This window comes from Cryptomeria japonica, chromosome 2 (genome assembly GCF_030272615.1).
Source record: "Cryptomeria japonica chromosome 2, Sugi_1.0, whole genome shotgun sequence".
Lineage (NCBI taxonomy): Eukaryota > Viridiplantae > Streptophyta > Pinopsida > Cupressales > Cupressaceae > Cryptomeria > Cryptomeria japonica.
Genome location: NC_081406.1, coordinates 471813420 through 471885508, shown reverse-complemented (window position 1 = coordinate 471885508; position 72089 = coordinate 471813420). Strand labels below are relative to the sequence as shown.

General features: G+C 38.1%; 1 protein-coding gene across 1 annotated transcript; it reads left to right on the top strand.

The window, feature by feature from the left end:
• The first annotated feature begins 20051 nt into the window (after positions 1-20051).
• LOC131051058 (MAR-binding filament-like protein 1-1) lies at positions 20052-68701 on the top strand. Its single transcript, XM_057985446.1, has 6 exons — positions 20052-20604; positions 64815-64915; positions 65066-65206; positions 65502-67154; positions 67701-67790; positions 68244-68701. The coding sequence occupies exons 1-6, from the start codon at positions 20331-20333 to the stop codon at positions 68376-68378; spliced, it is 2394 nt and encodes a 797-aa protein (XP_057841429.1). The 5' UTR covers positions 20052-20330; the 3' UTR covers positions 68379-68701.
• Positions 68702-72089: the final 3388 nt, after the last annotated feature.

Genomic DNA, 72089 nt, shown 5'->3' with positions numbered 1-72089 from the left:
TCTTCAAGCATTCATTGCTCTGACCATGGTTATCCCCACTAACTCTTGCATAGGATTTTGTCCATTGGATAAAGACATTATTCATTGGATAAAAGCTTTATTCATCAACTCAAGCCTAACCTTACCTCCCAAGGTAACCTTCATGTCATCTCAAACATTTAATGCTTCTTCCTTCTCATATGAAGCCATCTCATGTTGACAATTATCATCCTGGGATTGGGTTGAAAGCCCTCACATGGATCATAAACCCATCAATCCTGACCCTTGTTGAGATTACTCAATCTCAACCATCCATTTCTCCATTTTTCCTATAAATAGAGCCCATTCCTTCTTCATCCAAATCCAGAAATCTTGTATGCATCAAACTTATACTAATTTTGAGAGAGCATTTAGAAGCATTTTTCTTTGTTATTTTGGTTAAAATTAACATAGAATAATTAAGACACTCTCATATTAGCTTGTTTGCATTTGCATAATTAGTAGTGCATCATTTTCGTACTCTTGAATCTCCATAAGACATCCATAATAGTGCAAAAAGTTGAGGGCTACACTCATGTGGAACTTGGAGAGGAGAGGAACAAGGGAGGAGAAACTATGAGCATGTTGGAGGGCATCTTGAAGGGTTTCGTTTCTTTCCTTCGTTTTTATATGTTCTTCATTATCTGTTTTATATCTCTCTTGGTATGCATGTTTAGGATTATAGTTTCATTCATCTTTCGTTTTTTATTGTCACTAAAAATACTAACAACTTGTCTTATGTTTCTTGCATCCTTTTCAGCGTGCATCATTTGGTGAACCCGACATGAATCGAACACACAACCTTCTGATCTTTCCAATCTAACTTTTTGTGATTTTCTTATAATTTTCACACACAGGTTGCACTTCAGCGCTTTTGTCTCGCATTTTAGGGCTATCGACAGAAGATTTTTGGCACTTTCGTTTGAGTTTTAGCACTTTTGCTATAGGTTTAATGCTTTAGTCATAGTTTTAGCGCTTTTGCGCATTAATTAGTGCCTTTGTAATGATATAACGCTTTTGTGCTCTTTGTCTGTCAGTTTTAATTCTGTAAAAAAATTTATTATAGCGCTTTTTATTCCAGAGTTGCGCTTTTGTTCCATAGTTATTATGTTTTTGTTCTAAAGTTGCGCTTTTGTTCCAGAGTTGCGCTTTTGTTCCATAATTGTCGAGCTTTTGTTCTAAAGTTGCGCTTTTGTGTCATAGTTGTTGCGTTTTTGTTCTAAAGTTGCGCTTTTGTTCTAGAGTTGCGCTTTTGTTCTAAAGTTGCGCTTTTCTTCTCACAGAGTGACGTTTTTGTTCTAGAGAGCTCAAAATTGTAATCGAAAAATTGAATTTAGGCTTGTGGAATCCCACATATGATTTTGGATTTTTCTAACTTCTTTATTTGCAAGTTTTTAACAATTTTTTGCAGGGTGGAGGAGTTTAATTTAGGATTTTTTATTTCATTTTTCACTTCTTTTCTAAAAAATTGGTTAAAAAAAATTCATATTTCCTCTTTTTTGGTAAAAAGAACCTCACATTTTAGTTTTTGGTGTTTTAAAACAAATAAAAACTTGTCTTTTTGGGTTTAAAAAGAACATCATTTGTAGAGGCTAAAATTCACAACAACCTTAATATTTATTTTTGCAAATTCACACTTCAAATTTGGGCTATAAAAAGAACAAACAACTTGTCCATTTTGTTTACAAAGCGATTTTACTTCAAGCAAAACGTGCTTTCATTTTGTTGACTAGGATTTCACTTTCTTAGTTAGAAAACAAATTGCTTTGTGGAATTAAAAAGAACATCGTGTCTATTGGAGCAACATTTCCAAATAGCAAATGACTCATATTGCAATAAAAGGTTAAAAGGAACAAGTATTTTTTGTGATTGGCACACTTGTGCAAAACTGTAGAGTGGTCACATTTATAACACACATTATCCTCTCCCTTGGCTCTCGTGGTCCTAGGTGCAAGAGAAAAGTGTTAGTAACGCTCTCAATTTTCTATTTTTGAGAGAGGTCTGCCAAGAGACACATCATTCCTTACGTGGTAAATCCTTCGAGCTGCTATAGAAATCAGGTGAGAGCAGAAGTTGTAGCCTTGGGTGTAGTTATTCCTACAGTGTAACTTGTCGAAAGGACATATAGGCCCCACCACAAGTTACAAGGCTCTTAAGTGAGTCATTGCATAATGAACTTACATCCAAAGACATTGAACATTACTAGACACCTCTTATTCTAGAAGCCCACCCATTCTATTGATTGAGCATATTTGTGAAAAGTTTAGTGCAAGAGCATAGATGGTTTTGCTCCCAAGATACTCACCATACATATTTGCTTGAGTAGAAACAGGGATTTTTGAAAGGCTACTTGTAGTTTGATGAAAGTGGTGACTCCCCCATCATAGGGATCATCTATCTATTATGCTCGCGCAAGACTTAGTATATCACATCCTTACCTACCACGGTGAGATTCATAAGGTATGTAGTAGCAAAGTCAAAAAAATATCAAGATGTGGGCTACAAATATCGCAAATGGCCATGACCTTAGGGATAAAGTCTGTTTGAGTTGTCTTCCTCTTGTGTCAGACCAAGAACAATTTGGGCCGACTTCAAGAATTGGGAAACATAAAATACATTTGTAAAAAGGGTCAAAAAGTTCATGATTGGGTTGATTTAGATCCACACCTATTTTTGCCTTTTGTTGAAAAAGGGCAAGGTTATTGTGCTTGTGTGTTTGTTGTGTTTTCTTGTCAAAGAAATTCAAACCAATTTTAAAACCAAGTATTCATCCAACAAATTTACATCTAACATTGATAAACAAAACAACATCAACAAGTGAAACAAGTATCAGTTTGTATGACCATCACTCATATCTTGAGAATAAATAGTCTTCATCAAAAGACCACATTGAAAAAGAGACAATTGGGTTCAAAAACACTTATCAAAAGAAGGAAGTTTTTCTATATCAATAGACAAATTTTTCTCTCGCACAGAGCCTTTTTGTGCCATATGCACTTGTATCTTCAAGGCAAATCCAATGAATTTGACAAAGAGCCTTTGAAAAATAGAGCTTTTACTCAGTATGGAGCCTTGGATTATCACAAAAATAAAGGGGGCAAGATCAATCCTGCTTTCTAAAAATATGTATCACCTAAAATGAAGCGAGGGGAACCACCAACCCCTGAGAGAGAGGAAGAAGTAGAAACCCCCTTTGTGACAGAAAGTTTTTATTGAGGTCCATATTCTACCCACTTTCACTTCCACACATCACAAATCCATTCAACCCTCAAAAACACAAAAAGGTCTTGTCCTAAGTTCTTTTAAAAATTGCTTAAATCAAACCAACAAATCACTTTTAGAGTGTCTCTAAATCTAGGATCAATCATCCTAAGAGGCATTTCTACACAGGTTAAAACAAATTTATGAGTGCATCCTCTCATTACTAGGTAGCTTGGTTTGTAACACATCTCAAACCTTGTTATACCTTATCACATCAAAATTATTGAAAAACACAAGAGCAATTCACAAAAAACTTTGTTAAACATCCAACCTTTAGTGTTAGAGATGCATATTCCAAAAAACATTTCACAAAAACTTGTCTTTCATCAAACATTTTATCACCACCTCATAATCACTTTCACCAACCTCAAACTTTCAAGAACATGGCTCACACAAGATCAATGAGAAACCGACAACCAGATATTGAAGAAGAGGAAGAAAACCTCAACGATTTTCATGAGCTCATTGGAGGAGGCACAAATGATGAAGAACCCAACACTCCAGCTCCTGAGGATATAGAAAGAGAACAACATAATCCCAAATTCAATAGACTCTTTGACGAAATCCTTAGAAACAATGCAGATGCTTATTTTTTGAGACTTGCTCAAGAGGGTGCCAAACTACTCTTTGACTTTGATACCACACAAATACGGCAAACATCTGAACAAAATAGTCGTCACAATGGTGGAAGAGGTAGAGATTACTTCCGCTATGACCTTAATCATCAAGGGAATCCTCCACCTCCTCCTCCTTGAGAAATAGACATGTTGAGACAATAAGTAGAAAATCTCGCTCAACAACTCAATAGTGGTGTGAAGACTACTCGGTTTTTACTTAACGATATTTGTCCCTATCCTTTTGATAGGAACATGCTTATGCCACCATTTTTGCAAGGGTTTGAAACACCCAAATTTGAAAAGTATAGGGGCAAAGGAGACCCTAGAGATCATGTGCAAGAATTTCACTCAGCTTGTTTAGAGGTGGCCTATGAGGACACATATCTAATATGCCTTTTTCCTGAAAGTTTGGGAGGCACAACTACACAATGGTTTTCCTGATTACCAGGTGGCATTAGAACATTTGAATAATTAGTCCAAAAGTTCATCGCTCATCATGCACATAACATAGAATGTGACGTCTCCATGTCATATTTATGCAACACCAAACAAAAACCAAGGGAGTTGTTGTAATGCCCCGCCAGGAAACCCCGAAGGGATTACACAAAAACACCAAAATAGAGTGCAAGTATTTTTTTAAAAAAGTTAAAACAACATAATGATACAATGAGTTAAAATTAAGTTCAAATTACACAACAAAAGACTTAACTAACACCTAAAGGGTTTCCCAACGTGATTACTTGATTCAACACTTAACTCAACTCGTGCTAATTAATCCAATTAAGTTGATTAACTTAATAACATGATTATACTAAAACAATGGTTAAATTTATCCGATAGGTTAAAAATATAGATAACATGATTAAGTTCATCCATTACAATTTAACCATACATTACATCCAATCTTACATTAAAACATAGCCATGCATCTAATTTCCATACATACTTTAATTGCATTAAAAACTAATGAATACTTTCAATTATGCTAATCTACATGTTTCATGATCCATATTATTGCATTTAATAACCTCATGCATACCTTTAAGATCCTAATCCACAATATACATTTTAACCATAATGTCATCCATACATGCAAAATAAAAAGGAAACAGATGAACACAAACACCACATAGCACCAAATTGATATCGGAGTTCACCCCTAATGGGCTACATCTTCGGGTCTACTCAACTGCAAGGCCCCTCTGATAAATAAAAGGGTGAAGAATACATAAGGTTCACATCCATTACAACCTGCCAATAAGGCATATATAAACAAATAATAAATATGACCACACTGGTCAAAAGATACATGAATGATCCCAGAAGAAGGAAAAGGATCCATCTGAAACATGATAAGAAGCAAATACAAAAGAACAACTGGAGCACCCATGAAACTAAGTCCTCGCAACCCATCATAAGCAACCCATGGTCTAATGTGAATATCAGGTACTCTCAAGGGCATAAATGATAGATATGACTCTACAATAGTACTCCTAGCAAAGACAATACAAACTGCACACTAGTGAACATAAGGGACGAGTGTCATCACATAGCTTGGTATGGTTACCTTGACAGGTCTCCATAGGTCTCGGCCCCATCTACTAGGTTACCTTGGAAACCTTTCCTGAACCTCCGGCCCATCCAATTCTAATGTGGACCCAACACATCCTTTCATGAAGACAAGGTTGTTGGTTTGCCATTTCAACCCTGCTCACTACATTTTGAGTCTATACTAGCACTCATCCCATGCATGAGGCATAATTATCTTACTTAGTGTTTTTTTTTTATCTACTAAACTTTCTAATAAACTATTTAGTTATCACTTATTTAGACACACTTTCGATGGGTTACCCTGCTACCACTTTGGGCGCGGCCCCCACTTGAAAGCCACTCTCCCATATGACACTAAACCACAATCAAATGAAACTCCTAAAACCAAGGTATACACAAGGACTAGTTTATGGAGTTCAATACGATGGGGATACCCACTTGACCAAACAAGTCCTCATATGAGGTGTACTAAATGACGATTTTCTAACTAGAGACATGACCAGCTATTGTCAACCACATACCAACATCCAACACTGACATAAAGGACATGACCAGATACAAAACCATCACATGAAAATAGTCAATAATCGAGATCAAGGACATAAGCAGATACCAAAATAACCATATGACAATATCCAACAATCACAATCAAGGACTTGCCATTTCTTAATCAAATGCAATTAAGCATGCATTGACATAAATATGTAATGACAATCATTATTCCATATCGCTTAAAAATACAAATCGATCCAGTTTTCTAATTGATCTAAATCGATTACAATATGTCTACTTTGTTAAGATACATGTCGCCCATGGCTTACTAATTCGGCTATAATACGATTTACATCATAAACTAAAATAAATACCTCACAATGAATTTCAAACCAAAAACCCATTAATATAACTATATTCATATGCTATACATACAAATATATAATTTAATTTCTCTTTATTAACTAAAATTGATATTTATTTTTCCAATAAAATCATCATTTCCATTCTTTTTCGAAACAAATTATCCAATCTCATCATTTCCAAAACCAAGATACAATTTTCAAAATATGGAAATAAACATTTAAAAAGAAACTAAAATAGATAATCATTTTCCCAATAAAATAAAATTTCCTTGCATATAAATGGAAAAACAAACTTAAATATTAATTATCATATATTTATTTATATACATTAATTAATAATTAAATAATAACCAAATACTATTTAATAAACTTTTGAATTAAATAATATTAGAACTTTACTTAAAATATATATATATATATATATTTGTTAAAAAAAAAATAGCAAATATATTAGGGTAGACCCACATGGGCCTCCCTATCCCCAAGGGAAGGTTTGGCGGCAGTTGCTACCATTGGTAGTGCTGCTACCAAGTGGTAGCAGTCTGCTACCCTTCAGCAGCGCTGCTACCCTATGGTAGCAAAAGCTACCATCCCACGTGGTGGGGTTTACCCTGCCATGTCCGGGGGGGGTAAGGTTATTTTATTTTATTTTTTAAATTAGAAAACCCCAATTTACTACAAAGTCTCAGACTGAGACAAAAATACGGAGAATTAAATTTCCAGAAGAACAATGATTTCCATTTTTTTTTTTTTTTTTGAATAACCAGTCCCAGGAAGTTAAAACTGAGAAAATTTATCCAACAAAATTCCATATTTGGGCAAATGGAGTCAAATTACACACATTCATCCAACTAATTTGCCAAACACAAACTAATTCCACAATTTATGAACTAAAATAAGAGGTTTAAATTGAAAATTTCTTAACAAAACCTACTGAGAACAACCACACCCATTTTCAGAATAAAAATCAATTTGGACAAACAAGAATTGATCTGGAAGTTGGAAATGAAAGCAAGGAGGTTTCAAATTCAAGATTTAACTACAACTCTTCCTTATTCCACAAATTTATGAGATTTTCAAACAAGCACACCCAGATTTCTTCTAAATCAAATCAATCTCTTTTAAACAAAAACCAAGGAGATGAACAAGAATCCAACCTCTATCAGCAATCTTGGAAATGATTTGATGAAGAGCCCAACCTGCAAGCTCAATAATTTCTTCTCCCCCAAATGCCCAAAATTTCCATTCCAAAAACAACTCTCCCCAAAATATTTTTCAAAACCTAGGTTAAAAGGAAAATGTTTGACCAAAAATCCATTTTTTTGGTTGAAAATATTTTTAACCCAATAAAATTATTTCCCAACAATTGAATATGCAAAAATTGCTTTTCTTCCAAAATTGATTTTCTCAATTAAATAAAAACTAACATTTTTATTTCAAAATGCTAATGAGGGTAAGATATTTCTATTTTCCAATTTCTAATTAACCTTTCTTTCAAAATACATATACTTAATTTATTCGTCATTTAAAATTAACCATTTAACCAAACTTGCTACAAACATGAATTTAGCAATCTGATTGTTGATTAATCATACAAAGGGGTCCTATTTAATTTAGTCCCTTTAATTTACGAATGCGTAAAAACACAATTAATCTAATTAAATACTTAGAATTTAATAATCATTTTTTACCAAACGCACAACAGGCAACTCAAGAAGCCAAATCAATACACGACCCGCATACCCAATCAAAAGGGGAAACTGACGGACGACTGATGACGCTCACTTGAGCACGACTAGGGTACAATGTAGGGCCTTACGACTACCTAATCCAATTCCTTAGGACCAATGAGGTACACTCAAACCTCCGAAGCCAGGTGGAGGCGAACCTCATACCTATGCGATACTGTACCTACAATCTCTTGCAACAATGAACCACACATGCATACATATATATTGAATGAAAGTGTGAGCTCGAGATTAATAACATGAATCAGAAGAACAATTAATCTTACATAAGAATTGATATGAAATCAACATTTACTGGTACACACATTAAGCATAATACCTAACTACAACATCACAACATGATAAATCAACCATCCAAGAAGGCCACTTAAAAAAGTCAACCAAGGTCAAACTGCATTTAAAAATCTGATTAGGGCAGGGGTACTACAGTTGTTCTCAACTTTCCTACAATGGTGGAGGCAACTATCTAGCAGACGTTCTCTTCATTTACTTGAGAAAGAACTAGTGGAAATATTCATTTCCAATTTGAATGATGAGATGGAATTCTATTTAGACATGAAGGGTACAAAATCCTTTGAAGAGATGATAACTCAAGGACTAAAATGTGAAAGAGCATTTATAAAAAATAGACTTATCAAAATCTACAATGAACCCAAAGATGGCCCTCGTCCATGTTATAATAGTGATAAACCAAATTTTTGGAATGAAAACAAGAACGTTGTCAATGACGGGATAGTGGATGCTCGAACAGTAAAAATTGCACAACCTATGGTCAGGTTTGTAGGATAAAATCCCCCTCCTAAAAACAACACCGTCACTAATCCACAGAATTCCATAAATCTTGTATCCATCAAACTTATAGTAAATTTGAGAGAGCATTTAGAAGCACTTTTATTTGTTATTTTGGCTAAAATTAACATAGGTTAATTAGTTACTTTCTCATATTTAGCTTGTTTGCATTTGCATAATCTTGTATCTTCATTTGCATAATCTTGAATCTCCAAAAGACATCCATAATAGTGCAAAAAGTTGAGGGCTACACTCATGTGGAACTTGGAGAGGAGAGGAACAAGGGAGGAGCAACTATGAGCATATTGGAGGGCATCTTGGAGGGTTTTGTGTCTTTCCTTTGTTTTTGTATGTTCTTCATTATTTGTTGTATATCTCTCTTGGTATGCATGTTTAGGATTATAGTTTCATTCATCTTTCATTTTTAAATGTCACTAACAATACTAATGAATTGTCTTATGTTTCTTGCATCCTTTTCAGCGTGCATCGGAAAGTTTGAATGATGAATTCTCTTATTTCCCGTAAACTTCTTTCTTTTTTTTAGGAAGTGTGTAGTTGTGATAGAGATTGTCATATTTTCTTAAGACCCCACGGATTTCTTAGAAGACCCTCATGATGATACAAATTAGCAACAAACAAGTTATCTTTTCCATTCATTTGATTAATACTTCAAAACATCTTTGTGTGTTTGATGGATCTATAAGTGAAAAATTCATACCACTTGGACCCTTCATATTAGTTAACTTTGATCATGTGGTAATAGTGTGAAAGAGTACATGGAACCTCTCTTTCAATAATGAAATGTGTCATATTTCTCTCCTTCAATCTTGTAACATAGAGATCCTTGTCATGGGAAACTCCATGTTGAAAATTGGAGTTAAAAACCTTTGAACACATGGACAAAAGCTACCCAATTCTCTTCATCCATTTTCTTATAATGTCTTATATGCCTTTTCTATAGCTGTGCAATGTTCCTTTCACTCTGCTATGTGGCCTTGAAATAGTCTTATCATTTTTCATTTCTATACCATGAAGGGTATGTTGTTTGAAAAAGATACCCTACTTCTCCTCTACTACATGGATACATAGCTTAACATTAGAAAAAAGTATAAACATCATCTCCCTTTCTTTGTTTTCCCATCACATGTTGAAAATTGAGTTTGACATTTTATTTTCCTAACCAAAACTATGACACAAATTTATTGAATGAGGCCATGCAAGGCATGAGTAAACCTTTAATTAATATGTATTACCATGTCTTTTGGAATACTCCCTCACATCATATTAGAGCTAATAACCCTATGCAAAAAAAAAAATACAAATAACAAACCCAGATTAGTACAAAATGCAAAAATGGGTATTAGGTACCAGATGTCACATCCAATAGGTCTTTAATGAAATTGAAACATTTAATGACATCTTTTAAAATGACATGATGCGAATGAAATCCTTTAGAAATGAATCCAATGTTGGAAATATCTTTAAAACCCTTATTATGCAATACATTAAAATGCAATGAATCAATGAAAGCAACATGAAGTGAAATAAATCACCATTCAACACATGATTTTGATAAATGTAACTAATGAGCAATGTAATCAAATGTGCAAGTGCAAAACAATCATATTTTATAAAATCCATAATGAAATGAAATCTGAAACTCATTATAAAAAATATGCAAAATGTAAGTAGCATTGTGTTCACCAAAAAAAAAATGAAATGAGTGGGAATATAACTCTTACCTTGGAAATGTAAACTAATAACTTAGGTGATCATTATTCCCACTTTATTTCATTGAGGAGGGATAATCAATAATATCCAACTTCAATCATTCAAGGAGAGATGGATGTTGTAAGTGATTATTCTTCTTTTGTGTTTTGATTGATTGTTTGATGATTATATGTAAGAAATAGGTAAAGTGTTAGGGAATTGACCAAAACTAGCATAAACAAAAAGATACAGAACTAAAATGTAGAAATTAATCTTAAATCTATAAATACGATGTCGAGAGGAACTCATGTCTACAATTTGGGTATGGAATTGCTGACCTAGGGAGTGATATGCCACTAATCAAAGGTGTCTTCATAAACTTTGATGTGTAGATTCTAGATTAGGGTGTTTTGTATATTATTCTCCCCAAAACTAAGTAGAAAAGTGTTTGAAATTGGAGTGAATTAACAATGACTATGGTTTTCCACTTGTTCAAAATTTGGAACTATGTGTTTTAGTTTGCTCTCTACAAATCTACAGTTCTCTATTATTTAATCTATCACATACACACATAAAAGAGGGGAAAATTATTGGGATGTATAGAGGCTTGCCTAAGTCAAACCTTAGGTAGGAATTATCCTCTACTACAATAATGATGATTAGAAAGAGAGCTTACCCTTGATAGAGTAGAGGCTAAATTTGAAGGAAATATTTAATTGAAGTGTTGAAATCTGATTATTATACATGTGATGGGTGATACAATGCTATTTGGATAAGACCCTCAAGTGTTGATGTAATAACATGACAAGCCAAGACAAGAGCAATCATGAAGACACTTGCATGTAGGTTGATACTTCTTGCTTCTCCATAATGTTCAAATACAAAGATTTTTACTCATATTTCTTGCTCAATAATGCTTTATGATGTAGGATGCTCAAGATTGAAAATGAATTAGGAAAGATTTTTTTATATATGGTTCTCAAAATATTTCATAAATTAGGCCAAATTCCAACGGTCATATCAAAATATTGGGATCAAATAACAAATGACAAGAATCAACATACTAACATGTTTGAATTTGGGCCCATTTCTAGGGGGCTATGGTGCTAGGCACCCTAGTCCTCTAGGACTATGAAACTAGTCATCGTAGCCCACCTAGAAAAGGGTGGGATAAAGGTAGATGTAGAGTGCATAGGTCTAGGGCATATGATCTAGTCAACAAATGAACTTATGATGGCATTTTGTTATTAATAAGGCTATAAATAAGCTTGAAATGGACTATGAGAGGGGAAACTAAAGAAAGGGGCCAAAAAAGAGTGTGAAATTGTAAAGGATTAAAATTTATGACTAAAATACTATTTAGTAGATTTGTGTCAACTTCATCATTAGAGTACGCACTGGAAGATAGAGTAGGAACCACTACATTAAATTATTCTTGTCACACATCCAATGGTTTGGTGACTTCAAAGTTATCCAAAATGTCTAGCATGATTCTCTTTGCCATGGTCCCTAATAGCTTCAATTTATCCTTTACCAGCTTATCCAATTTTCCAAGTATGCAATAACTTCACTCAATATAATCAACATATTATTTGATGCAACTAGATCCTTAGGAACACATGGATAATACTTAGTCTACTTATAAATATACTTCACTAATGTAGTTTTGGGCTCCACTTCTCAACTATCTACTTTATGATTTCTTTGTCCTTAATATAATTTTGATAATTAGCCTTGAGATTAGAATATGCCTTCCAAGTATCATCAATCTTTCCCATGATCTTGGTTAGTATATAACCCATTAAGTCTTTAATAATCTTACTAATCTCTTTCATTCTTTTCTCCTTCTCTCCTTATAGTTTCTCCTTCAATTCCTTTATTGTTGCAAATAATGCACCCCTCTCCTATGATGACAATTCTATTGAACTGAGAGGGAAGGAGACAATAGGCATAGTGGCAATTATTGAAGGTGAAGGCAAAAGGGATTTCACTTGGCTCAACTCATCCATAGACTTCATGTATTAGTCTTGCAACTTATCAAAGTATGCTTGAATCCTCTTAGTCACTTCTTCACAAAATAAGGCTATGTTGATTGACAAGATGCATCTTAAGGGGCACTTTGTCATATACCCTTTTGACAATTAGGCTTCTTGTAAACTCTTGAACACTACCAACAATCTTGGGCTTATTTGTGTTGGGGGCCATTGCCCGAATTGCTAGGGTCTCAAAATTTGGATTGAATCTAGACCTAAAGAGAGATATTTTTGCTTGTTCCTATATTACAAATATCTCTATATCTTATTTCCTTATTGTATCCAATGCAATAGCAGAGGATATAGCCCAATTTGGTAATAGAAGCAATCGACTATCCATTACTAATTTCCTTCCCTTTGTTGGATCCGTCTCTACTGCTACCTTATTCAATCTCTTCTAGAATTTATCTTTTCTATTCTAAGAATAAATTCCCTAAATTCTTCAATGTACACAAATGCATCATCAGACAAATTATACACATGCTAGAGCCTTGATATCATTCATGCCATCACTCCTATATTGAAGATTAATTTCCATCCCATCTCTAGGCATATTAATAACTATAACTCTTTGAGATGATGGTGGAGGTTGATTTACCTTAGGATTTTCTCCAATTATATTCTCACGAACATTCTCAGTCTTTGTTACATCTTCATTGACAACCATATATCCAACCAAAGGTGGTTGGTCAAGATTTCTTTTGTTTGCATATTACTCTCCATAGAGATTGAGAGCTTGTGAATATTCAGGAGGAATAAGATGTGGAGAGGACTTCTTTGGTTGTAAATCTTAAATAGTTGAGGGTTCCTTCACCTTTGTAGTAGAGGCTTGTGGTGAAGGAGAAACATAAGGTCCTCTTCTTGTCTAGTAGGTATGTCTTCTTACAGATTCATCTACACATTTGTCTTTAGTAAACACGCTTCATAAAATTGAGATTCATCTTGGATAATATTATTGTCATCTAAGAAGGCATGGAATGAGCTTAATTCTCTCAACAAAAGGTCCGTTTGTTAAAAAATAATTTCTCTGAAGCTTATGATCACATCAAATGTCCCTTCATCCTTGCCATGATTCAAGCTTTGGGATTTGGACTCAGATTTATTCAAATGGTTAATATGCTCTTTATAAATGCCTATTCTTGGATCACCATCAATGGTTTCTAGTGACACATCTTCAATCTCTTTTGCTCCATTCGACAAGGGTTCCCACTTGCACCTTTTTTGTATGTTCTTATTGTTGAAGGGTTTGGGTTTCCGCTAGCCCACTATGTCTCTTATGAGATTATTTAGGAAATTTCCTTGCTTGAGTCATTGAACCAATTGGTCAATAGTCACTTCATTGATGATTTGTTCCTCACTTTCCTTGAGGAGAAAAGTATAAAGGAGGTGCTCAAATTCTTAGATACTTTTTGCCTTGCCTTTGGCTTAACTATCTAGTGGTACAAAATGTTGGAGTAATTTTAGGATAATTATCTAGTTTTATATTAATTAGGTCCTTTAATTTCTCTTTCACTTAAGCTAAACTTAGACACTCTATTTTTTCTAGGTGTTACACTGTTTTAGTCCAAGTTCACTTAGACACACTTCTAGTTAGATGTAATAGCTTGTAGTTGAGCTTAATTTAGCTCCTACTTTGTATTGCTTTAGTTCTTCTAATTTTAGGATTAGGGAATCTCTTGCTTCCTATAAATAAAGTCATTCATTCATTGTAATTGTACCTCCAATATTAAATCTTCAATTATTTTATGCAATAATACATATTTTTTTGGTTGTTATAGAGCATACAATATTTTCTTGATCTCTTTTGTGTGATAGGTATTTTGCTTGCAGATGAATCTTGGCTCCTATGGTTGATCATCAAATTCTACATGGTATGAGAGTGAAATCTTAGCTCCTACACAAAACCTAGTGTTATTGTCGATCCACTCTCCCTATGTTACCTTGGCTTCACAACTTTGGCTAGAAGTGAATTGATCATGGGAAATGTTTTAGATTTTTTGGCATTCTCCTTGCTTTTCAAGCATCTCTAGTGGCACTTTGGAATGTGGTTCTCACCATAATTGAGAAAAAACTTGTGTATTAGATCATTAAGCCTCTCTCTTTGGTAGACAAGTTTCAAGTTTGTTTCAAGATTCTTGTAGGCACTCATGTGTATTATTCTTCATGTTGGAATCCTTCTAAGGAGTCTTGAAGTTTGAGCAGCTTATCCATGACTTTATTTAGGTTTCCTTTATTGACCACAAGGGTTTCCATAAATTTGTTAGGAGTTTTGTTGCCTCCCTTGAGAGTCTGGAAGGTTAGGGTTGTTTTCTACCTAATGGCAAGTTCTAGCTCTTTGTGTCAAATGGGTCATTCATGCTTTTTTTTAGTAATGAAGCATGAAATATTCTCCTACAACATTGCATCTCTTCATGATTTTCAATCATTTGACTTTCCTAGATGGGGATTAGTTGTCAACCCTTCCGTCAAAAGAAGTTGTTCATATTGAGGGCACTTTCATTGCCAAAATCATTTGGCATGCTTGTGAAGTAGTTAAGCTTGTCTATGTTGGGATGGATATGCTTTTAGGGATGATATTTACTTCAACCAATATGATGTCTGGTGGCCCCCTCTTCTGTAGAATCAAGGGCCCCCTTTGGATAAACTACCTTGGGTTAAGGCCTTGCATTTTCATAAAAAAATATTCAAAGCCATCGAGATTTATTTTCGAGAACTTCTATGAGCCTCTAGTCATGGGAAGGGCTGAAAAACTATTTTCACCTCTCTTGAATAGATTGAGAGACTTATGATACTATCATGGAGACCATTTTCGTGGAAATCTTAGAAAAAATGGGCTACATTCTTCCAAACCCTAGTGGAAGGCTTGGTAGTGGAGAACTAATACAAATTTCTTCAATTATAAGCCATGTCTTGGATATTGTTGGCTTTCGCTGCATTTTCTTATGGTGCGTAGTTTAAACTAGAGGTGGCTTTTGTAATCACTTGTCTTGGTTTGGAAATGTATATTTCTTAACATCTAGTTGGATGTTGTTGAGCCTAAGCTTGTCCACTTTTCCAAGTGTATTATTTTCTAAGGTTTATTATTGGGGTCTTGAATTTGACATGTGGGTGTTCAAGATCCTTGTTGCTCATTCTATGGGTATGTGGAATCTCTTAAGCACCTCTTTTGGTTTTGTCATGGAGCTCAACAACTTTGGAATTAGATTCATGACTTCTTCCACCCTTTAGGACAAATCCTTTCTTTTGACACTTGGCTCTTTTGGGGGTTTGGCTTCACATCCTCTTCAAGTATTCCCAAACATGGCATACTTTTAGGGTGGAAAATCTCTTTAGCATATGGAAGCACATAAATTGTTAGAGTAAAGGTATTAGTTTACTTAATTAATTAAATCATATTGATTTAATAATTAAGTCACCTTTTCTCTATTTCACTTACTCTAAATTTAGAAAGCTAAACTTAGGAATATTAATTTATTATTAATTATTAATTGCTTTTAGGGTTTTCCTTTTTAGGTTTGATCTCCTTTTATAAGGATTGATCCCTTTTGTAATTCATTATCTGATTATCATTATTGCATTCTTTTGCTCTAGGTTTTCAAAACAATCTTTGTGTTTTGTGAATCTTCCATTGTTGTGATAGGTTATTTGCATACAGGGATTCACTGGGTTCTGTGAAGTTGTTTCCACACCTATTCTACAACTTTGACATGGTATCAAAGCTTCAGACCTAAGGCTTTCCTGTTCTTCAAATTGGGAGATTCTACCTAAATCAGGTATTTTGTGCAATTTGGGTTGATTTGGACCTCACCATTGAATTTAACACATGTCAAATAGTCAAGATTAACCTTTTTTTTTGTCAATTTTTTATTCACAAGGCCAGATCTGTGAGGGTTTGAAAATTCATCTTTTTTTGTGATCCAGGGGGCAACTATTTTTTGGAGCAATTTGGGCAAAAACAAATGTCACGATTGGCTTCAGGAGGCCGATTCCATGAATTTTCATATATAATTCGATATATTTGGGCATCGTTGACCTTTGAGGCAAAATTTTTCTACCTATACTGCACACACTTCGAGAAAAAAAATAGGATATTTTTTATTTTCCCTTTCTGGTTTTATTTTCTTTTTCCAAAAAAATCCAATGAAATAAACTTTATTTTAAAACTTTTTTGGGGGTGTTCAAAAAGTTTTTAAAAAAAATTGTGAAAAAGGGGGTGGGGGGGCGTACCCCTACTGCAGTCCATATAAACTGTAGTCGTTAGGCCTTCAGTCGTACAACTTGCAGACCACCGACGGTTGTTGCCAACTCCAGAGGCTCCTGCCCCACCCACCACCGACGGTTTCTTATGGCCATCAGCCCACAACACCTCCCGACCACTGACTCCCAACCTCACCACTAATCCACGCCACCTTTTGGCTCCCAACAGCCTTTTTTCGGTCACAACATTTTTCCCGGTCGTTGCCACCTCTTTTCCGGTTGCCGAAATTTGTTTTCGGCGATTTTTCCCGGTAGAATTTTTTTTCCGACAATGAAATATATCTTCGGCGATTTTCCGACAGGGAGGGATTGTTTTTTGCAGGACAAAGAATATTCTCGACATATTTTGTTGATGTCAGCGGTACAGACAACTTGCATGGCCCCTGTGACCCTCTTTGTGCCCTAAAAGAGGGTTTTTATCTTTTCTTTTGGCCATAACTTGGGCATACGATATCATTTTTTGGCAAATAAAATATTGTTGGAAAGCTGGTTTCATCTACTTTCCAGATTTGTGGGTTTCATCACCTGGTTTTGTTGCTAGTACATTCTACAGATATTTGAAGTCATAGGTATTGTTTTCAGTCCCGAGCTCGTATCGTTTCACCCGTTTCTCCATTTTTCGCAATTCCAACGGCGTTGGGATGGTGTTTTATAGATCTTCACATCCATCCATGCACTTTTTCCAGATTTTACTCTAGTTACATTTTATTCATTTTTTTGTGTTTTCACACTCTGGTGAATTACTTGGACATATGAGCTCATGGAAACTTCTAGTGTGCGTGGGATGACTCTTTTTTGGCTGTTCTTCATGTATTTACAATTCTATGTCTTTTTTTTTGACATTTTGAGCTTTCATTGTAAGCACACATGATTTTGTAATCACACTAAGATAAAGTGCCTCTGTATTGCACACGTATTATGGGATCTTGCACACTAATTTTGTGCCTTATTGTACTCACACTATGATATAAAGTGCCATGGGGGTTTGATGTTTTCCTTTGTTTGCCTTCATACCTTTCTCATGTGTGCTTGCCTTGGTTTGCACACCCATTGTATTTGCTTGTACTTTCATGTTTGCACGGTCAGATGTTCTTGGTTCTTCTTCATGCACTACATTATGGCTTTCAAATTCAGTGTACCTGTCATACCTCTCCCTTGTCATCATTACGGGGGGGTTTCTACTTCTGGTGCTAATGCTTCCTTGGTTTCTTATTGGAGTGAGCCATGTATTCAATATTTGTTCCTATTTACTAGGCGGATGTAGTGGCTGGTTATCGTGGTTGGTTATCCATGCATTTCACTGAGATGGAATACTTACCATATGGTCACTCTTGCATTCCTATTTTCTGGGGGCGACCTTCCATTTTTTCATTTGACTAGTTCTTCAGACTATTGGTACTTGTGCCATCTGTATCTTCGGATTCCAGATGTTTTGCCTGTGTTTGCCATCTGATTCAGATTCGAGTAGTGTCATTGAGGGCACTCATGCAGATTCATGTCTTCTTGATCCTGATCATCTTTTGTTTTAGAGGAGGTTCTTATTTCAGCATCATAATAGTCATTCAATGGCAGTGTTTGCAGCTTCTTCATGCTTTAGTGATTCTTCATGCTCGTGTTTTGTTCCTATCTTTTGAAACATCCTTGTTTGGAGGCTTCTTAGTCCTTCACTTGAGCTTTCATCTCTTCTTGGAGAGGAGTTTTGTTCCCACTAGGATTTCTCCTTTTTCTCCACTTTACAAAGATTTCATTGTACTTGGGTACCTCATAAGGCTTTGTTGCCGAGACCCATTTTTTTTGGCTTTCATGCATCTAGTCCTTAGTTGTTTTTTAGCATCTCCCTAACTTCATCTTAAGGGGGGGGGGTGGTGTAAGAGTAAATGTATTAGTTTACTTAATTAATTAAATCATATTGATATAATAATTAAGTCACCTTTTCTCTATTTCACTTAAGCTAAATTTAGGAAGCTAAACTTAGGAATATTAATAATTAATTTATTATTAATTATTAATTTCTTTTAGGGTTTTCCTTTTTAGGTTTGATCGCCTTGTATAAGGATTGATCCCTTTTGTAATTCATTATCTGATTACCATTATTGTATTCTTTTGCTCTAGGTTTTCAAAGCAATCTTTGTGTTTTGCGAATCTTCCATTGTTGTGACAAGTTATTTGCATACAAGGATTCACTGGGTTCTATGAGGTTGTATTCTACAACTATTCTACAACTTTTACATAAATTATGTAATTTTTGTTGTGCTATTGATTAAAATGTTTTGCTTTCTTCTAAAGCTATCATATGTATTTTTATAGATTTAGGCACAAGCTCGTAAGGTGCCCTTGAAGGTTGCTCACCTCTAGAAGATTCTTGACCACTAGGGCAATGCACCATGTACTATTACTAGAGTTCCTTCGAGTTCGTCCTACTCTCAAGATTGTTCTCCTACTCATGGTTGATGCAAAGGCCAAAGCTTCTTAGCTCCTACTTCCTGTCTCCTAGGTCTCAAGCTCCTTGCCGCCATTCTAGTGGACAAAGTGTTTTTTCGTATCTTGTTCGGTGACACTTTTCTTCTCCTTCCCTGAGGGCTTCCACTTCAAGGTGGCCTTTTGGGGGGCAAGGGCATCAACTAGTGGTGCCTTTAGGTGGTTGACTCTTGATTCCTCCAAATAATTTCTATGATTGGCTTTAGCGATCTATCTAGTGCACACAAAAGAACGGAAATAGAACATTGATATGTGATATGATATCCACCCACTTTTTTTTTGAATGTTTATTATATTTTCTAATTAATAGAACATTGATACATTATTTCATTTAAAAAAAAGCACTAAAAACTCTTCAACTTAAAATATAAATAAAATAAATTTTAAATAATTTCGAAATAAAATAAAAGAATTCCAAATCACATTTCTCAAAATTTTGAGATAAGTATATTCAAAGTACTATATTAAGTTATTTAAAGTTTTATATTTAATTTTAATTCTCACTCTAACTTAATTAAACTAAATAATTAGATTTATTTAAGTAAATTATAGGAAGACTTTTTGAAGACATTTTTTTTATATAATTTGTAGCTACGTGTGGTCTTTGTATTATGGAATTAATTAGGAGGCGGTCTGATTCACTTTTAATGGCTTTTGATGATGTCGTTTGCCACGTTTCCATTGCGCTCACTGGCATTGGTCAAGCTCGGATAAAGAGCTCAAAACGGACAATGTACTTCTTTCCAACAATGGGAAGCCCCACTGGTACTCTCTCCATAACTGTCTGTATTACGCAGCTTATGAAGAAAAGAATCACACAAAGCAGCGCTCAAGAAGCAATTTTTAATATTCAAAGCTTCGCACTTTAATCTGTAAAAAAGTATTATCTTTCTACAGATTCTGTAGGTTTGGTCTGGAATGGAAGGAGAGTAGGATTTGTTATTACGTGTGATCAATGAAATTAACAGGGATACATGCAGTTCTGTGAATTTGAATTGAATTGTATAGAAAATGGGTTCTTTAGTGGGATGCTCTCCTCCTCTCCTACATAGCCTGACATTACAGAAGCAGGGGGTTTTCTTTAATCCTGGAAAGCACAGGAATCGCAGAAGGGTGTTAGCATCTCGGTCAGATGAGGCCTCGGCCAGTGGTCGCATAGAGGGAAAACAAAATGAGAGGCCCTCATCTTCCTCTTTCCTCAACAGAAGGTCTACGCTGGCTCTCCTAGCCTTTTCTGCAAGTCCTTTCGTGTTTGGGTCAGGGGCCTTTGGAGAAGTACCTGTCGGTGAGTTCTACTATTGTGGTTTCTTGATTGAGATTTTTTAGTTCAAATTCTGGGCATCCATCAAGATAATTCACCAATTTATTGAAAGCTAAGAGACTGTCGGGACTTTCATGTATTCAATTTCCTCAATCTGCTTATCCTTTTTCTGGTTTATCTCTTTCAATTTCTGCATTGCTGTGTCTTTATTTATTGATTTGGAGTGGATGATGCATCTTTGAGAGTGGGGGTCTGATTCGCAACAGGGATGATATTCATCACACTTGTTCATTAACAACGGATTGAATCTTAGTTTAAATAATGAATTAATTGGGCAGGGAAATGAAGCGAACATAGAGCAAACAACGTTAATGACGACGTATATAGCCTGGAAAAACCTTCTTTGAGTGAAAACTCTAGCTGAAAGGTGAGCACAATCTCACTTAGTACTCTAGTAACGACATTACAAAGAGGTCCCAATCCTTAGACTTGCTGGAGAAAATTCATTCACCTATGTCTAAGCTCTAAAACGACCCCCAAGAACTCTGATATCACTTCCCTTGCTTCTGTTGCTATGACAGTCCCAAGACATAGAGATTTCACAAAAAAAACTCCAACTACAGCTCTCTACAATGCATAAAACCAACATAAGATTGATTATACACGTTTTATAACGTTTTTTCATAACATTTCATCAATCTAGGAAGTTGGTTTTGTTTTGAAACCATGCCAAAAGAGAGAAAAACTGAGAACTGAAATATCATTGAATGTCACAAACTGTTGCGATGAAATTGCTGCTTCTGAGATAAAGGTGATTTTGTTTTTGCCATGGTAGAGGACGCTTTCACTGCCTGGATAAATCAATGATTTCATTACAGTAAGCAAAATACTCAGGTTTTTAGGGTTTTCTGGCATACCAAAGACTGTACAATGTGCACATAGATGTCCCATGCCATAGTAGCAGAAACCAGGAATTGCATGCAGTTAACTGTGAGTAATTACTGCAAGCTAATCTGCTTGTGCCGAGTCTGACCGTCACACTTGGGTAATTGGTAACCCTGTCAATGCCCTATCAAACCTGGGTTGACTTGACGAAAACTTATGGGCGAAGGAAAAATACACATTTTCAACTCATGTTCTTTTGCAGGCTTTTTCATAATAGCGTCAGGTTTTTGGTTAGAAAGTTCTCACATTTTAATTTTGGTATTTTTGGCTTTTGGTCCTTTGGATTATAGATAGACACGTTTACAGACTTACTCAGGCAAATGCAAACGGTAACACCAAACTAGACATTTTGTGATCATCAAACTAAGGCATGTTGGCACACATTTGGCATTCCTCCTTCAAACTCTAGTGTCACATGACAGAGGTAGGGTTTTGCAACATTATTTTTAAAACATTTTAAATTTTTAACTCTAATGCATGTTAAAATGGTGAGCACAAAATCACATTTGCAGATTTACATGATGAACAATACAATGAAATGCAGATATAATGGATTATCAATTCAATTGGATAATCGTTGCATTACATTTCAGTGGCTTAGAAAGCCAATATATTCCTGAATAACCTCCTAGGGGAATAACTTTTCAAAAACTAACATCTAACAATATTTGTTTATTAACATAAAACTAGTTTATTAATTTTATCTAACTATACTTTAATCTAAAATAAAAGATGCAATAACTCAAGATTCCCCCTTATTACATCAAACAAAGGGTGGAATACTGCACGAGTTGATCACAGCAACTCTTTTGGAGACTTTGATGAAGCATTTTCACCAATGCTCCTCGTTCACCCAGGAAACACCAAACTGACTCCATCAGTGGATCTCCTAATGTCATGTCCCCATTAATACAGGAAATTGCAGCCATATAAATAGGGTTGCAGCCATAAACTCAGGTGAGCAGGGCTGACCAAGAAAGAAGATAATAAAATAAAAATAAAATAATTGCAATTCAATAAAGAAGGCCGACCTGGATTAATTCATTTAAGGAGCCGACTTGGGGTTTTGATAAGTCAAGTGCAACAATATAGAAGTTTAAATAATAAAGGGCGATCACTATATAATTAAGGCCGACCATGATAAGGAGAGCAGCAATTAATTTGTATTTATCAATGATAGAAAGGGCAGTGATTAGGTAAACAAAACATCAATTAATATGAAAAGAATCATGGCTGACTTCCTTCTTAATATAAAGCAATTTATATATGTAAACAAAGGTAGCGGTCAGTTGGAAGGGACACGTCACTTGGAAGGGTGGTGATCTTGGCAAAGCGATGTGTCCCTCTACCCCTCTTAAGAGATATATAAAGCAGATCTTTCTTTGAGAGAAGGCAGAGAAAGGATCAGAAGTCATTATATATAATCTGCGCTCATCGAAGGAGGTCAGATCTAATAAGTAATCAGCATTCAGAAAAATAGCAGTCTTATAATTTAGCAAGTGACTGTGGTATGCAATCTGAAAATTTAGTTTAAAATTTAATCTCTATATATTTTGACATAATTAATAATGACATTTGCTAATCTATTTATGCTCTTTAATTATTTATTTAATATACTTATTCTCCTACAGCAATCGTGTAGGGGTTAGAAGCAAACACATTAGGGGTTAGAAGCAGGCCAGTTCCCACAAATTAAGTAGGCCACCCCATGTTGGAGGTATGAGTGTTCCTACCACTTGTGGGCCAAGGGGTGCTATGTCACACTCTTGGGTTTAATTGTGCTGAACAGTCTCCGGGTGCCCTATCATGCTTTCTGCTCTAATCCCTATGATGGTTGGTTGTGGGAAGTGAAACTATAGCCTAAAAGCAATCATATATGGATAAGTAAGGAGACACGATTGGGAGAGGCAGCAGACCATTTCCCATGAATTAAGTAGGCCACCCCATGTTGGATGGACGGGGTTTCCTACCATTTGTGGGCCAAGGGGTGCTATGTCACACTCTTGGGCTTAATTGTGCTGAAGAGTCTTTGAGCGCCCTATCGTGCTTTCCTCTCCAATCTCTACTATGGTTGGTTTGAGGAATCAACTATTGCTTAGGTCCAAAGCAGCAATATTATTTATCATTTCATTTAGTGTTAATTGTTCATTTACTCTTAAGTTCAATAACTATTAGATGAGTTAATTATAGAATTTTATTGGTAAAATGAATTATATTGTTGGAATTGTTACTTTTAGGCAAATCCTGGAATACTCCAACTTGGGGACATTACACCTAATTGTAAAACTTGTAAAATATCTGTACAACATGAGAGAACATGATGTGTCCCCATCCTCCTTACACAAAGAGAGAAGAATTTTCCTCTAACAGTCCATATCTCCTTCGAGTGTGTCAAAATCCCTCCTCTAGTATTGCACATAAGAGAACAATTCTTCTACAAGAGTCCACATCTCCTTTGAGTGTGTTAATATCCCTCCTCTAGTGATGTGGAAACAATCCCTCTTCTACTGTACAAAACAACTACAACTAATGTAGATACATTAACTGCACCCACAAGAAATATCACGAAAGTCCAAGCCCCTCCTTGCTCCATGAAAGGACACAGATAGAAAAAGGCGCTTCTCTTGCAATGAATCATCTTCAAGCAAGAAGTTAGATCAAGATGATAAAAATCCTCCATCCTCCAATGCTTCCAACCTCCAATTTATTTTTCTTTTGGGAGCCTTCAAATCCCTGCCAGATGTAGTGCAGATAATGTAATAAATATGTGTGACCACATAACTACTAAATTGACGAAGTATTTGATTCTACCTACAATGTAAGCACAATCCTTGTAACTTCCAAAAGAAAATCACAACTTTTTCTCTCCTGAAAAATGTATCACTTCAAATGATTGATAAGTTCATAACACAAAAATAGATTCAACACAAAGTTGTTGGCAGTTTTGCAACTGAAATCACCAATATATGTGGTTTCATACAACTGGTAATCTCAACTGCCTTAAAGACTACTCTAGCTGTTCCTTTCCAATGCAATTTGAATTTATATACAACAGTGCTCACTTAAGCAAAAGATGCTAAACATATAAATTTTAAACGAATTTCAATGCTACCATTCTTTCCCATTCCTCCATGCTTCAGCAGATGTAAGTGGTCTAAAATATTGTATTTTCTAGTGTATCTGCCAAACATTTTACACACACATACGGGATGCAATTCTTTTCTGCAAATTCAGTATATTTTGCCACATTTGTCAAATGTCTGCCACTTCAAGAAATTCTAAACTCATTCCTTTCTCACAGCAACCAAATTAATTATAATTTTTTTACTTATATGTAGTGTCAGATTCAAATTGATAATTTATATTCGTACTGGCAGCAATTTTCGTGCCCACCGATTATCTTTTTTCCTTTTCACGCGATCAGTGTAGTCTTCTTTCATGTGCTGGTGTTTTTTTGCTTCCCATCCTTTGCACTACTGCAATATCTCATTCACTAAGATGTTCCTTCGACTGTTACCATCACTTTATCACAAGAGACATTAGAAATTAAAGTGCAACATTCCTTGTCTTCATGGATACACAGATGTAATACTTTCCTCACCCAAATCCTCCGCTTTGATATGGTGCGCACAAAAACACATTTGCAGATTTACATGATGAACAACACAATAAAATGCAGATATAATGGATTATGAATTCAATTGGATGATCTTTGCATTACATTTTAGTGGCTTATAAAGCCAATATATTCCCGTGAATAACCTCCTATGGGAAAAACTTTAAAAAGCTAACAACTAACAATATTTTTTTATTATCATAAAACTAGCATTATTTATTTAATCTAACTATATAGTGTAAACTAATCTATATACTAAATAAAAAATGCAATAACCCAACAATGCATAATATCATAAACCTATACTCTTTTTTAAGGCTAACCCTAATATGTAAACATATTTTAAAGTTTAAGATTAGGGTTAGGGTTAGTTTTTTCTTGTTTTTACAATTTAGTAGATGTAGGAGTAGTTTTTTTCTATATTTTATAGTCATTTGGGGATGTTACGCATTTTTTATTTTTTGACAAAACCTAGAGGCCACTGTTTGTATAACTTTTTAATTAACTCTAATGGGTATGAATGTGTTTGCGTTTTCAGTCCATGTTTCATCATGCCGAGAGATATTTTGCATGGGCTTATTGCACACTGGGTCCCAATTCAAATCGGTTGAAATACAACTTTTGTGAGAAATGAAAGCACTGGGGGAATCAATCATTTCAAATGGCATCGTAAAAAGTTGTTAGGACATGATGTGAAAGCTTTCTTAATGATGCGACCCAACATTTGTCCCTTGATGCCTATGCAGAAAGCAAGGTAAAAAAGGCCAAAACTATTATTGGTTCATTGACATGGTTACCTAGAGACTATGATGTAGTTGTTGGTTTGAATGAGAGGAAACTTCTAGCATTAGGGCATAGTTCTTCTGATGCCACACTAACATTTTTGAAAAAATTATTATTGGTGGAAAAATATGGATGCGTCTTTTGCACCTTGCACCATGCCTAGATCCTAACCATCATTGAAGAGTATAGAATGGATAAAAAACTGTTCATATATAGGCAAGAAGGCAATAACAATTTTATTGTACTGTTCAAGCATCCCGTTTATTGTTTTTCTCCTTATTGACAAATTATTGTTGATGCCATTCCCATTGCAGGTCTTGATCTCAAGGCTCCATCCAATGAGAGCCTTAAAGTTGACTTGTTGAGAGAGGTAGTGTAGGATATTAGCAAGATAGTTGTTGACCATACAAGTAGTGGGAGCTTAAAGGTTGCAACATTATGTCCAACGGATGGATTGATAGAAGGAACCATACATTGATCAACTTTTTTGTTGAATCGGATAATGGTGTAGTCTTCATGAAATCAGCAAATGCATCAGATAAAGTGATTTCAATCTACTTGATATTTTCACTACTTGATGAGGTTGTGATAGAAGTTGGGTGTAATGTCCCCTTCTTAATTTGCCCTAGAATTGCAATTGCAACAAACTAAGGTTAGGGTTACATCTTACTAGGTAAAATATCTCTTTAAATAATGTGATTCTGAATTTGAATCCTACATTCATAACATAAGAAACATATACACATTTATATACTCAAACTTCCAATTATTAGGGTTAGACAAGATCACATCCTACTCATATATTTATCAATAATATCATACAAGCACATTAGGGTTTGGAGGAAGAAACATGATAGGTCCACCCAAATCCATTTCTACACTAATCCCAAGAGCGAAGTGTTTGGAGGAAGAAACATGATAGGTCCACCCAAAGCCATTTCTACTCTAAGCCCAAGAGCGAAGTGAATGCCAGAGCCCTCTTGGCCTCGGTGGGCAATCAATAAGGACATCCACCAAGGTGGCCTACTTAGTGGGTTGCTTGTACTTGCTTTCCCTATCAATGTCTCATCCTCCTAACGACAAGTGCCATGATTGCGGAGTTGGGCAGAGGTCATAAGGGGTTTCTTGGTTGTTCTATCTAAGCCTAAGAGCAGATTGATATCAGAGCCTTCTTGGCCCTAGGAGCCAGTTATATGGTCAACTCTAGGGTGGCCTACTTAGATAACCCTCTTATAACCCTCCTTTTCCACCCTAGGCCCTTCCTACAAGATGGATTTCAGACAGTCAAGCATATCTTATACATAACTATGCACTTAAGCATTTATCTATTTATGCATAAGCAATATGTATATATATACCACCAGCAGTTGTGAGGATATAGAGTGCTGAGAAGGGCAGATCTGAAAATAATATCAGACTGCTGTATTAAGTTTGATTTGAAGATTAATTCCTTTGATGTATTTTCTGTTGGATGGCTAAAGGTTTGATCTGGATTTCCTTTCTTTATCAGAATTAGTTGTTCTTTGATCTGCTAAATGTCTTCTTGGGTGTGATTGTGTTTGTGTGTTTTCTTAATGTTCGATGATTGTAATGTGTAATATTCCATGATATACTCAGAATCAGATCTGCACAAATGACTCTGATGTCTGTCCTTATTGCCTTATTTCCTTATTTAATATTGAATGCTTATTCTATTCATTTTCCAGTAAGGTCCGAGTCTGATTTATGGAATTTAATGTTTATTCTTCTTATTTTCCATTTTCTTCCTCCATATCTCCCCCTCTCAAATGAGGTTCTTTCTCCCTTTTATATTTCTGTTGGTTGAATGTTTTGTAATCAAGTTGTTGATTACAAAATGGTAGATTCAGCCACAGCTATGGTGAGATTATATCTCTCCTCACGAAGGGGAGGCTGCCTTCTTGGGGTACTTCAACAACTAGTATCTAAAACTACACTATTTTCTCTAATTTATTCAATGGGCGAAACACTCACCTATTGTGACCTTTTTCACACATCGCCCCATTGCAAATGGGGACCCTCTCTTTTCTTGCTTTCTAGGGTTTTGTTAGTGTCCTATGACCTTTTGCTGCAGTTTCACCAAGCCTTGTCCAGTTTAGAGCATTTCAGGCCCTGACGGTTGAAAGTTAGTTTTTGCAAGTTATGTGATTCCGAAGTGTGAACACCACCAGAGTGCTTAGAGAGGCCAAAGGACGAAGATTGCAATTGATTTGGACGAATTTGGACAACTTTCTATTTTTAGAAAGTTTGCTTTTTTTGCTTTTTCCTATTTTTTAGGAAGTTTTGTTTTTGGCATTTTCAGCCCGATCCTCGGTATGGCTATTTTTAGAAAGTTTTTCCTATTTTTTAGGGATGTCTATTTTTTGCTTTTTCGGGATGCAAACCTAGGGTTTACACTTGTACCACTGACCAGCTTCGACCGGAACTCGAAAATTCCAAGTTTTGACCTAAAAAAGCTAAATCCCTAGATTTTAGGCTTTTTGCTTTTTCGGGATGCAAACCTAGGGTTTACACTTGTACCACTGACCTGCTTCGACCGCGATCCAAAATTTTCAAGTTTTGACCTAAAAAGCTAAATCCCTAGATTTTAGGCTTTTTGCTTTTTCGGGATGCAAACCTAGGGGTTACGCTTGTACCACTGACCAGCTTCGATCGGAACTCGAAAATTCCAAGTTTTGACCTAAAAAAGCTAAATCCCTAGATTCTAGGCTTTTTGCTTTTTCGGGATGCAAACCTAGGGTTTACACTTGTACCACTGACCTGCTTCGACCGCGATCCAAAATTTTCAAGTTTTGACCCAAAAAGCTAAGTTCCTATATTTTAGGGGGTCTTGGCACCTTCAAAGGATAATCGGCTCGAAAAATCATCCTGATCCTCAAATGTCCTGAAATTTGGCTAAGTCTGGAATGTCATCCTGATCCTGAAATTTGACTAAGTCTGGAAAATTGGAGAATCCTCCAAAAACTAGATTTTGCATTATTAGTCCTAGAGGCCCAAAACCACTCTCAAACATCCTGACAATATATATGAAATACCACTTATACTTAAATGTTATATTTCATATATAGTCCACCCTCTTGAGAGCCTCCAAAAGTCTGCCTTGAAGAGCAAAGGTCTAGAAGTCCGCCCATGTTGGAGATGTCTAAAAGTCCGCCATGTTGGGAGGTAGACCAAAACTCCGCCAAGATGGGAGAGATGCTTGAAGTCCGCCCAAGAGGAGGGATGCCTAAAGTCCGCCCTAGGAGGTGTCTCCAAAGTCCGCTCAAGGTGGGAGTGTAGCCTAAAGTCCGCCCAAGCATGCCAAGTGATGAGAAGCCAAGTCTAAAACTCCACCAGGAGAGATGATAGAAGTCCGCCCAAGTTGGGGACACCACCAAAGTCCACCCAAGATGAGACACCACCAAAGTCCGCCCAAGGTGGAGAGCGCCTCAAAGTCCGCCCAAGCATGTGGGAGCACTCTTCAAAGTCCGCCCAAGCATGTGGAGAGCGCCTCAAAGTCCGCCCAAGGTGGGAGCACTCTTTAAAGTCCGCCCTAGCATGCCAAGTGATGGAGAAGCCTTGTCCAAAGTCTGCCCAAGAAGAGAGGTCATGTGGGAGCTAACTTCAAAGTCCGCCATGCCTTAGGAGAGTCATGAGGAGGGACCTTCAAAGTCCGCCCCATGCCTTAGTTAAATTTACACTTTGATGGAGGCCATGAAGGAACACTCACCAAAGTCCGCCCAAGAAGAGAGGTCATGTGGGAGCTAACTTCAAAGTCCGCCCCATGCCTTAGTCAAATCTACACCTTGATGGAGGCCATGAAGGAGCAATGTCTAAAGTCCGCCCCATGCCTTAGCCAAAATTTCGCCTTGATGAAGCCAAGTCTAAAGTCTGCCAAAGGTTAGAGAGCCATGTAGGAGGTGCCACCAAAGTCCGCCATGCCTAAGGGGACTCACCAAAACTCCGCCCATGGTGCTGGTCATCCAAAACTCCGCCCAAGGTGCTGCTAAGTGAATGGGCTTGAAACTCCGCCCTATCCTTCCATGTTGATGGCCAACCCTTCAAAGTCCGCCATGTTTTGGAAGAGGCCATGATGGCCAACACTCTAAAGTCCGCCATGTGTGTGGGGTGCCCAAGGGGTGAAGTTCAAAGTCCGCCCTATGTTGGAGACCCATCAAAACTCCGCCCTACCCTAGCAAAATGATGCAAAGGTCTAGAAGTCCGCCCATGTTGGAGATGTCTTAGAAGTCCGCCTAGGGGGTGTGTTCCAAAGTCCGCCCTATGCCTTAGCTAAAAATTCGCCTTGATTGAGCTTTGCTCAAAGTCCGCCCTCCATGTTGAAGGGACCCTTCTAAACTCCGCCCAAGGAAGTAGATGCTAAGTATGATAGGGGAAGGCCCTCTAAACTCCGCCATACCTTGGAGAGGTAAGCAAAGTCTGCCAAAACTTGAAGAAGATGAAGATAAACTTCCAAAAAGTCCACCTACACATAAAAGTCAAACAGAATCAACGAAAATACAAAATGATGTCATGAAAATCCTTCAAGATTTCAAACTTAAATCCAAAATAGAAAGTTTTCAAAAGGAGAATATTGGAAGATTAATAAATATTTCGAACTTATAGCCAAATTGGAAACTTTTGGAATATATTTTCTTCGAATTTGGAAACATGACAACACTTTCCTAAAGAATGAAGTTAAAATTGGAAACATGAGTTGGAAGATTTTAAGGGTTTCTGATTGAGGATTTAACTTTATTTACAAGTACTTAGTTGTAAACTTCATTTCTACACCAAGAAGTTCGAGTTACTAACGAGAGCTTAGTAATGTATTTTCGGTTTGAAGATCATCTGGAGAAAGTTTTGAACAGTGTTGGAGGTTGGATAAACTTTTTTGACAAAAGTTTCATAGATTTTTTTGAGAAAGACAACCAGCATAAGGAAGAGTTATTGAATCGTCCTTGAATTTCCTGAGTGTTCTTGAGAAAATCCAGCCTTACTTCCATCCATTCGAAGGTGAAATGGAATTCATGACGCAGATTTATGAATTTTCTAAGTATTTTTCAGAGTTTAAGAAATGATTTTTGGTAAAATTCGAATTTCTAGAGAATGAAAATCATTTTTCCGGCTAAGTATAAGAAATTTTTGGAGTTATAACACTTGGTGTTGATTTACGATCACAACCACCCTTGAAGATTGAAGGGTTTTGAAGATGAAATTTCAGTTTTTATGGCTAAGTATGAAAATGAAGTGAAATTTTTCAAGCACTTAGCCGTTCGCAGCCTCAATTTTCTTTAATCCAAGATAGATTTCTAACTTATTTTCCTTTGGTTTTACAGGTCGCAAGAGGACATAGAAGCGGGATCATCATAGAGATCGCAGTTGGAGTTCACAGGCAAGGTTCATCCGGGCGTGAAGATAGCCAAAATGTGGCTAAGTATGGGAAATGTTTCACAAAGAAAATTCCAATTTCCTCAATTATGATGAAGGCATGTCAGGGTATCGAGAAGAAGGACATGATCACAGCGAATGCCTGAACAACTTGATCGCATCATTTCATATTTGCAAGGGGTTACCCAGAGCTTTTTAACCCTCCTCCCACGCAACATAAATTGGCAATTGAAGGCAGGATCATCACAGAAAACACAAATGGAGTTTCGAGCCAATTTCAAAATTGAAAACGGGACCACGAGCAAGGTTCGTTCGAGCATAGAGAGGGACAAAATTTGGCTAAGTATGAGAAATACTTCGCGAAGAGATTTCTTCTCCAAATTCGAGGCACTTGAAAGAATCTCAAGGCATCAAGAAAGAAAAGTTCTCAGACTTGGTGAAAATATGGAAAAGTTAGATAAACTTCCAACTTCTTGAAGAATTTCATCTCTTGAAGGAATTAAAAAAGACAAGCTCCCAAGCAGAATCAAATGGCGACAAGAAGGAATCAAATTTCCATACTTAGACGATTTCTTGACACAAATTGGAGAATTCAAGAAAGACATCCAACACGTTGAGGTGGCGCCTCGTCATTTTCCAACCAATCAGATCGCTCCAAGTCAGCATGTCCAGGTTCGATGAACCTGACTTATCCAGAAGCTTCTAGAAGGGCACACTTCACAATGCAACAACCTTCTATTTTCATTGATGGTTCATATTTAGCAAGAAGGACAAGTGTCCCAAATGTAATTGGTCGAGGGTAGTTAGTTTTGGGAAACCCTAATTAGGGTTTATAGCTTTCAATCTGGGCCCTTGATCACTGTTTGATCTTGGCCGTTCATTTATTCTTGAAAACTATATAAGGCTACCTCCTCTCATTTGGAGAGTGTGAGGTCTTTGATGTATTGTTGCTTAAGGTCATTTCCAGATAATATATTGCATGTGCGCTACTTTGTAATCTCTATTATTTGAATGATTTGCATGGTTTCAATTGCCTCAACACTTAGTTAGAAATAATTTAGATTTTCTTTCATTGTTGTTAATTTGAATGAAGGATTTGATAAGTATCAATTGATGGTGTATTTCCGCTTATACTTTTGGTAAATGGATGATTTCTATTCTACCGTGCAAAGTTAGTCTGAGCCCATCCCCTGTGCATCCCAACATCTCGATCATAAGCACAACCCATTGAAGATTGCACCGGCCTTGTGTAGTTGTCCCTAGTGTGGCGAAGCAAGGTTTGGTTTCTCGAAAGCATCCAGTTGATACCGTCTCCAGAATTCGTAGGATTAGATTAGCCTTCCTAAACCCTATCTCTTTTCTCCTTTCTTTTGAAAGTCTAAATCCTAGAAAATCCCCCAAAAAAGAAGAAGAGCCTAAAAATTGCTAAATCCATCTAAGTCCAGGAGTTCAAGAATACTTGTTAAATGTAAGTCCCCCTTGAAAATTTCAGCATACACTACCCAAGAAGCTATTCCACTAAAGTCGCTTGTTCGCACATATAGACCTTGGAATCAGTAGTGATTTTTCAGGAGAGGATAGAATACCTTCGGGTATCCTATCCTAATGTTTGGTAGATGATAAAACAAACACCAACATCACCTTACCCTATTTTTTCAAGATAGGTGCTCTCTCTATCCTCTTATTTCATAATAGACTTACTTCTTATTACCTAGATACTAATTTGGGCCACAATAACCAATATCCAAAACAGTAAATCCTTAATAACTAAGAATAAGAAACTAATGCAAGCTTAAAGTCTTTTGTTGTTTCCACCAATTGATTAAACTAACAATATTGTGATGTACGTGCAACACAAAGTCTCTCACACAAAACCCAATTTAACTATTCTAAATTTGTAACAGAAAATAGCTCAAAGTCTTCAACTACTATCAATTACAATTATCTTCAATTTGAATAGTGTAGCACAAAGTCTACAAAATTAGATTTGACTTTTTTTAAATAATGCACAATTCAACTAATATGATCTGATGAAACAAGGACTTAAGAACAATCTCACTTCATCCACACACTAAATCCAAAATAAAGTTTGGATGCCAATCTGCTTTACATATTGATTGAAAATTTCGAATTACAACTCAAGTGCAAAGTCTCGAATTGCTTTTCAAACTAGCAGAGGTTTTGTAGCATCGTAAATTGTACACCCTTTATTAGTGTGTCCAATTTCACACTCTCCTAGCACCTATTTTGGTATTTCCCTTTCCTCTATGCATTATAGGACCTTTATTGTAATTAATTAATATTTAATTCAATATTATGGGGCTTATTCCACTTTATTACATCATCACACTCTTATTTGGCCCCTTATTTCTAGGTGTGCCCTTTATCATTTTATCCTATTTTTCTTTAATCTTGCCCTAATTTCAACTCTCAAAGCATATTCTGCATATCTACTCATCTTGGGTTGAGCCATCGAGCTGGATTTAGCATTAGAATCATGATAACTCGCATCGCTAGAAATTTGGAAAAAGTTGGTCGGGATTGGGGCGCCCACCACACCGGTCCCACTTTTTTTTCCTCGAATTTCGAGACGATGATTGGGCAGTCTTATCTTATTCAAATTTAGCCCCATGAGAAAATATATTAATTCTAGGTTGGCCTAAAGGTGATATTAATTATGAAATCCCTATATAAGGCATTCTTCTCAACTCATTTTGAATCTAAGACTCTAAGCATTCGACCTAAAGCATTCAAGCATTGAAGTGTTCATCATCAAGCATTTCTAGGGATCTTCAAGGCTGCATATCCTTCATTCAATCATTGTGGAGCAAAATTACATCATTCATATGCAAGCATGTGTGTGTGATTAGGGTTTTGTCATGTTCATGCCATTTCATACAACATATGTGATTACATTCAAGAAGAAAAACATCATTATCAGTCTGAGGTATATCTTTCCATTGTTTATTTCAAGTATTTGCAATATTTCATTCAAGGTTAATTCCTAAACCGAGGTTTGAATTAGGCAAACCCATATTCCCAACCTATTTCCCTTCTCTAGTGTGCACAGGAATAGGTATGGAGGTGCGATCTTCAGAATAAGCTTTATTTACAGTGACAATTCGATCCCCCATTGGATTGCAAAAAGTGCGGAGGGCTAGAGCGACCACCACGCCGGTCTTGACGAATCAGTAGCTCCTACGAACAAGTCCGAATACTCTTATAACCCTCAAATCTAGGTTTGTGGCTCGATCCGATGATTGTAGCTCACTGTTTATGCATTTTTACTTCGATTCCAGCACATTTACCCTAATTTCAGCATTTTCAAAAATTCAATTCAACTCAAGGGAAAGAAGAGGCACATTTAAGACCCTTGGAATTAGATCAAAATCTAGATCTATTAGGTTTAGATCTATCTAATTCCTAACTTTCCCTAATATAATGGTCCTTAAGCAAAATTAGTGGTTTTACTACATCTAATAGTGGAAACCCTAATTTTCACCATTATAGGTTTGATGCATATAAATAAAGATGATATTTACGAAGAAGCCCCTCTTATTTATAGAGGAGAGCTTATGAGCAAAAAGAGAGAAAGTTGCAACTAAATTTGATTTATTCAATAACAAAGTCCTATTTGACTTTGATTTGTGTTGTTACATGCAATTACAATTTTACAAAATTACATGTAAAATGTCATAAACAAATTACATAATACATAATTGACAACATGAAAATAAACAAAGTGTCCAGAGACACGTCTTCATTATCATCATCCTTCTTCAAAAAATCTTCATATCATTGCAAGGTAGGTTGTGCTTTAGAGTCATCTAGTCCCAATGTGTAGGACCAGGCATCTGGAATGGAATTGTAGTACTCAATTGAAGAATCCCCAGATTTAGAAATTTTTTGCCTTTTGGATAAAAAATTGCAAATTGGGTTTTAAAACACGATTTGCACTAAGGTAGGTCAAAACATGCAAACCGGGTTTCAAAACTTGATTTGCACAAAGGATAGTGCAAAACATGCAAATGAAACCCAATTTGCACTAAGACTAGATTATACATGCAAGTTGGGTTTTGAAACCCGATTTGCACATAGGATGGGCTTATGGTGCAAAACATGTTCATCGGGTTTCAAAACTCGATGAACACTTGGCATGCAATGTTTTGGAAGGTTGCACATTGGGTTCAAAATCTGGTGCGCATGTGTAATGCAACGGTGCACATCGAGTTTGCATGTGACAAGTGCAAACTGATGTAAATTGGGTTTTAAAGCCCAATTTGCATGTGTGAGGAGCTAGCGTGCATTGGTGGTATTGGAGAGGCTTCTTACATGCCTCCATTTTGTCCTAGTGCTAGTGCTAGTGCTAGTGCTAGTGGGAGTGTTAGCCTTGGTCCTAGAATTTGTAAATCTAGGATGGATTCATTTTTTTGGCCACACACTTCTCTTGGTTCCCAACCATCGCTTGAGACCATGGGTTGGAACAAGGATGCACATGATGCAACTAGATGTGCAATTGGAGACTTTTGGTATTATTGCACCATTCCATTCCATGCATCCAACTAATTTTTTTTTGTTTGATTGTTTTAAATTTTATAGTTTGATTCTTTGTCTCATGAATTTTTATATTTAGATGTATACTGAATTCGAATTTAAATTTAAAGTCTCCATTTTACAATACTTATCTTATTTAATTTATTTATGACACATGTTAGGTCTTCCTTTTGGGAAAATATGGTTGATATGATAATATATACTCAGCGTGTAATCTCATGTGTTAGGTCTCGTTTTAGGCAATTTATATTCTCCAATTTTTTCTGAATATGATAATTTGTACACTAAGACTAAAATTGAAAAATTCGATACTTATGGAAAGTTTGAGAGTAATTGGCAACATTAAAGCTTTATTTATGACTATTTGGATCATGCCTTAAATTCAAGTTTGTTTCTCTTTCTATGCAGTCTACTTGGCATGAAAAAAAATTGTAGTTTATTTTATTTTGTTTTCCTGTGTTTTGATGACTATTTAGCATTTTTTATTTTTCTCTGTTTTTCTTGTTTTAAACTTGTGTAATCGAATTCCATTTACACTTTTAGTTTGTCATTTATTGTTTTGGTAGGTTGCCAGTTCTGATAGCGGGGTTTTGCTGTGCTAATTTGACATAATTTTTGCTTGTGGTCCAACATGTAGCATATGTCACCAAACCAATTGGCCTCAAGTGCTGTCTGCAACTAAAAATTGGTGATCTTAATTTTTTGCAGGCATAAAACATTCATTCCTTGGGAAGTTTGACAAATGACCTTCACTATGCACTTATGGATAAGGTTAGTCAGACTATGCACATTCAAAGAGAACACAATCATGGGAGAGCATAAGGGTCATATTCTCCTCTAAAATCCTCCAAGAATGAATAGCTCTTAGTGAAAATTTGATTTTGGTTCCCATGCATAAAATTACCAATTTAAAAATGAGCTCTCTTTTCTTGTACAAACTCCCCTTACTCCTATGGTGGTGAGGGATTATGGGAACATTGTAAATAATTTCTACTTGTCAAGGTGGAAGAAACAATGATTTATGCTTTGGATGTTGACTCCATTGCCTCTGAATGAAGCTGCGAGGGATGAATGTCAGCAATTGGTTCCAAAGAGCTTGTAAGCAGATTAGCTGCTTGGGAATGTTGGAAGTCAAAGATTGTACAATTATTTGAGAACCAGTGGGGCCAGAGACATTTTTAATGCACCAACTGCTCTCATTGACTTAGAAGCAAAATTAGAGGCCTTGGCATATTCTTTGTTATGCTAAGCACTCCTTTTCCCGTCGATGGTTGTCTTTGGAAGTTTCCTACTTTGGTGGCAGAGTTAGCCACCAACAAAGGCTGAGCATTAGCTGTGAGCAGGAAATCACTAATCTATGTTCTATAGAATCGCAACGAAGGTAAGTTTTGGGAACATTAATTTAAAACGCCCTTTGGGAGATGTGTTGTCCTCCTGAGCATTAGCCGTGAGCAGCAAATCACTAATCTATGTTCTGTAGCATCACAATGAAGGTAAGTTTTAGGAACATTAATGTAAAACAGCCTTTGGGGGATTTGTTGTCCTCCTATTCGAATATCAATAGATTCAATACCTTGGGAGAAATCTACCTCAATGCAAGGGTTTCTATGGAGAAGCAAAATACACCTTATTTTCCTTATGGCAGAAACTTCCTGAACGATTTGATGACCCCATCAGCAAATGCCCAAGAAGCAAAGGCAAATCAGGAAACTCAATCCAAAACTGGACTTTGCATTCATCCTTATTTGCTATCAAATCTCACATCCAAGGAGAAAAATAAGGAGAATGTTATTAACAAATCACAGGCCATGCTTAGCAATAACATAATGATGTTCAGTGTTGTTAACCTAAAAAGAAAAATCCTTGTTCTTGTTCTGAGTAGCTTTGAACTTGATCCCATGCAGCTGCCAAGTAGCCTGGACTCAGCTCTTGAGTAGGTTTTCAGAAGGGATTCAAACAACAAAATATCCTACTAATATAAACTTGTGACTATTCAAGCAGTTGTGAAACTACATCAGGGCTGGCTTTCTTAGGAAAAATATCATTACATTGTGAAAGAATTCACACACAAACTTGTCTGCTTTCTTTGGGATCATGGTTGTTGAGAGCTTCACCCTTCACCCCTGCATTAGTAGATGCTTTTGAAATTGAGACAAAAACATTAAAAAGATCTTAACACCACTCGAAGGTGGGGGATTGTTATCTTGAGCAATAAATGCACACAAGGAAGACAAAATTAATCCTGTAGTGATCAAGATTGGTATTAAGATCCAATATGACAGGCAGGATTAGGCACAAAAACCTGACATGCTAAAAGTTTACACTTGCTTTTTCCACAGTATGCGGGTTTTGAATTGTTTAGAATCTTTATGCAAATCTGACTCTAAAATTGAGTAGTAATTAGCATAGTTGTCCACCTATCCTGCAACCTGTTGTGACCATTTCACACATCGCCCCATCTGAAATGGGGACCCCCTCTCTTTTTTGCTCGCCTTTCGCTTCGTTTTTTAGGGTTTTGTTAGTCAGTCAGTTGTCTGGATTTAGGGTCAAGCCTTAGGGTTTTAATTGCCGTCTTTTCAGGCCAGAATCCAGTCAGTTTTGAGAGCTTTTTGAGCTTCTTTTGTGAGAATGCAAATTTTGAATGCAATGAATTCGCCAAAATGGTCTATTTTCAATTGGAATTTTTGAGTACAGAGCTTAAATTTGTCTAAGTGTTGATGATGAAATGTGAAGTGTATCCAATTGAGGAATTTTGACCAAATTTTGACCTTTTTGATATTTGATCCCGGGCATTGGAAATGATTTGTTTTGCCTCGTGAATTGATTAAACTTGTAAAATCTTGGTATTTTGGCTTGAAGGAGTAGGATCGCTCCTGTCCCTCAGTGAAGGACCGGAGCTCAAAATCAAATATTGCCTTGTACTTGCAGGATTTTAACGACTTGATGATTTGAAGAGGTCCAGAGAGATGCGTTTTATCAAATGAATATAACTTGAGGTACCGTCGTGAAGGAGAATGACCCAAGATGTAAAAATCGCTCCTGTCCCTCAGCCAGGGACCAGGGCGAAGTTCTTTGTAGCTCCCGTCCCTCTCCAAGGGACCAGAGCGAAATCCTTCATAAGGCAAAATTCGGGCAAAAATCTAGCAAGTTGTAAGTTTGAAGGCAAGAAAGGAAGTGAGTTGAACCCGTTGAAGACAAATTGAATATTATGAAACGTCAACAAGGGACCCAAATGTTGAAGTTTGCTCCTGTCCCTCAGGCAGGGACCAGAGCGATTTTTGTCATAGATGATTTTCTTGCCAAGTTTGAGGGAATCCCAAGGCATGGATGGATGAAAGGAGGTACAGTGGATCCGTTGAAGATAATTTTCGAAGATGATGATGTGAGATGGAGTCTACAAGAGCAAGATCGCTCCTGTCCCTCTCCAAGGGACCAGGGCGATATAATGATTACATTGCCTCCTCTTCAAATTCAAGACACTCCAAGGCGAAGAACAAAGTGGCAAGGGCGTTTCGAAGCATCTCAACCAAGCACAAAGTTACGAAGATCACCAAATTGAAGAATTTGCACCAAATACCCTACTTCGCTCCTGTCCCTCAGGAAGGGACCAGAGCGAAAGTTCCATAAAGGCATAAATTTTGAAAGTTTATCACATATCAAGCGACCAAGAAGGATCAAGAGACTTCGTTTTATGCAATGAAGGCGATAGCAAGTCGAAGAAGGCAAGGATGAGACCAAAACACCTAAGTTCGCTCCTGTCCCTCAGGAAGGGACCAGAGCGATATCTATTATATTTGCTAATTCCTTCAAAAATCACGTTAAGTCAAGATCATGCGAATTGGTAAGAGGTCTAAGGCGTCTTAACAAAGTGAAATACAAGGGTTTTGAACGTCAAAATGTTAGCAATTGAGCCAAGGAAGCTATATCGCTCCTGTCCTTTGGACAAGGACCAAAGCGATTTTTATTAAAACACTCATGCTCCTTCAAAATCAAGACAATGCAAGGATAGGCAAGGTCAAAGATGCCATTTGGAAGGTAATGAACGAAGAACAAAGATCAAAAGTTTGCAAATTTGATCAAGGACACAAGGATCGCTCCTGTCCCTCTCCAAGGGACCAGAGCGATATTAATCATATTGGCTAAATCTCTCAAAAAATCATGTGAGGTCAAGGTTTTTGCGGATCACACAAGGTCTAAGGCATCATAACAAGGTGATATGCAAAAGGGTTAAACGTTAAATGATCATCAAATTGAACAAAGAGGCTATATCGCTCCTGTCCCTCAGGAAGGGACCAGAGCGATTTGCATAGGATCCTTCATTTTCCTTCAAATGCATGTCAAGGCAAGTTCACGCAAGATCAAGGACGTCCTTTAAAAGGCAATGAACAAGGAACCAAGGTTGAAGGATGATGCGTTTTAGCTAGAGCTTCAAGATCGCTCCTGTCCCTCTCCAAGGGACAAGGGCGATGATCCTCCCAACGTCTAAATACCTTATGGAATTCAAGCGAAATGAAAGTGGAGTGAAAGAATATCATTGTTTATCCTTCATAATGAAAATTTGGGATCGAAGATGCAAGGTCAAGGAGAAAACACCAAGATCGCTCCTGTCCCTCTCCAAGGGACCAGGGCGATATTTGCCAAAACACTTGTTATCCTTTAAAGATCACGTTAAAGCGAAATTGCACAAGGTTTAAAACATCGCTTGGAAGGCGATACAAAGGAGGTGAACGTTAAGATGAGCTTGAAATGGAGAAAACACTTGGATCGCTCCTGTCCCTCTCCAAGGGACCAGGGCGATATCACATTTAAAGACATTCAATCGCAAGGATAAGTTAATCAAGCTCGAAGGACCCAATGAAAATGCCAAATGCAACGTGGAGATGAAGACTTTGGACGTAAAAAATTGCAAGAATCAAGACAAGTTGATGGATCGCTCCTGTCCCTCTCCAAGGGACCAGGGCGATAAGGTTTGCATTTTTTAAATTTTAGCGCTCAAACACATTTTTGAATTTATTTAAATGCTAAGAAAATCGATATTTAATTAAAAGCATTTAAAAATGGCGCATGGTATTAATTAATTAATTGTTTTTTTGCCTTGTGAGAAAAATCGAATTTATTAAATAATAATGAAGGCATTTAATAATTAATTATTAAATTAATAAAAAATCAAAAGGAGCGCTTGGTATTTTAGAGGTCGGCCTTTATTATTTATTTAAAAATCATTTAAATTGCCTTATTTTTTCACAAGTCGGCCTAAGGTAATTATGGTGAGAAGCGCCTATAAAGGGGAGATGAAGATCGTCATTTTCACATCATCATTTATCATCTCTTACATGCGATCTTGAAGGAGAAAGTGCGAATTGTGTTTGAGGAGTGCGAACTTAGTTTTCACTTGGGCGAATTGACAAAGGATCGATCATTTAGAGGAGATCACGTCAAAGACATACCAAAGGTGGCGAATTTGTCAAATGCATTAGAGATCACGTCAAATGCTTGAAGGGTGGCGAAGTTGATAAGAGGAACGTTGATTTGAAGATCACATCAAAGCTATCTAACGTCAATTTTGCCTAGGCGAATTTTATCCATTTTGCATTCTAGAGTTAATTCTCTAGTGAGGTATGGCGATGTGGTTTTATTGTTTTAATTTTAATTTTAGATCGTCATAGCTTAAATTTTGAAATTTTGAATTTTGAATTCCTAGCTCGATCGTTTTTTAGGAAATGATAACTCAAAGACTTATCATAAAGTTTCCTAAAATTTATTCTCTAATCTATGTTATTTATTGCAAGATCTAGTCTCTCATTATGAAATGTTGTGTAGGTATGGCGACCCCGAAGGCGGGAGCATCCACCAGTCGTTCAGCTCTCATGAAAGAAGATCAGAAGACCGAAGAAGTGGAGACTAAGATCGTGTCGAAGTGGAGCAACATTGGAGATACAAACTTAGGCAACTTCAGCACGAAGAAGTTCCGAGAGGTCCCTTACATTGGCAAGCCATCACCTGTCGCCCGGAGAATAATTGAAAGTGGCATCATTAAGGCGGCCGGCTTTCCTCCAGCTGTTCAGTGCCATGAGTTGATGATCGAGTGTGCTCGTCACTATGATCCACAGTCCAGAACAATCGTGTCCAATGAGGGAAACACTTTGGCGTACCTTTCAGAGGAAGCTATAAGTGAAGCTTTCCATCTTCCAGAGCACAGGGACATGATATATAAGAGCATAGAAGGAGCCAGGTCAATGTACGAAGATGATCCAGATGCTTGTCTAAGCATCATCAATAAGAACTGGTTACTCAAGAGTCGTCCTCGCCTGAGCAAGGTACCAAACACACCACACAGGATTGATTTCCAGGAGGAGTACAGAGATTTGATCACGATGCTCAACCAAGTTACAGGAGCCCCTCACGCCTTCTATTTTGAGAAGTGGATGTTCTACTTCATCCAGGTGATTGTTCAAGGGAAAGGTATGATACATTGGGCTAGGATGATTAGCCATTGCTTGGACGTACAGTTGAGGAGACTCAAGGCTACTAAGTCCTTCCACATGAGTTCATATGTCATCTATGCCTTGATTAGGAGTGTTGAGTACGCAGGACTACCTCACAGAGGAGTGATTGGAAGAGGACCCGGCGAGGTCAGAGCTTGTGATTCCTATGCCTACTTGCATCATCCGCCAGGAAGCAACTACAAGTTAGTTAATGATACCTTCACGATGAACATCACACGGACATTGCAAGGAGGGATTCACAACAGATTATCTCAGGATGCACAGGAATTCATAAAGAGGTACGGTGCTTGGTTCATTCAGTTTTCGAAGTTCACTTATATTAGAGTACATGGATGTCCTTTACCACCATACATGTTGCCGAGATATCCGACAGGCAGAATTGTGTTACTTGAAGTGACAAGACAGTTGGCAGCATATGCGAAGGCATTCAGACACAGACATCAGAATGGAGTTCCAGTACCTATCATTTTGGGTAATTCAGTTGAGGTATGTCCTAATGCTTTAGCTATGGATGACGCAGAGAAGGAGTTAGCCTTGTATTCTTTTTCATCTTTTGCTTTGAGGGAAAGCTTTGATCCACATGGACATTTAGAGGAGACGGTCGGCAGAAAGTTTAAGCATGAATACCAAATAGAAGATTTTATGATGAATCTCTTAGATGATCTTGAAGTGAGACGGAAAATGCATTCTAGATTGCCTTTGGATTTCATCAGGAAATGCAGGATTTACAGAGTGGCCGACCAAGCTCAGGACAGTGGCAGACATATCCAGTCATCATATGATCGAGAAAGCAAATCAGTAAGGTTAGATTGGAATGAGCCCGAGGTCGTGGATCTAGATACTTTGATGGCTCCAGTTTTGTCTTGTACTCGCAGATGGGTTGACGTACAACATCAGAAGTTGAGAGAGCAAGGCATAGCTATGACTTTCACTTTGGAAGAGAAACCAGCCGAAGGTGGAGCTAGTGTGAGTGAAGGCAATCATAATCCTAGAAATTCAGGTGAAGGTAACCTTTGATGTGCCAGTGAGGGCGATCTCCATCCAAGAGGTTCAAAGAGGAAAGAGAGACCTGGCAAGAGAGAATCTTCCAAGAAGAAACAAGAGGCCAACCGAGATCGATCATCCGGTACTTCTTCTAGACCAGAGAAGAGAACACTTCAAGTGGAAGAATCCATGGAGTCGATGGTACAGAACGACAGGCAGGAAGAAGGACAGGCACAGCAAGGGTCACCAGATGGATCTCTCCAAGATTATGAGCTAGATGAAGGTAAAGAGGACAATGAAATGACATCTCCTCCCAGACAAGAGGAAGTAGCACATAAGGAAATTCAAGTTCGAGAGACAAGGTCAGCTATCCCAGATTGGTTGAAGGAAAGATTAACCAAGGTGATCGTAGTAGAGGACGAAGATAATGCAATTGATTTAGAGAGCCTTGTTGGATGCTCACATGAAGTAACAGAAAAGAGGAAGGCTACCAAGATGTCCAAGATGATTCGAGATGAGACTGGATCCAGAAAACTACAGATAGCTACACCGGCAGTAGACAAATATGAAGGTGAGATCTTAGCAGAGGAATATGATATACAGACATTTGAGCTAGGACCATCCACAACAGAGCAGACATTGGATGATGCCACCGATTCATTTGAAGCATTGAAAGACAAGCTTAGAGAAGAAATGGAGAAGAATAGAAAGCTTGAGAGAGAGGTCGGTGCATGGAGGACATATTTCAGTCACATCAATGAACCTTTGGGACGTCAGGATCCAGCTAGATCACCAGTGCAAGCACTTCCACTTCAATCAATCAATGAGGCAGAAAGATTCAGGAATATGGTTCAACGTACAAGTAATTGGATGGATAGATCTCATACAGTGGCTATAGAGTTTGTAACAAGGATGATGAAGATTATTCATCAAGCTATCCAGGTTCTTGATATAATCCACAATTTGATGATAACAGTAGCTGCATTCGCCCATACCAAGGATGTTATCATTCCTGTCTTGAAAGTTATTAGACACACATCAAGGAAGGTCTTAGTGCAAGAGAAGATTTTGGATGGGGAATCTCACAGTTTGTTTCATTGGTCAACCTTACTCCATATGAAGAGTGTTTTCTTTGAGGACATCAGTACTAGATGTAGCCAAGTTGAGGAGGTGATCAATCCGATCCAGGACAGAGTATTTGAGGTACTACGTACCATTCTTGGCAGAAGGATCGAGGTCGAGACAAATGTGGATATGCAGGAATTAGAGGATAGAATCAAGGTCATCTTTTGCAAGGACGCAAATGTTACAGATGAGCAATATGATCAGATGTTTGCCACCATGCTCCTGATTGAAAGAACAAAGGAACTTGAACCTTCATGGGACGCAGCTCTTCTAGATGCATTCGATCAAGTCATCCACTTGGAAGAAAGTATGAAGAATCTTCCTGAGATTCCAATTGCAGAAATCGAAGGAATCGTGACAAGATTCATTGCATATGCCAAAAAAGAACATTGGAAAGGGAATAAGATTCTAGATGAAAGGTTGTTATAGATGACATGGCATCTTGTTTGTCATTGGTTTATGTCTCCTAGGGTTTTGTGCCAAATTTAATATTTGGCTATGCATTTAATATTGTTCAGTAAAAAGGAGGCCATTTGTAACAAACCCTAATTAGGGTTTGGGTGCCATGATCTTGACCGTTGATCTACTTTCAATCTGGACCTTTCATTGTAATTGAGGATGCTATTTATACCCTCATTTTTCATTTCATTTGGTAATAGTTAGATATCAGAGAGTTTGTTGTATTAGAGAGAGATTAGAGCTAGAAGCAATTTTATTTTGTAGCAAGATTGAGTTTTGAAGAGAGGAATTCAAGCAATTGTTGTACATGATGACTTGGAAATCAATAAAATATTGAAGTTATGGTGTTTTGTTGCAACTTTCTTAGTTATCTTCATGGTTGTTTAATCTACTTGAATCATGCTCAATCAAGGTAGTGTGTTAATCTGAAGGACATAGTGTGAGACTTGATTTTTGGTAGGATTCGCTTTCCATACCACTAGCTTCTTGCTGATTGTAGGAACGCCTTGCGTGGTCGACTGGAGAATACTTTGAGTCCCTTAATCTTCAATCATTATTGTATCTTGGATATGTACCTTCGTGGTAGTATCTTTGATCTTTGATGCATTGAATATCATTTTGTTACCTTAGAAGATCGCATCAATTTCAATTGAGTTGTTATCTTATGGCAAAATTGAAGTTGGTTGAATCTTGCCAAGTCTTGTTCACACGAAGTCATTCTTAGGGTTAGATTAGATTAGACCTCTTTCAAACCCTACTCTTTTGTTATTTTTTTTGAAAAGTTTCTTTAGTTTAGCAAATCTTGAACTTTCAGAAGCGTAAGGCCCCTTGAAGGAAACAGCAAATCACATCATACCGCTGGAAGCTTGTCCACACGTAGAGACCCTACTAACCAGAACCTTGGAGTCTTCCTAACTGATCCTTTATGCGAATCTTCAGCAGTTAGAGGCTTTTTCTCAAGAGAGGATAAGATGCCTATTGGTATTTTATTCTGTGTATGATGGTGTATAAAATACATGTCAACACAACCTTATGCCTTTTAAAGCCCGAAAAAAAGAAATGAAAATTAACAGGAAGCTTATTTCTGACATCTTATGAGAATGAAAGCTCACTTAAAATATAGCTCTGCGCATACTATTTTTCTGTCCACTCTATGCATATTCTTGATAAACATATGGTGAACAAGCCCAACTTATTTCATAGAGCATTTTGACTTGCAAAATTTGTATCTTATATCTTTAACACTATCAGAAATGGTCTTTTGTTTCATAACCAAACCACAATAGTAAAACATGTTCAAATTTAACAACAGGCTATGTGTTTCTTAGCTGTCAGTCTAGTTTTGAATGAATATATAATATGCGGTCTAGTTCGATACAATTTTTTTTTCTGATTTTTCGAGTAATGTTTTGATATACTGTTTGCTAGTCCATTCAACCATAATAATTATGCAAATACATAAATAACTTGCAGCTCTTTGAATACATTAAAGTTCATGAAACTCGGAAGAAACACTCTAAATAATTTCCAGAATTTATGATAGACCCCCCAAAAGCAGCTTCCTTCACCAATCTGGCAACATTTATATTAGAAAGAGATTACATAACAATTTCTTACATACCTGTTGATGTGTATTTTATGCACATGCGAACACAGAATAAAATACCTAAAGGTACCTTATCCTCTCTTGAATAAAGTCTCCGAATGCTGAAGATGTCGTGAAAAGGATCAATCGGGATGACTTCAAGGTTCTTTGTTGTAGGATTTCTACGTGTGGATAAGCTCTCTGTGGTATGATGTGATTTTGCTGGAATCACAAGGGGACTTACACTTGATGACCTAAACATCTGATTTGCTGGAATCACAAGTCCTACTAACTAACTGGAAGACAAACAAATGGCAAAAGATACAAGGTTTAGGAAGTCTACTCTACTACCTAGAATGCGAGAAGATGGATGAATGACTAGGTGGAGTCCTACTGGGCTGGGTCTCACCATCAGGCTGAACAATTCAACACCAACTCAGTGCGATCTTCTAAGGGATGCTTCCAATATGTTCAAATTGTACACCATCTGACAATGATCACCATTCAAGACAATGCATGAACAATGGACGTGTAACGACTTAAGATTAAGCTCATTTTGTTCCAGTTGACCACACAAGGCGTCCTTACAATCAGTAAGAGGCTAGTGGTATGGATTAAACGGATTCCACACAGGTGCATTCAACAATTTCCTTTATTCGATCTAATCATCTACCATCTAGAATTGAAGATTCAACAAGAAACCATGCATATTGCAAGAAACGACACACTTCACCATTACTTCAATGAAACTGTAGTTTGTTTACAATCAATGGCAACAATTTCTTGCCTTGTCCTCCTATTCTACTCTAATTGCTACACTATTAACTAACTAATTCACTATTCTAACTACTCCCTCCTCTAACTCCTCTCTAACTGCTATTAGCCTTTACAAAATGAAGAGCCGGGGCTTATATAGTGCCCTTAATACAATTCAATGGCTAAGATCAATTCGAGATCAATGGCCAAGATTCTACAATGAAAACCTTAATTAGGGTTTGTTACAACAAACTCAATTCTGACCAATGAAATAATTGTATTAATTGGACACATGTCTTCTCTGGAAAATTCGACCAATGGATAGCTGGGGTAGGTACATTGAAGTTTGTGCCACCTCCCATGAGTTAGGTACATTGAATCTGGACATGCTGAGGTGGACCAATCCGACTGGAGGAGTGATGACTGGGATGCCACCTCATTTGACACTTGTACTTGGTAGATATTCAACTTGATGTTGCTAAGAAGCTAGCTTTAATTAACTCTTCTGAAACTATTTGCTTCTTCAACGAACCCTTGCTCTGACTTCTTTTGTCTTTGATGTGCAGGATGATTGATGTACCTCGCCTTGGAATGCTGGATTGGAAGAAGTTATTCCTGATGATGCTTGACCGAAGAAGGCCATCCCTGTCGATGCTAGACTGGAGGAGGTCGCTCTTATCCTTGCTTGATCTTCTTTGATGATACTGAGCTGGAGGAGATCATCCTTGTCCTGGACCGGATCTTCTTTGATGAGAGCCTGCCGACTTGTAGATACTCCAGCCTTAGGAGTCGCCATTTGATGCCTTCACAAAAACTCCAAATTTAGTCTTTAAGCATTATATCTTAAAATGTAGAAATTAAGACTCTCCAAAGGGAAAATTCGAGATATTGATTAGGAAATTTCATGATAAATCTAGAGTTATCATTTCCTAATTAACTAACCAACACTTAGACTTTTCTAAAAAAAGTGCCCAAAATCAAGTCTTGAACAAGGATATTAGGATAATTTCGCCATACCTCCTCTTGAGTACTTAAGTCTAAGACCTTTTGAAAATGATGCAAGAAAAATGGATTTTGCTAGGCAAAGTTTAGATCATAGCCCTCTCTTGGATGAATTGCGCCTCCATTAATCTTCAAAAGAATTTCACCCTCTTTAGCCTTCAACACTTAGTAGAAATTTGCTCCAAACAAGCTATATTTCGCTCCTCCAATTTGCTCTCCAAATTCGCACTTAGGAAGGGATGAATGAATGATTGAACTTGAACAAAGCATCCCCATTATATAGAGCGCTTACCCCTTGCTTCCCCTAGGCCGACTTGGTTTTTTTTGATAATAAAATAAGATAATAATCCATTAAAAAGGAGGCCGACTTGCTTGCAAAAGCCAACAAATGTGTTTGAGCGCTCAATTTGTATTTTTTAATTTAAAAAAATTAATTTTAGTGCCTCCAAGGTAAAATTTCGATTATTTCAAGGCTTAAAATTAATTTATTAAATGCAAAATGCTCTCAAATTTAAATTTAATTTTCCACACGCCTCAAATTTAGCAATTTTGGTGATTTAGTGCAAACTGGAAAATATCAATTTTTGATCAAGGTCTTGATGAAGCTTGCAAATAATTTCGCCCTGGACCCTCTCCAAGGGTCAAGAGCGATTTTCCAATTTTAGCCTTGAATATTTCGCATCTTGACTCCAAAATCTCCTGGAGGGTAAATTCATATCCAGTCAAGGTCTTGCATTTCAAATTTTGCCATTTTGCATGAGGAATTTAGGTGAAAGTGTGGATTTCGCCTTGGGCCCTCTCCAAGGGTCAGGAGCGATTTTTTCATTTTAAGTTGTAATCCACCTTAGCTTGATTGTTAAACCCTCAACGTTATTTCTAAGATCCATTTCCTTGCACTACCAAGTTAATTCATCAACAATCTTGAAGGAAATAATGTCTTTAGAAGAAATTTCGCCCTGGACCCTCAGCAAGGGTCAGGAGCGATTTTTTCATTTTAGCTCAAAATTGGTATTTTTCAAAGTTCAAAATCTCCTCAAGACATCTCAAATAGGTCTTCTCACTGAATTCCAGACTTTGCTCTATCCAACTTGGGAGAAAAAGTGCAATTTTGGTGTTTTTCGCCCTGGACCCTTAGCAAGGGTCAGGAGCGATTTTTCAATTTTGACTAAGAAATCTTCATTTCCTCATCAAAACACTTTCTCACCAAGCTAGATCATGTTAATACCTCCAAACTAAGCAAGAAAATCTCTCTTCCAAAATTTTCGCCCTGGACCCTCTCCAAGGGTCAGGAGCGATTTTTGCAAATTAGGCTCAATCCATTATCATTTTTCGTTGAAACTTTTACTCATCACTAGGCAACGTCCTTCCTTATCCATCCCATCCAAATTTGCTTTGTTGTTGCAAGGTAAAATGAGAGTTTTCAAAATTTTGGCCCTGGATCCTCAGCAAGGGTCAGGAGTGATTTTTCCTTTCTAGCTTAGAATCATCAAATTTTAGAGGCAAATCATTATTCATCATGCTTTGAAGGTCTTTTCTACCTTAGCCTAACCTTGCCTTAGCACAATTTTGAAGAAAACATGTAGTTTTTGTGATTTTCGCCCTGGACCCTCTCCAAGGGTCAGGAGCGACTTTTTGGTTTTAGGGATATTCCTTCATTCTTTGGACTTCAAATCGCCTCTAAGGCATAAAACATCACGTCCTCTTCCTATCCAAGCAAGATTTGGTCTCAATTCCACACAAAAAGAAGAGAACCTTGGAAATTCGCTCTGGGCCCTCAGCAAGGGTCAGGAGCGATTTTTCAATTTTGGCTTGATTGCTTCTTTGTTGATCGTCCAAGTTATATTCAATGGGTAAGACATGCTTCCTTTCATCCATTCCAATCATAAAAAACATTTTGACTTTGCAAGAAAAATGTGTTTTTGAAAATTTCGCTCTGGGCCTTCAGAGAGGGTCAGGAGCAATTTTTGCCATTTAGACCAAAATCCTTCACTTTTTCAAATTGACACTTTCTCAGGTAGGTAAAGGGAGATGTCCTTGTTTCGTCAATGTCCAAAACTTGACTTTTTTCCATGCAAGCTGAAAGCTATTCAAAATTTCGCCCTAGGCCCTCAGTAAGGGTCAGGAGCGAATTTGCTTTTATTGCCCAAAATTCATCAATTTGTAAGCATCCAAACCTTTGAATGATGTTCAACCTTCCTTCCAGGAGACCCTGCACATAAAAAATTAGCCAAAATTAGTGACGAATAGGCTCAAATAAGATTTTCGCTCTGGATCCTCAGCAAGGGTCAGGAGCGAAATTCACAATCTAGGCTAAATTGCTCAATCTTCAAGTTTCAAATCACTTCACAGGGCAAGGTAAGATCGTTTTCAAGGCCAGGAACAAGGTTTCAAGCTCAAACAAGGTGGCAAATGAAGTTTATAATGAATTTCGCTTTGGACCCTCAGCAAGGGTCAGGAGCGAAATTCCTAATCTTGGCCAAAATCCATCATTTTCTTCAAGGTTTTCAATCAATTCCAAAGTCCAAACAAAATGCTTTGCAAATCAAAATTTGGTCAAATAAGGCAAGAAATGAGTCCTAGATTGATTTTCGCCTTGGACCCTCTGGAAGGGTCAGGGGCGAGATTCGCTTTGGACCTCCTGAGAGGGTCAGGAGCGAAATTCGCTTTGGACCTTCAGGAAGGGTCAGGAGCGAAATTTGACTTTTTGAACTCTCTGTCAGGATAATTTTATGGAATATAACATTTAAGTATAAGAATTCTTCTTTCTTATACTTTAATTTATATTCCATATATACTTTCAGGATGTTTGAGAGTGGTTTCAGACCTCCAGGAGCTATATTGCAAAATAGTTTTTGGAGGATTTTTCAGTTTTCCAGACTTAGTCAAATTTCAGGATCAGGACATTCCAGACTTAGCCAAATTTCAGGATCAGGACATTCTAGACTTAGCCAAATTTCAGGACATTCCAGACTTCATCACTCACCAACTTGACCTAACTCAAGCAGAACCTGCTATCCAGGTGATCCCCTTGGCGACACTCAAAACGCAAAGGCTAACAGACAAAACCCTAAAAGACCTAGAAAACAAACCCTAAAAAGCAAAAAGCAGGGGTCCCCATTTGCAATGGGGCGATGTGTGAATACGTCACAACAATACCTAGAACAGTTGTGCTGGAAAATGAGATTTTTCTTTACAAATATCAACAATATTAGTGCACCAAACCCTAGGCACTCACAACAGCAACCCAACAATAGTACGGCTGGAACTAAACAAGCACAGCAGCAAAGAAAACATTCAGCAACAACAGATTCAAGTCCTCAATAACCCAGCAACTCCACTCCAAAACCCTACGTCCAGCAAAAACTAAAATAAATGCTTGAAATGGGATGGCTTCAATAAGTACATAAAGGTCCAACAAGTGTGGTTATAGCAGCAAATGAAATCTTAATCGAGCTTCCTCAATCGCCCTTCTACGGTCTTGTTGATGTGTTTTTATGCACATGCAAACACAGAATAAAATACCAAGGTATCTTATCCTCTCTTGAACAAAGTTATTCGAATGCTGAAGATTTGCCTAAGGATCAATCGAAATAACTCCAAGGTTCTTATATGTAGGGTCTCTATGTGTGGATAAGCTCTTGTAGTTTGATGTGATTATGCCAGAATCACAAGGGGACTTACGTTCGATTGCCTGAGCGTTTAATCTGCTGGAACTTGAGTCCTATCTACTCATCGGGAAGAATAAAGAAATAGCAAAAGGTGAAGGGCTCAAAAAGTCTACTCTAAGACCTAGAATGTGAGAAGATAAACAAACAACTAGGTGGAGTCCTATTGGGTTGGGTCTCATCATCAGGTCAACAATCCGACACCAACTCAGTGCGATCTTCTAAGGGATGTTTTGAATATATTCAAATCGTTACACCATCAGACATTGATCACCATTCAATTTAATGCATGAACAATAGATGCATAACGACTCGAGATTAAGCTCATTCTATGCCAGTTGACCATGCAGGGCACACTTACAGTCAGTAAGAGGCTAGTGGTTTGGACTAGGCAGATTCCACGCGAGTGCATTCAGTAACTTCTTTCATTCAATCTAATCGTCTACCATCTAATATGAAGATTCAACAAGAAACTATGCATATTGCAAAGAAACAACATACTTCACCATAACTTCAATGAAAATGGAGTTCATTTACAATCAAGGCAACAATTTCTTGCCTTCTCTTCCTAATCTACTCTAATTGCTATTTATTCTCTATTGATCACTAGCTATTCTAACCTCTATTTACTAACTATTAACCAAATATTAACCTCTACAAAAGAAGAGCCGGAGCTTTATATAGAGAGCTCTTTACAATTCAAGGGCTCAGATTGATTTACAATGGATGGCTAGGATTTCAAGATGAAACCCCTAATTAGGGTTTGTTACAACAAACTCTCTTAGCCAATGCGAAAATTACATTTCATGAGTGTGGACCAATAGGAAACAAGGGTAGGTACATTGAATCTGGACACGCTGATGTGGACCTATCTGACTGGAGGAACAATGACCGGGATGCCACCTTGTCTTGCATTTGCTTGGTCAATGAACGTTGAGCAATATTTCATGATACTCAATGTGATGATGATGAGAAGCTAACTTTGATTAACTCTTCTGAAACTATCTGCTTCTTCAACATACCCTTGCACTGACCTTGGTTGATCCTCCTTCGTCTTTTATGTACTTGATGGATGATGTACCTCTCCTTGACTCTCTTGTGCTTGATGAAGTCTCCTCTTGGATCAAGTCATTCCTTATTCTCTGGAAGCTCGTCTTGCCCTGAAATGTTTGTATGATCCTTCTTCTGATATCTTGTGATTTCTCTATGCGATAGAATGAGGTCCTTGAGAATATCTTGCTCTATTGCTTGTAATTGTTGATCATTCGAAGTCCTTCAACTTGGAAGCACTTTGAGTCTTCTTCCATGCATTTAAGAGGCCCTTAATGATGATGAGGTTTGAAGAGGCCGTCCTTGTCCTTGCCTAATCTCCTTCCAACTTGGTCTTGTAGATCTACAAAACAAACAAAAGATGGTGTCAAGCACTTATGATATATTCATCCTAACATGGTATTTCTCACTTCAAACCATTAACAAGAAGGCATTAAGATCAATTTGCTCTGGACCCTTTGGAAGGACAGGCCCTATAATGAAATTTTCTCTATATCCTCTCCAAGGACAGGCTCTATAATGAAATTCGCTCTGGATCCTCTCCAAGGACAGGCCCTATAATGAAATTCGCTCTGGACCCTCTGGAAGGGTTAGGAGCAAAATTTGACAAAGTTGCTCAATTTTCTTTACATAGACTTCATTGTCAACCTTACCTTACCAAGATCAAATCATTCACCTCCAATAATACTTAAGAATAGGTTTCGCTCAAGGGCCTAGGCAAAACTCTAGACCTCCTAGGAATTTTGCTCTAGACCCTTTGGAAGGGTCAGGAGTGAAATTGGCATTTTTGGACAAATTCTTCACACTTTGTGACCACAACTGACTCAAATGCATGCCTAAGGATGCCTCTAAGTTTAATCAACCTCAATCAATGCTAGGCTTGATACAAAACTGGGAGCAAAAGGAGGTTTCAAGAGAATTCGCTCTGGACCCTTTGGAAGGGTCAAGAGCTTAAGTGAAATTCACTCTGGACCCTTTGGAAGGGTCAGGAGCGAAATTTGTCATTTAGTCTCAATTCCATCATTTCCTTTGCTCCAATCCACTTCTCAAGGCAAGTATGCATCAATCCTCTCTCAACCATGCCTTAGGAACCAAGATTTCGACCCCAAACAAGGAGCAAATAGAGGTTTAGGAAATTTCGCTTTGGACCCTTTGGAAGGGTCAGGAGCGAAATTTTTCCTTTGACGCCATTCATCTTCCATTCATCATTACTTTGCCTTGAACTCAATTTTTCAAACCTCCTATCACCATCAAGTCAATTCGCCCTCAATTTAGCTTAAAACAAGATCTTTTGGGTGCATTAGGTAAAATAGGGAGTCCTTCTAGGAATTTCGCTCTGGACCCTTTGGAAGGGTCAAGAGCGAAATTGATAAATAGGGCGTAGGCATTGATAAAGTTTCCTCTTAGCTTGCTTGTTTAGCTTCAAACCATCTTAGGAAAAGACCTTAAGGGCAATTTGCTTTAAAATTAGGAGGAAAATACATGTTTTTGAGAAATTCGCTCCTGTACCTTTGGAAGGGTCAGGAGCGAATTTGTTCCTCTAGGCCTAATTCTTCCTTCTTTTCACTCATCTTGCTTTAGACTTGTCCCTTTTTGAATCCTTTTCTTGCTATGCATGATCACCATTCAATGCTTCTAGTGAGGAATTAGGTCCTTTGGAGAATTTTGCTCTGGACCCTTTGGAAGGGTCAGGAGCGAAATTTGCTTTTCTAGACTCTACTCACACTCAACATGCCTTGGACTTGTCTTTTCCACCCTTATCTTATCATACTCAAGCCAATTCGCTCTCAAAGTGATGTCCACTCAATGCTTTTGGTGAGGAATTAAGTCTTTTGGAGGATTTCGCTTTGGACCCTTTGGAAGGGTCAGGAGCGAATTTGAGGGATTAGTCTTGGACATCAATCAAACATTCAAACTTCAGCTTCACTCACGTTGCCCTGGCCTTAGAACATGCTAACAAATCACCTTCAGGAGGTGCCTAGTTCAAAATGTTGGATCAAAAGCACATCCTGACAATTTCGCTTAGGTACCTATTGATGTGTCTTTTGTACACGACCAAACACAGAATAAAATACCTAAAGGTACCTTATCCTCTCTTGAACAAAGTTTCCCGACTGCTGAAGATCTCGTCGAAGGATTAGTCGGAGTAACTCCAAGGTTCTGATATGTAGGTTCTCTACATGTGGATAAGCTTCTCGTGGTATGATGCGATTTGGCTGGAATCACAAGGGGACTTACGTTTGACTGCTTGAACGTCTGATTTGCTTTGGATATTGCTGGAACGTGAGATTTTACTGGCCGTTGATTTTGAAAAAAAAAGGAAAAAGGAGAAAGGTTGAAACGGGATCTATTTCTAATACTAAGAATGTTAGAGCAATGAATGACCTTTGATGAAATTCTAACTAAGTCTTGCTTTGACATCCCAGGACCATCTCTACAAGGTTAGTGCAATCTTCTGAGGAAAGCTTTATGATGTTCAGATCACCGCTACAGGCATGGACACCATCAGGCTGATGCGTATCAATGAAGAAGCGACAATTGAAGTTAAGCTTAAGCTGAATGATTCTAGTTGACTACACGAGGCAAGTCTGCAATCAACAAACTGCTAGTAGTATGGATATACATATTTCACCATCAATCATACACATTTCTTCCACTCATCTAATAACATGAAATCAAATTTGAGAAGTATAGAGACCATGCAAATTGTTGAATCGACCCATAGAATTCACCATTTCTTCAATGAAGTTTACAAGTCCTTTACAACAACATCTTGGCAACAATCTTTGCCTTCCCTTTCTACTCTACTCTAACTATTTCCTATTCTCTAACTGTTCACTATTAGCTATTCTCTATCAACCAACTATTAACCCACTATCAACTATTAGCTTTTACAAATGAGGAGCCAGGGCTTATATAGTGCTCTTAATACAATTCAATGGCTCAGATCAATTTGAGATCAACGGCCGAGATTTTACAATGAAAACCCTAGTTAGGGTTTGTTACAACAAACTCAATTCTAGCCAATGAAATAATTGCATTATTTGGACACATGTCATCTTTGAAATATTCGACCAATGGATAACCGAGGTAGGTACATCGAAGTTAGTGTCATCTTTGATGAGTCAGGTACATTGAATCTGGACACGCTGTGGTGGACCAATCCGACTGGAAGAGTGATGACTAGGATGCCACCTCGTCTGACACTTGTAACTTGGTAGATGTTCACTTTGATGATGCTGAGAAGATAATTTTAATTAACTCTTCTGAAACTATTTACTTCTTCAACGGACCCTTGCTTTAACCTCCTTTGTCTTTGATGTGCAGGATGGATGGTGTACCTTCCTTGAAATGTTGGACTGGAAGAGGTCGTCCTTGATGATGTTGGACTGGAGAAGGTCGTCCTTGATGATGTCGGACTCGAGGAGGTCGTCCTTGATGATGCTGGACTGGAGGAGGTCATCCTTGATCTAGCCTGGTCTTCTTTTATCTGCAAGACAAACCAAAAGATGATTAAGGTCATATAACGAATTCATTTCAACATAGCATTTTCTACCTTAAATCATCAACAAGAAGATATCAAAATGAAGTTTGCTCAAGATTCTTTCCAGGGACAGGCTCTATAAGAATTTCGCCCTGGACCCTTTGGAAGGGTCAAGAGTAAATTTTGCATTCCTGGCTCAAATTCTTCTCACTTTGTGATCGTACTTGCTTAGATACATGCCCAAGGATGTCCTCATTCTTAACCAACACCAAGCTTGATGTAAATTTGGGGCAAAAGAGGTTTTAAGAATTTTGCTCTAGACCCTTTGGAAGGGTTAGGAGCGAAATTCAAGTTTTAGGCTTGATCTGACACTTCCTTTACCACAATTCATCCTACAAGGAAAGAATACCTCATTCCACCTTCAACCATGCCATAGGGATCAAAGTTTTAACTTCACTCAAGGGAAAATGGTTGATTTGGAGAATTTCGCCCTAGACCCTTTGGAAGGGTCAGGAGCGAATTTCTCTCTTTGCTTGTTTTCCCTTACCAAGGTCCATCTTTTTTCACTTTCTATACTTGGACTTTCATCCTTGGATCCCTCTCCCATGCTTGCAACATTTTGCTTGACTTCAAAATGACCAGAAAAGAGAATTTCACTAGAAATCATGGCCAGGGACAGGACCTATAATGGATTTCGCCCTGGACCCTTTGGAAGGGTCAGGAGCGAATTTCCTCCTCTAGCCCAAAATCATCATTTTTGGAGACAACAATCAATTCAAGGGCAATCTCAAGGGCATCCATCACCTTGGTCTAGGCATGGCTTGGCACAAATTTTGGAGAAAATGATGGGTTTTAGGATTTTTGCTCTGGACCCTTTGGAAGGGCCAGGAGCGAAAATCTTGTTTTAGGCTTATTCCTCCATCTTTTCAACTCACCTCCAAGGTCAAGGAAAATTTGCTTCATTCTTCCCTAAGCCATAAAAACCAAAAGCTTGACTTGATTTGCAAGGAAGATAGGTGGTTGTAGAATTTTCGCTCTAGACCCTTTGGAAGGGTTAGGAGCGAAAATCACTATTTGGCTCAATTTCTTCAATTTCAATGATTTCCTAGCAATTGAAGTCATTCCTAAGGATCTCTTCCATCTCAATTCACTCTAGTCTGCAATTCCCTTGGCATAAATTTGGGAAAAAAGTTGGTTTTGAGAAAATTCGCTCTAGACCCTTTGGAAGGGTTAGGAGCGAATTTCTCATTCTTGACTTGATCCTTTATCTTTTCAACTCCAATCCTCTCTAGAAGGTAACTAAACATCATTCTTCACCCAAGGGACAAGGTTTGTGGTCTAAGCAAGGTCAAAAAATAGGTGTGTAAGGAATTTCGCTCTGGATCCTTTGGAAGGGTCAGGAGCTAAATTCACCTTTTTGGCTAAAATCCTTCATTTTTCAATGCTTTCAAACATTTCCAAAGGCCAAACATGTCCATTCTTCCTTTCAAGATGCCTTGCAAATCAAAATTTGGTCAAACAAGGAAGGGAATGAGGTCTAGGTAGATTTTCGCTCTGGACCCTTTGGAAGGGTCAGGAGTGAAAATCATGATTTGGGCTTGATTATTCATTTTTCAAACTTCAATCTTGTTTGGGAGGCAAACATAGATCATTTTCCACCTGAGGAACCATGTTTTAAGCCCATTCAAGCTAGCAAATGAGGTTTATAGTGAATTTCGCTCTGGACCCTTTAGAAGGGTCAGGAGCGAAATTCATCTCCTAGGAAAAAACTTGATCTTCCAAAGCATCCAACTCCCTCTCAAGGCAAGAACATACCAATTTATCCTCCATCAAGCCAATGCCTAGTCAAAATAAGGAAGAAAACAAGAGTTACAAGGATTTTCGCTCTGGACCCTTTGGAAGGGTCAGGAGCGAAAATCATGTTTTGACCTTGATTCTTGATTTTTCGAACTCTAATCTTCCTTGGGAGGCAAACATAGACTACTCTCCTTTCATTTCCACCTTGGTCTTGACTTTGGCTAAAGGAGAAATGAGTGTTTTCAAGAATTTCGCTCTGGACCCTTTGGAAGGGTCAGGAGCGAAATTCTCTTTCTTGGCTAAAATCTTCACCTCATCCACCTTTACTCACCTCCTAAGGTTAGGACATGTCAAGACACCCCCAAACATGCCTTAGGAACTAGGAAATTGTTTTGGACAAAGAAGAAATTGAGGTGTACAAGGATTTTCGCTCTGGACCCTTTGGAAGGGTCAGGAAGGGTCTGGACCCTAGAAAGCAAAAAGTAGGGGTCCCCATTTGCACTGGGGCGATGTGTGAATACGTCACAATAGTACCTTTGGAAGGACATGACCTAAAGAGGAATTTCGCTCTGGACCCTTTGGAAGGGTTAGGAGCAAAATTTGCTTCTTAGCTCAAATTCTCCAATTTTCCTCATCTCGCTTGCAACTCACTTCCAAAGGCATGGATAGATCATTTTTCATTCACTCAAGGCGTGGAATCAAGGATTTTAACACATGTTAGAAGCAGGAGAGGTTTTTAGAGAAATTCGCTCTGGACCCTTTGGAAGGGTCAGGAGCAAAATTCTTCTTTAAGCTCAAATTCCAAAATTTCCCATCAACTTTGCTCGTAGAATTGGCTTTTGGGTCCTCCCTCCATCTCAATCAAGTCTATTCGCCCTCAAATCTACTTGAAATAGGATTCATTCAATTGTTTGAGTGAGATAAGAGGTCCCTTGAAGGATTTCGGTCTGGACCCTTTGGAAGTGTCTGGAGCGAAATTGATGTTTTAGGCTCAATTTCCTCATCCCATCTCGTTCCAACTTGCTCACAAGGCATAGATAGGTCATTCCTCACTTAGTCAAGGCGTAGGAGCAAGCTTTGAGGTCTAAACTGGGAGCAAGAGAAGGGTCTAAGGAAATTTGCTCTGGAGCCTTTGGAAGGGTCAGGAGCGAATTTTGCAATAATGCTCAAATTCTTGACCTTTTCTCCAAATTTCCAAGTCTAAGTTTGTCCAAGGCGTCTCCAAGGGTGAATTCAAGCTAATTTCCTCCCAATCCATGCCTTAAAGTGAAGTTTTTATCCAAAATAGGAGGGCAAAGAGAGCCAAGGAAGATTTCGTTCCTGTCCATTTGAGAGGGTCATGAGCGAATTTGACACTATCACTCAAATACCTCATTGTCCATGATAAAAAATTTACTCAACTTAATGTCCTGGTGGTTCCATCGTACGGTGATGCCACCTTCGGTGGGCCCACTGTACGGTGGCCTTTTTCTCTCTTTTTTTTTTTGGTACTTTTACGTTTTTTTTTTTTTTTTATATATATATATTTTTTTCCTCCAACCATACAGTTATCTGCCGTACGGCCCCGTACGGTGGCATTTTTTTCACTTTTTATTTTATTTTATTTGGTAAGTTGTCTAAAGAGTCTTCGGCTCGGGTCCCCTGTCTCTGGGATCACCCTTCATCCTTCTCGGTTTTCCTCGCCCAAAAGTCTCCTGCTTTTGTCCTGTGCCTCTCAAGTCGCTTGCCCGGCCTCTTAGGTCCCCTTCCATCCTCTTGGGTCCCCCTTCGGGCTCTCGGGTGTCCGTCCGGCCTCTCGGGTCCCCTGCGTGCTTCGCGTGATAGGGTTTCAATTTAAACCTATTGGTGGCAAGTTTATTTTCCATGGCCATCCAAAGACCTGGAACCACAAATTCTATAGGGACCACGGTCTCCTTCCCGTACATAAGAAGAAGAAGGATAATAAAGATTTTGAAGGCTGCGGCCTTCCACACAGGGTTCCAATCGTTGCCGACACTCTTCGGATTATTTACGTCGCCAGGGTTTGGGGCGTCTCCCTTCCAATATTCTCTGTATTCTGGAGGATATTGATCTGGCTCCTCTCCTTCGACGCTTAATACGTTACAGGAGGGTGAGAACATCTCATAGTCCTCCTGCTGCCAATGGAACAATCCATTTAGTGAATTTGTGTCATCCTCCGAACAACAACCTTCGATTTTTAATATGCCTTCGACATCTTGGTCCATCCCCTCTCTCCCTTCGTCTCGTGGGTCATTTTCCCTCTCGGATTCAGATCCCGAGGAAGAGGCAAGTTCCTCGCTCACCAACTGCGTCCGGAGATCAATAGTGAATTTCTTGCCTCCGCTCTCCATCGAGAGTGTATTTCGTTTCCAGTTGTGGTTTGCTTTCGCTGCCACCAACCATCCTCTTCCAAGTATGGCGTCATACCCTTTCTGTTTCAATGGAATGACCACGAAGTCGAGTACAAAAGGTTGTGCACCCACGGTGACTTGTTGTGCCATCAACATGTCGAGGGGTTTAATCCCGTGCTGGTCTGCACCTAGCAGATTAAACGTAGGTGGCCACAGAGTGGGCTTTCCTAGCTTTTTCCATGTGTCCTCCGGAAGGACATTTACTCCGGAACTGCCGTCTATTATAGTATCCGTCAGGATGGTGCCCAGGATGCCCATCTCCACCACGGCTGGGTGTCGGCCATTGTTGACGGTAAGTACAACTGGATTTGTTGCCGAGCTTCCTAGTATGGGAGCGTCCATGTCTCTCGGTTTGGGTTTATCAACCTTTGTGCCCAACAACACTGTCCCCAATTGCGGTATGGTGTGTAGGAGGTCTTCCAGTTTCACAGGTACCTCCATTTGGAGCATCTGTCGTACAATGTTCCTCTCCGCGTCTGTGCAGTAGGGTCCAGATGACTCGTGTGTCTCTCCCCGTTGGGCTTTCATGGCCCTTTCTATTTCCTCCCTTGCCTCCGTCATTCTCTACTTCTCGGTGCGGGGATGGGGGTATCGGGCTTCCTTTGCCTGCCCTCGGGTAAGAGCAAGGATGGCTTCTTTACCTCGTGTGTTGCCTTCGATATCAATCAGATTGGCCCCTACGCCAGACTTCGGACAATCGGCATCTTCATGGTCACCGGGGCCACACCACCGACATAGCTTTTGAGCGGTGTCATTGTTATTACACTCTCGTGCGTAATGACCCCATTGATTGCAAGCCCTACATTGAATCATCGGGCGTCCCTTCGCGTCGTATTGGACCTTGTTTCTGGTGGAATTATTATTATTCCCCCGTCCGCCTCGTTGGTTTCCTCGGTAGCCTCCGGAAGATGCATTATTGTTTGAATCCGATGTGGAGGGCTGCTCATGTGCAAAGAGCACTTGCTGGTTACGTGCCTTCAGATTGTATGGGCATTCCTTCGTAGAATGTCCCATGATCTGGCAGATGTCACAGAATGCCTTCTTGGGACAGGCACCCTTTGTGTGGCCGCTCTCCTTACAATCCGTGCACCACAGTTCATCATCCTTGCTTGTGGTCCCCTTCATTGTCTTAAACTCTTTTAACATCCGTTCCATATCCTTCTGAAGGGCCGTGACTTTCTTCTTCGGCTTCTCATCACTGCTACTCTCTTCTTCCGACGTATCATCTTCAGAGGATGACGAAGATCTATTCTTCTTCTTTTTGGCCGTCTTATTTTCACTTTCCAAGTCCATGGCCCGGTTGTATGCATCATCGTAGGATGTCGGAGGCACAATTTTCATCTTTCGTCGTAGCTTAGGGTTCAGACCCTCGACAAACCACCGCTTCTTTAAGCCATCAGCCAGTTGGCTTTCCATCTTTCCGACTAATTCCTTTAGCCGGTGGCCATATGCCCGTACGGTCTCCTTCTTTCCTTGCTTTGTTCCATAGATTTCGGAGACGATCTCATTATCATCTCGGAGAAGCCGAAATTCCTTCTCGAATGCTTTCTTCAATTCATCCCACGTAGTTACCCCGGTTTTATCCAAGTCTGAATACCAGTCAATAGCCACTCCTCTCAGTGTGGCGGGAAACTGCTTCATCCATTCATCCTGGTCAGTCACCCCGTTGGCTGTCCAGATGGTTTCGCATGTACGGCAATGCCGTGCGGGATCATCTTTGCTATCCTCGTTGAATTTGGGCAACTTCTGTTTGGTCGCCATTGATGGAAATCGTCTACTTGGAGGTGGTTGTGGCTGTGTCTGCCCTCCGGCGCTGCTCCCTCCGATGCCGCTGATGTCTCCTGTGGTGGTGACCAAAGGTACGGTGTTCTGCCTTGTACCTACCGTGCGGTTAGCTTCCCCTTCGCCGTCACCCGTTCCCGGCTCCCTTCGGTGATCCTCCCTTTGTGGCGTGAGAGCGACTACCGTGTGGTTAGCTTCCCCTTCGCCGTCACCCGTGCCCGGCTCCCTTCGGTGATCCTCCCTTTGTGGCGTGAGAGATAAGTTTTTGAACCGATCTCGAGTCTCTTCAACTAGTTCTCTCCGTAACCTAGTTTCCTCCAGAAACTCTTCGAGGCTTCTCGCTCTACAGTAGTCTGGCGACGCGTAGAAATTCCCCTTGGCTTCTGCACCTTCCGTGACACCTCCTTGGTTCCCTTCGGGCAACCCTTCGGCAGGTCGTCCTTCGGCAAGTTGCCTCAGCCTCCGTCTACGTTCTACACGTTGTTCCAAAATCAAAGCCTTCTGCGCAGCCTCCCACTCATCGGTTTCTAATTTCTTATTTCTATCTTTATTCAATAAATTGGGCATTAATTGTGGTACAATTTCATGTTTCACAACACATAAACCAAAACACCACACGTCTTTATTAATTCATTCTTTTGTATACAATCAACATAATTCTTCTGCTTCTAACAGTGTTCTTTATTTCTCTCCCTTCACAATTTAAGGATTATTTGTCCTTCGTCGGTCTTCCCTACGTCCGTCATCCTGGCGCTCATGAAATTCTCGTAAGATTTGCTGTCGTCGGTTCTCACGGTAGGTGTCTTCTCTGCGGTTTTGAAGAGCCAAAAATGCTTGAGCCAGAAGGTTAGGCAAACTGCTCATTAACCGATTCACCGCCGGGCTTACACCAAGCGCGTTCCACACAGCATCCTCTGGAACAGCCTCAATGGTGGCTTCCCTCCGTACGTGTGTTTCGATGGCTGCTTGAAGGATGCAAGAGAAATCTTTTGTGAGTGCTCATTCTCCTTCGAACAGTTCTTGGTGATCCTCGTCAGGGTTACTGCTCGTCCCCTCGGGCAATGGTTGTCCCATTATCCCTGTGCCATGTAGTATATTCCCATCCCTCCCGAAATAATTTCGGCAACGGCGCCAAATGTTTACCTCACTAGGTAAACAGGAAGAATACAGAAATCGAACAGCAATGCACAATGCAAATACAAAATAAGTACTAGAATAAGCTTTCCATTAATGTCAAAAGATGTTCATATTATAATCTGTCGTCCACATTACATGTCCTCCAACACCCGGAGGTGGTACAATATATGACAGCCGAAGGGGTGCGATACAACCGTCGCGACTCCAACTACCTACCCGTCGGCTAACTAACTGACCGCCGTAACTCATTATTACCGACGACAACATAAACATAATATACCAACATAACATAATGATTATTCCAGTCAACACCCATATCAATAAAGTTAAATATTTTAATTTTAACTTTATAACTTAACTTTATTGATAAATACATTAATAATCACAAACGATTATTAAAATCTTTAGTCGATATCAACAATTACCATCGACAGGATATTATCCATGAATAATTGATGATTCTAACCTGGCTCAACTAACTTACTATAAATAGTATCCCAAAACCACACCAAAACACCTCAGAATTGCTTGAAACTGAGACTGTTTAGGCCAAATATGCTCAAGATCCCTCAAATGTCTTCGTTAGCCTATGGAACCATGGAAAAACAGGCTAATGACAACATCATACAACATGTGCTAGAAAGGGGACATTACACAATATATGAATAGGGTCTTGCAAAAATCAAAGTTGAAAGTGTCACTCAATGGATCACTCGTACCTTTTTCTTGAATTTGCTCTCTTTTTTAAGTTCAATGAGTTTTACTGGAGATTACACAGTATGTACTAAAAGTCAGCAAAAGTTCTGCAATGTAATTCTGTAAATAACAATTGTCTTATATATATTTTATTCTTCCCAATCCTTTGTTCTGCAGATTCTGTTTTTAAAGGCATTTCTATAGTTATTTATTGAGTCATGGTGACTTGATTGAACTTTTTAAGTAGAGTTTCTGTTAAGAAAGTCTTAAGTGCAAATAAAATCACGAGTGATATTTAGCTACAGTAGACATGCTTACTTTTCAAATCGTCTTTGTTAGTTAGACTTTAATAAACATTTTAGCTGCTGATTAATTTTAAGTTGTTTGATCTCATTTCTAGCCTATGTATTCATTTCAGATGGCAAATCTAGACTCTGATCTTTTAACCTTGAATAGAGGACATCATATTTTTGAATCCTAAGCCTAAGCTTATGGAAGTTTGATCCCTGCAGACAAAGACGTTACGAATGTAGCGGAGACATTCAAAAATCAGAAATCAGAATTTGTAGATGCAGTAGCTTCTCCAACTCAACAACAAAATGCAACATCAGAGGTTATTCCTAACTTGTCTATCCTTTTAAAAATACTTGGAATGAATACATCCTACTAAAATGGGATGACAGTCCTTTTTTGTTTTTAATTTTTTGTTCACACCTTGTGTTTTAGCGTACTTCTTACAAGACATGATTTTGCTATTTTGCAGTTTACAGAAGAGAATAAGTCCCAAGGAAGTGCAGTTTTTGGTCTTTTGAATGAAATTGGAATAATTGGGTCTGGAGTTGCTGGTGCCTTATATATGCTAGAGAGGAAGGGTAGGGTGGCTGCTGAGTCAATTATTGAAGCTGTAAGACATTTGGCTACTGTGCATTAAGTAAAGATTGGTGTGTCTGTGATGGTATATCAGTTATCACATAAAATTGTGTATACTTAAGTTCTGGATATTTTGATAGTAGTTTCATTGAGATTTGTAAACAAAATATCCTTCATGGATTGTTTTACTTTCCACTTAGTAGGATTCTGACATATGGGCTGTCTGGGAATAATTTATTCAAGCCACAGGAATTGTGTATCAAAAATATTGTTGAAGTATTGATATTCCTGTTTTGTTTTATATTAACTGCATTTCTGTGTTGGTGCAGGATGCAGCTGATTTAAAAGCAAAAGAAATAGCTATGGCTTCTCTAAGAGAGGATCTGGAGGGGAGAATAAAGTTAGAACAAGACAAAAGCCAGAAACTGCAAAAAAATGCACAGGAAGAGCAAGTTGCACTATCAAAGGAGCTAATATCTGCCAAGGACGTGGCAAAAGGTTTACAAAAGCAGCTTGAGATAGAGAGAAACATGGTGCAGGAAATGGAAGCACAGGTGGAAATGTTCAAGTCAGAAATTTTGAGAGTGCAAGAGGATAATGAGACAAAAAAAAGAGATTTGGAGGTAAACAAGAGAAGAATTAATGAATTGGAAGAGAAGGTGAATTTGACAAATATAAATGTTCAAGAAAAAGAAAAGGAAGTTGGCAACCTGAGATTTTCTCTAAAGGAGAGAGAAAAAAATATTATAGAAATTTCTTTCCAGGCGGAACAGACAAGAAAATTATTCTCACAGGCAGAGGCTCAAATCAAGGAACTCCAGCTGGAGCTTGACAACACAAAAAATGAATTCTGTCAGAAAGATTTGTGCCTAAAGGAACTGGATGAAAAACTTGATTTGGCTGTTGCAGAAAAAGAAGATTCTATAGAGAAACTCAGCATGCTGCACAAAGAACTCAATCAAATGAAACTTACATTTGATAAAGATTTGGCTTCTTCTAGACAAGCCATTTCTGCAAAACAAGAAGAGATCAATCAGCTGAAAGAAAAATTGAGAACTGCATATGATGAAACCAAGAGAAACAAAGAGATCGCTTCTAGATTACAGGAAAAGAAATTTACTTTGGAAGCGTTGTTGGAAGAAAAAAACACAAATTTGAAGAACACAAATGATGAGCTGCAGAGATCTGTTGAAAGTTTAGAAGTTTCAAGAAGCCAAGTCGCCAATTTGTCAAGTGACTTGGCAACTTCACAACAAGTAACAAAGAATCTTGAGTCAGAAATTACAAGGTTACAAAATGACAGAGATGCAATGCGTACTGCTCTGGAGGAAAGGGTTCATGAAGAAGAAGAAACCTCGAGAAAACTGTCCAGTGAATTGGGTTCAGTTAAGAAAGCATTGGATACATCAAGAAATGAAATATTATTTTTGAGTAAGAAATTAAAAGATAGCACAGTCTCTAATGAGAATTTGAAGGAAGAACTATCCAAAATTTGCAAGACAGCTGAAACTTCATTTGCGGCTTTGAATGAACAAAAAAAAATGTCAGCAGCTTTAAGCAGCAAGTTAGAGGCATCTGAAAGGAGTTTATTAGAAGAGAAGGAAAATAATAGGATGCTTCAAAGAGATTTTGAGGAAGCCACAAAATCGATGGAGGAAATGAGAACCTGTATAATGTCATTGTCTGAAGAGTTAGAGATTGCAAAATCCAAAATCAATAATCTTGAGGAAGAAAGAGATTCATTATATGAATCTCTGGAGAAACAGAATCAACTAACTAAAGAAGTTCAAGAAGGTGCAGAACATGCAAACAAACTCCTAATGAGGTTTGAGAAGGAAAAGGATGCATATTTAAAGAGAACTAAGAAGCTTGAGGAAGAAATATCATCTGCAAAAGGGGAAATACTGAGACTAAGGAAACAAATAATCTGGACAAAAGCTCCATCTAGAGAAGCTCAGCAACAAAAGAAAAAGGAGATGAAGGTAGGAAATTTTAGAACTAAGTGATATGATTCAAGGAAAAAGTTAAATAGCTCTAGAAATTTTATATTGGTTGACAGTTAATAGTAAAATTGCTTCCAAAAGTCCCAAATTGCAATACAGAGTTTCTAAGGAAAAGTTGTATACCAGCTTATGCTTGATTCTTATTGATGCCAAAGATTGCTTCTAGCAGCATTTTCTATTTGCAGATGTTATTTTTCAATCTTCTAGGAGGAATCTGGCACCTGTTTGTTCCCTTGGAATCCCAGGCATTCAATTGTGGTGCTTGTTATTGTATATTCATCCTTTCAGTATAATTATTTTAATGCCTGATGGTGGTATTTATTTTTAGGAGCCACTGGTGCCCATTGTTAAAACATCAGTTACAATATTTTCAATGTGTATCATAACATATAAGAATTCATCATACAGGTTTTTGTCAATTCTTTTTTTGTAGAGGATAGGTTTTGTTTACTTACTTTGAAGAAGGATCCAACTAATGAGCTAAAATAAGTTTCCTATCTGAGAATTACCTGTGCTTTGTCACAGGGAAAGCGATCCCATGGTAATGACAGGCAACCAACAGATGTTTCTCTACAGATAGAGGGCATGCAAGCAGAGCTGTCCCAAATTCAGAAGGTATTGTGATAAATTTCTTTAGTGATTTTTTGACAACTGTTGATTAACTTTCAAGGGTACAAATAGAGCCAGAAAAGTTGACATTTGAATGCTAGACCTGCATATTCAAGATTTTTTCCCCCTATGGTTGCACACTGCTCAAAGACTTTTAGATCAGATTTAGCAGTATTTGCATCTATCCTTTTGGTCTGAATTTACTTTTTCAATTTTCACTGTCTCCATGGGTCAAATTTTATTCAACTGTTCTGGCTTGCTTAGCTTTTTCTTTCAACATTCATTATACATCAAATTCTTTGTGCACTCAGTATTGATTATATGTAATTTCCAGTTAATGTCATTTCTTATCAAGTCTCCAACATTTATCCCATCACAACTTACAGATTTCTGAGTGTTCAAAGTATAGGTTTTAAGTTGAAAATGCACAGTTTGAGCCAACCTCTCGCTATATTGCAGAAATTAGGTGTTGGAGACCAGGACCAAGTGGCAGCAGCTGGAACAGCAAATTTGTTAAATGAGGGAGCAAATCTAGAAGAGCCTTCTCAAGATACGGTCACTGTAGCTCCTGTCTCAGCACATGACACCAATTAATGATTGTGAGTGCATTAAAGGGTAAAAGGACTCATGATTTCATTAACATGATATTTATTGTTTATGAAATGCTTTTTGCATCGAAGAAAAGGCTAATTTGTTTTTGCTACACTTATGTGAATAGAGAGAGAGAGAGGGTCTATCCTCTGATAGGATATTTCATTCAATATAGTCACGATAAAAGAACAGGTTATCAATCATTTATGTGCCCTTGTGTGTTGTGTGCAAATAAACACATTTGTATTGTTTGCAAAATATATGATGCTCTCAGGAGCATTCAAGAATGAAATAATGATCTGACACTGAATCCATAGTTTTGTTTATGTTATATGTCATGCAGAGTTGGGGATTTCAAACATGTTTTACAGGCTTAGGGGTCTGTTCATTTAAAAGAAGTGCTCACTGTAGGACCAAAAGTACTGTAAAAGGGCATAAAACTCTGTAGATTATGCAATTTCAATTTCCTATATTATATCAGGGGCTAGTCAAATTTTTCGTTTAACTGGTTTCAGTTACAAATCAAATGAAACCCTTTGCCTTGAGGTTGCATTTGGAATAGGTCTTGCTTTCTAGTTAGTATCGGATGTAGGTATTTACTATTAATCATTATGATATCACTGTAACCATAGACTTGTATCGAATTGTTAGGAACATTCCTAACAACTTTTGTATGGTTTTGTTCCTATTCTCCTAATGAACTATCCATTATGTTAGTGATCTGAGCCATGCCATTTTGAATCTGAACTGTCATTTTTTTTTGGGTTATCTCAGAGGTGTCCCCGCAACTTGGCCTGCGACCCTGTTGCCAAGTCAGTCCAAGTAAGGCGAGACTAATCTTCTGGACCACACATTAACCCGCAGGGGACTGTTGACGTGTATTTTGTACACAATCATACACAGAATAAAATACCAATAGGCATCTTATCCTCTCTTGAGAAAATAGTCTCTAACTGCTGAAGATTCGCGTAAAGGATCAGTTAGGTAGACTCCAAGGTTCTTTTAGTAGGGTCTCTACGTGTGGACAAGCTTTTAGTGGTATGATGTGATTTGCTGTTTCCTCCAAGGGGCCTTACGTATTCCAAAAGTTCAAAGATTTTCTAAACTAAGGAAACTTTCAAAAATAGCAAAAGGAGTAGGGTTTAAAAGAGGTCTAATCTAGCCTAACCCTATGAATGACCTAGTATGGACGAGACTTGGCAAGATTCAACCAACTTCAATTTCGCCATAAGATAACAACTCAATTGAAATTAGTGCGATCTTCTAAGGTAATAAAATGATACTCAATACATCAAAGATCAAGGACACTACTATGAAGGTACATATCCAAAATACAATAATGATTGAAGATTAAGGGACTCAAAGTATTCTCCAGTCGACCACGCAAGGCGTTCCTACAATCAGCAAGACGCTAGTGGTTTGGATTACGAATCCTACCAAATATCAAATCTTCACACTTTGTCCTTCAAATTTAACAAACTACTTTGATTGAGCACGATTCAAGTAGATCAAACAACCATGAAGATAACTCAAGAAATTTGCAACAAAACACCATAACTTCAATATTTTATTGATTTCCAAGTCATCATGTACAACAATTGCTTGAATTTCTCTCTTCAAAACTCAATCTTGCTACAAAATAAAATTGCTTCTAACTCTAATCTCTCTTACATCAACTATTGACTATTACTCTATTCCTCTATTACACTATTATCTATTATCCATTGAAATGAAAAATGGGGGTATAAATAGCATCCCCAGTTACAACGAAAGGTCCAGATTGAAAGTAAATCAACGGACAAGATCATGACACCTAAACCCTAATTAGGGTTTGTTACAAATGACCTCCTTTTTACTGAACAATATTAAATACATAGCCAAATATTAAATTCGGCACAAAAACCTAGGAGGTATCAACCAATGAGAAATAAGATGTCATGTCATCTGTAACAACCTTTCATCTAGAATCTTATTCCCTTTCCAATTCTCTTTCTTAGCATATGCAATGAATTTTGTCACGATTCCTTCGATTTCTGTGATTGGAATCTCGGGAAGATTCTTCATACTCTCCTCTAAGTGGATGACCTGATCGAATGCATCTAGAAGAGCTGCGTCCCATGAAGGTTCAAGTTCCTTCGTTCTATCAATCAGGAGCATGGTGGCAAACATCTGATCATACTGCTCATCTGTAACATCTGTGTCCTTGCGAAAGATGATCTTGATTCTATCCTTAAATTCCTGCATATCCACATCTGTCTCGACCTCGATCCCTCTGCCAAGAATGGTACGAAGTACCTCAAATACTCTGTCCTGGATTGGATTGATCACTTCCTCAAGTTGGCCACATCTAACACTGATGTCCTCGAAGAAAACATTCTTCATATGGAGTAAGGTTGACCACTGGAACAAACTGTGAGAATCACCCTCCAAGATCCTCTCCTGCGCTAAAATTTTTCTTTATGTGTGTCTAATAACTCTCAAGACAGGAATGACAACGTCCTTGGTATGGGCAAATGCAGCAACTGTTGTCATCAATTTGTGGATTATCTCAAGAACTTGGATAGCCTGATGAATGATCTTCATCATCCTTGTAACAAATTCTATGGCCACTGTATGAGATCTATCCATCCAACTACATGTACATTGAACCAGGTTCCTGAATCTTTCTGCTTCATTGATTGATTGAAGTGGCAATGCCTGCACTGGTGATCTAACTGGATCCTGACGTCCCAAAGGTTCATTGATGTGACTGAAATATGTCCTCCATGCACCTCTCTCTCTCTCAAGCTTTCTATTTTTCTCCATTTCTTCTCTAAGCTTGTCCTTCAATGCCTCAAATATGTCGGTGGCATCATCTAAAGTCTGCTCTGCTGTGGATGGTCCTAACTCAATAGTCTGTATATCATATTCTTCTGCTAGGATCTCACCCTCATATTTGTCTGCTGCCGGTGTAGCTATCTGCAGTTTTCTGGATCCAGTCTCATCTCGAATCATCTTGGACATCTTGGTAGCCTTCTTCTTCTCTGTTACTTCATGTGAACGTCCAACAAGGCTCTCTAAATCAATTGCATTGTCCTCGTCCTCTACTACAATCACCTTAGTCAATCTTTCCTTCAACCAATCTGGGATAATTGATCTTGTCTCTTGAACTTGAATCTCTTTATGCACCATTTCCTCTTGTCTGGGAGGAGATGTTATTTCATTATCTTCTTCTAACTCATAGTCTTGGAGAGATCCATCTGACGAAACATGCTGTGCCTGTCCTTCCTCCTGCCTGTCATTCTGTACCATAGACTCCATGGACTCTTCCACTTGAATTGTTCTATTCTCTGATCTAGAAGAAGTACCTGGTGTTTGATCTTTGTCGGCACCTTGCTTTTTCTTTAAAGACTCTTTCTTTTCTGATCTTTCCTTTCTCTTCGAACCTCTCGGATGGAGATTGCCCTCACTGGCACATCGAAGGTTACCTTCACCTGAATTCCTAGGATTAGGATTGCCTTCACTCACACTTGCTCCACCTTCGGCTGGTTTCTCTTCCAAAGTAAAAGACATAGCTATGCCTTGTTCTCTCAACTTTTGATGCTGAACGTCTACCCATCTGCGAGTACAAGACAAGACTGGTGCCATCAAAGCATCTAAATCCACGACCTCGGGCTCATTCCAATTCAAACTTACTGTTTTGCTTTCTCTATCATAGGAAGACTGGATGTGCCT

What these genes read in the sequence shown, in the direction of transcription:
- LOC131051058 (XM_057985446.1), top strand. Translation starts at nt 20,331, where the DNA reads ATGGGTTCTTTAGTGGGATGCTCTCCTCCTCTCCTACATAGCCTGACA. An exon ending in AACAAAATGCAACATCAGAG is followed by an intron (nt 64,916 to 65,065) that starts GTTATTCCTAAC and finishes GCTATTTTGCAG; the next exon opens with TTTACAGAAGAGAATAAGTC. An exon ending in AAAAGAAAAAGGAGATGAAG is followed by an intron (nt 67,155 to 67,700) that starts GTAGGAAATTTT and finishes GCTTTGTCACAG; the next exon opens with GGAAAGCGATCCCATGGTAA.